The sequence below is a fragment of the Mercurialis annua genome, linkage group LG3, assembly GCF_937616625.2.
Source record: "Mercurialis annua linkage group LG3, ddMerAnnu1.2, whole genome shotgun sequence".
Classification (NCBI taxonomy): domain Eukaryota; kingdom Viridiplantae; phylum Streptophyta; class Magnoliopsida; order Malpighiales; family Euphorbiaceae; genus Mercurialis; species Mercurialis annua.
This window is the reverse complement of record NC_065572.1, coordinates 70,738,577-70,799,524: the sequence shown is the minus strand read 5'-3', so window position 1 is coordinate 70,799,524 and position 60,948 is coordinate 70,738,577. Positions and strand designations below refer to the sequence as shown.

The 60,948-nt window shown below is 31.0% G+C and overlaps 6 protein-coding genes and 1 long non-coding RNA gene across 11 annotated transcripts; 1 reads left to right on the top strand and 6 right to left on the bottom strand.

Annotated features, from left to right (window-relative positions):
- Nucleotides 1–2,342: 2,342 nt before the first annotated feature.
- Nucleotides 2,343–3,695, top strand: LOC126674371 (uncharacterized). The gene is made up of 2 exons (XR_007639519.2): nt 2,343–2,548; nt 3,108–3,695. It is a non-coding gene; the product is annotated as an uncharacterized LOC126674371 (long non-coding RNA).
- Nucleotides 2,894–4,518, bottom strand: LOC126674370 (ethylene-responsive transcription factor ERF113). Its single transcript, XM_050368818.2, has 2 exons — nt 4,115–4,518; nt 2,894–3,575 (listed from the first exon to the last, which is right to left on the bottom strand). The coding sequence occupies exons 1-2, from the start codon at nt 4,254–4,256 to the stop codon at nt 3,019–3,021; spliced, it is 699 nt and encodes a 232-aa protein (XP_050224775.1). The 5' UTR covers nt 4,257–4,518; the 3' UTR covers nt 2,894–3,018.
- Nucleotides 4,519–9,080: 4,562 nt separating this feature from the next.
- On the bottom strand, nt 9,081–21,677 carry LOC126672942 (protein BONZAI 1-like). Its single transcript, XM_056105101.1, has 24 exons — nt 21,440–21,677; nt 20,851–21,124; nt 20,564–20,680; nt 19,609–20,426; nt 18,934–19,162; nt 18,844–18,857; nt 18,691–18,725; nt 18,213–18,274; nt 15,378–15,644; nt 14,893–14,940; nt 14,503–14,651; nt 14,361–14,409; nt 13,576–13,632; nt 12,983–13,171; nt 12,752–12,886; nt 12,306–12,367; nt 12,121–12,223; nt 11,936–12,050; nt 10,702–10,778; nt 10,473–10,610; nt 10,227–10,391; nt 9,933–10,046; nt 9,712–9,808; nt 9,081–9,632 (listed from the first exon to the last, which is right to left on the bottom strand). Exons 2-24 carry the CDS (start codon nt 21,121–21,123, stop codon nt 9,538–9,540), a joined length of 3,408 nt encoding a protein of 1,135 aa, XP_055961076.1. The 5' UTR covers nt 21,124; nt 21,440–21,677; the 3' UTR covers nt 9,081–9,537.
- A 121-nt stretch (nt 21,678–21,798) lies between these two features.
- LOC126675110 (uncharacterized) lies at nt 21,799–28,174 on the bottom strand. The gene is made up of 7 exons (XM_050369693.2): nt 27,801–28,174; nt 26,509–26,887; nt 26,228–26,384; nt 25,544–25,588; nt 23,295–23,460; nt 22,736–23,106; nt 21,799–22,463 (listed from the first exon to the last, which is right to left on the bottom strand). Exons 1-7 carry the CDS (start codon nt 28,011–28,013, stop codon nt 22,145–22,147), a joined length of 1,650 nt encoding a protein of 549 aa, XP_050225650.1. The 5' UTR covers nt 28,014–28,174; the 3' UTR covers nt 21,799–22,144.
- Nucleotides 28,175–28,332: 158 nt separating this feature from the next.
- LOC126671016 (APO protein 3, mitochondrial) lies at nt 28,333–30,482 on the bottom strand. Its single transcript, XM_050364707.2, has 2 exons — nt 30,011–30,482; nt 28,333–29,631 (listed from the first exon to the last, which is right to left on the bottom strand). Exons 1-2 carry the CDS (start codon nt 30,403–30,405, stop codon nt 28,761–28,763), a joined length of 1,266 nt encoding a protein of 421 aa, XP_050220664.1. The 5' UTR covers nt 30,406–30,482; the 3' UTR covers nt 28,333–28,760.
- Nucleotides 30,483–31,580: 1,098 nt separating this feature from the next.
- LOC126671674 (protein MEI2-like 1) lies at nt 31,581–38,638 on the bottom strand. 5 transcript variants are annotated; one of them, XM_050365461.2, is made up of 15 exons: nt 38,145–38,638; nt 37,226–37,398; nt 37,003–37,048; nt 36,298–36,618; nt 35,623–36,053; nt 35,378–35,536; nt 35,111–35,227; nt 34,880–35,028; nt 34,667–34,749; nt 34,158–34,571; nt 33,312–33,957; nt 32,917–33,001; nt 32,760–32,828; nt 32,446–32,625; nt 31,581–32,250 (listed from the first exon to the last, which is right to left on the bottom strand). In XM_050365461.2, the coding sequence occupies exons 2-15, from the start codon at nt 37,301–37,303 to the stop codon at nt 32,101–32,103; spliced, it is 2,928 nt and encodes a 975-aa protein (XP_050221418.1). In that variant the 5' UTR covers nt 37,304–37,398; nt 38,145–38,638; the 3' UTR covers nt 31,581–32,100. The 5 variants fall into 5 exon arrangements, with proteins under 5 accessions (XP_050221418.1, XP_050221419.1, XP_050221421.1 ...); XM_050365462.2 differs by having other exon boundaries at nt 36,298–36,615; XM_050365464.2 differs by having other exon boundaries at nt 37,003–37,042.
- An 8,942-nt stretch (nt 38,639–47,580) lies between these two features.
- LOC126671875 (uncharacterized) lies at nt 47,581–48,573 on the bottom strand. Its single transcript, XM_050365691.2, has one exon. The coding sequence runs from the start codon at nt 48,571–48,573 to the stop codon at nt 47,581–47,583; it is 993 nt and encodes a 330-aa protein (XP_050221648.1).
- Between the last annotated feature and the right edge of the window lie 12,375 nt (nt 48,574–60,948).

The following is a 60,948-nucleotide window of genomic DNA, read 5'->3' as shown; positions in this document are numbered from 1 at the left end:
TATATATTTTAAATTTAGATCTTGTATCCGGAGAAATTCTTAGGTAGACTCAGTCCACCACGTCATCCATGGACTAAGTCAATCATATCATAACACCTCATTAAAATGAGGGTATTCTTATAATATCATTATCCAAAAGTGTATGCAAATAACAAACGAAATTACAAGAATACCCTCATTTTAATGAGATGTTATGATATGATTGGCTTAGTCCACGGATGACGTGGTAGACTGAGCCTACATAAGAATTTCTCCTTGTATCCGTCACTTTTAATATACATGAGTTTTTTCAGATCATATACATGATTAATTTTTTAAAATATCTGAGTCATTGTCGGCTTTGTAGTATTGAGGTATGCAAAATATTTCTCTTACCATCTGTATATAGAGTGAGACTATATTTGTTGCTAATTTCATAAATTCCTCAACAAATGAATTAAGGGAAGATGAATCTTCGTTCTTTTGAACCTTTATATTGTAGTTTAGATCACCCTCAAGTTTTCACTTTAATCAATTACACCCTTGTACTCACTTTTTATGCTATATAAACACTACGTATTAATTCGACATCAATTCAGATGTGATTTTTCCAAAGTTAGTCTTATCAAAGATTTTGAAAACTCCTGTTTGACCAACCATGCAAATAGACACTCTTTCGAGAACTAGGTTTGGGAAAAGTATATAATATAGAGAAAAATCAATTCAAAAAATATAATAAACGTTTTTTTAATCTTTTTATACCTGAAAATTGTCTGTTCCTTCCACTTCTTAATAATGAAAAATAAAATAAAATATTTTTTTCACACCAAACACAACATTCTATATTTGTGTCTTCCGCTTTAAAAGCATGCCACGCATAGGGTTTTAGGCATCTTTGGCTTAGTTTTTCTTCGTTTGAAACTGAAGGGTGCCAAAAAGTTACTTGAAAATTAGGGTTCAACAATCTTAAAGAGTACAAACTTGACTATTAACTGATTACCTCAAGAGATCACAATAATAAGGCATATTAATTGACTGTGTACTTTTTATAGTTTTATTTTGTTCGTCAAAACTATAAAATTTGTATTAACCTTATATATCTTTCACGTGTAATGAGTTAAGCTAATTATATAAAATTTAAGGCAAAATTATTTTATATATCCACAATTTTTACTTATATTTCAGAAAAATTAGATTGAATATATTTGTCCAAATGATAGAATTGATGGATCAAATTGTCATAATTGTTTTTTGGTATAATGAGAAATTTATTATCCAAACCTTTCAATAATTAAAAATTTATCCTAATTTGGCAACAATTTTTGAAATCTATCCAAGTTTTCAAAATCTATTTAATATTTTTCAAAACATGTGATGCATGCACCATTAATTAAATTTTAAAAATTAGATAATTTTTTTAATAAATTTATCAAATTGCGATAGATTTATAATTTTTAAAAGATTTGAATAGATTTTCAAAAAGTCAAGAATATTTACTTTTCATAGCACCATTACAGCTTTATTTTTAAGAATACATTTGACATTTTGATAAAAAAAAATGTGGATACATAATATACTTTTGCCTAAATTTAATAAAGAAATTGTTTGATTTACTAAATTTTTAAAAAATAAAAAATAGAATAATTCTCCAAATTTCTATTTCTAATCTTCTCCAAACCAAGTACTAATTTGTATAAAATTAAATATTTATTGTAAGGGTGGAGGTCTTTCCGTTTTGGGTTTGCTTGCTAATTAAAGTGGCAAGAAGAATATGGTTGAATAGTTGATGGTTAATTATTACATTTTTTAAAGAATAAATTAAAATTAAAAGTATTTAATTAGGACTTTTTTTTATAACTTTATGTAATAATTTTTTTTATAAATATAGAGAATTATATGGGGTATTTGTTTTATATAATGATGTTGAACACAATCTATCACTTCAAAAATTTGAACTGAATTTAGGCTTCATCACGTTTGTAGTTTTTAGAATTATATTTGATTTCATACACGTGACACGAGAATCCATTGAGCAATATTATTACTCAAGAAAACTTTATCTTTTTATATGATATCATATCATAGTATTTCAAATTGATGTTTTTTTTTTCCAACTATAACATCCTAGCTAAATCAATTTAAGCACGTTTAAGTAAATTTTAATTAAAATCTACTTTTTTAGGATTAAAATCTACTTTTTTTTATTCCAAAAAAAGTAAATTTTAATTACTTCTTTAATGAGCAAAAGAAAAATTCCCAACAAAAATTTAATAAATTTAAAAAAATTACAAAAAATTGGTCAAAAGCGAGAATATAGAACAAAGAAATAACTTAGTGTTTATATAGAAACTAGGGCTGACAATACATAACGCGTAAACTGCCATTTGCTGCAAATGTTGCCAACTAATAATTAGCCGATTTTCATGACAAATTCATTTTCAGTTTTTCACATTAATCTGCTGCATTTGATGAACTACCCATTTTGTATTTAAATACTGAATCAAATCATTACAACTTACTTGGCATCTCTTGCCATGAAAAGGTGGCTTCCTAAGTGGATTCAACGGAGGTATGTTTAGTCTTTGTTCATAAACTTTATATATAGTTTATAGATATGTTTCCATTACTTTGAATAGCTTCAAAGATAAGTAATTAACTAACTAACTAACTAACTACGTTAACTAACTAGTTTGAATGATGCATTACACACACAAATCATATTTGATCACTCCAAAACCGCGCAACATTTGTTTCACGTCATTCTTACATCAAGCTGCCAAATCATTGCGATATTCCTATGTTCAATTAGTATTTTTAAATATCTTAATATTTCAAATGTTTCACTGGTTTTATTGCACAAATGACGTGATATAATCGTTGCATTGATTAAATATTCAAGTAAAAAAAGGTTGGATCGATAATAAAGAACGTAGTAATTAATGCAAAAACTCAAAAGCAAACATATGAGAAACAAAAAAACAAGCAAATGACCAAAACAAAATTATACAAGCTATAATAGCTAGCTCAACCATGTATAGTTTAAGGAGGCGGAGGAGTGAAACGAGCGTAAGGATTTCCAAACTGCATTGAATATCTTACGAATTCGTCTTCTTGCTGTTCTTGAGAAGGTACTGATGACGACGACGATGAAGATGAAGATAACTGATCTCTACCGTAAAAACTACTTGAAGGGGCCGTAGCATAATTGTTGAATCCATAACTCGAGCCACCCGGGAGAAAATCTGGATACTGAAACTGATTTGACGAAGCTGCTGCTGCTTGTTGCTGAGATAATAGTGAAGGGCGCGGCGGAGGAGGAGGAGCATTGATATTGAGTCGGGGGGCATTAAGTTGCCCGCGATTATTAGTTAAGTAACCTAATTCGGATCGGCCTTGAACTCTTTCGGGGAAGTTCAGTTTAGCTTTGCTTCCTTTAAACCTAAGGGCTGCTTCGTCATAAGCAAGTGCTGCGGCTTCAGCAGTATCGAAGGTGCCCAGCCATACTCTCGCAGCCTTGTTAGGGTCTCTGATCTCTGCTGCCCATTTTCCCCATGGTCTTTGTCTCACTCCCCTATAGTGTCTCCTCCTTACATTTCCTACAAAATTCATATTTAAACACTGATTAATCATACAAATCATGTCATGTCTCGAACAAATTAATGAGACCTTTGCGGTGTTAAAATATCTAATGATAATAAATAAAAAATAATTGAATATTTCACTATCGCATGTGCTTATTGGGGCTTGTTGTGAAAATAACGTGTCGCAACCGTTACATGAAATTAACACTCTTAAACATCTTACAGGTGAAAAATCAATCATTATATACATATATATTGCACCATGTCATTTTTACGACAAACTAATATGATGTGTTAAATATTAAAATCTTCAATGATTGTATATCCCTTCTTGCTTTGGCAGAAATTGGATTCAAATAAATATATTGATTAGCGCTAATTGTTTGTGGGGATGTAGTTTTCACATAAACATACCCAATTTATCATTTTATTACAAGAAATAACTTCAAGATTGAGCTTAAATAATTATTAGAACTACATCAACTAAACAAACTAGTAACTTGGACTATAAATTTGTTTCGAAACACATGAAATAATATACAGAAATGAATTACCTTGATCTTGAACTGATTGTGGTTGCTCATTTTGTTGGGTGTTTGACTGTGTGGTTGGTAAGGGATTTGTATTGAGGTGAAGTGGAGCAGTTTGGGAAGTATTAGCAATAACTTGAGATAGGGCAGAAATAATAGCATTCATATCATGTTGAGATCGAGCTGAGTAGACAGGGAAAATATGTTGCTCCTCTGTCTCTTCCTGTTCATCGAATGGAAGGGGCCTCTTCCCATTATCTCGATCCACTTTTTGGCCTTCCTACAGCAAATATATATATATATATATATATATATATATATATGTAGCTACAGAATATACACAACACCAGCAATAAATAAGAGTAATTGCTCGAGAATAATCTAGCTTATGAATATGAATGAGTATTATCAAGAATCAAGATAGCTGAAATAATTAAGACGATAAAAACAAGGGTGAGAAGAAGAAGTTAGGGTTTTGAAGTAAGTAAGGACTAAGGAGTTTATTTATATGTATAGGGTGGATTAGTGTGAACAAGGTCGTCTCAGCAACATCTTTAAAAACCGGATGCAAAAGGTGAAGTGGCTTAAACTTCAATCTATTCTATTTTAGTCTAACTAGCTCACTAACGAAGAATAATATTGGATTTATTAAATGAATTCAATTGAGAAAGCATGCATGGCCAACAATTTAATAAAAATATTGTAGACATTGATCAACTTCTTTTGTATTTGTAATATTGTAGTTAGGAATGAGAACAAATTCAGTAAAACCAAATTAATTAACTTAATTGGTCGATCCATTTTAGTTATTTCAATAAGTTAGTCGGTTCAGATTATAAAAATTTAGTCTGGGTTATAGTTAAGAATTTTTAAAAAAATATTAACTAAATAAACCGAATATTTTTATTTTTTATTACTAATTATTTTTATAATTTTTCCGGCTTAATCAAAATAACCGACTAATTCGACCAGGTGTATTTTATATTTTTGGTTAATTCAATTTATTTAATTTTAATTAATTCAGTTAATTCGGCCGGTCGCCAAAATATTAAAAAATTTATGGAGGATTCGAATTTTAAGTGAGCAGATGAATACTCATCCTTAATTGTGATTGTTGGACAAAAAATATTTATTTGGAGGCTAAGACATGTATTTTTCACATTAAATGCTAATGTATATTATCTATTAACTTGTATATTCAACATAATCAATTAATACTTATCAAGTAAATTATGTTAAATAATATCGAAAAATTGATTTTTTTTCTCAATCAAACAATTGAGTAACGGGTTTTTTTACCAATGAGTTACAATTCAAATGGTATAATCGCTAGGCAATAATCTTCTAGTTTGTGAGTTCGATTCCTCCTACAAACATTCTCCTACTCTCTAATTATATAAAAAAAAAACGGGTTTTTTTATTGTTATATTGATTGTACAGAACATTAATTATATACTGTAACTTAATTAAATGTTCAAACAGTTTTTTAGTGTATATCCTTTTATTTTAAACTAGATATTGAAACATTATTTGAAATAATATTTTTACCGTATGCATTAGCAGAACACAAAACACACTTAATATTTGTTTTAATAATTTTTTTTTAATAATAGGGGAGGAAAAGTGTTTGTGCTAATTTTCCTAAATACATGTTTCGCCAAAATTATTATAACTTTACATTGCAAGTTTTGATATTTTTTGACTTTTTGCCGTAATTTTATTTACCTGTTTTGTTTTTTTATTTACCAAAATACCTTTTTCGGTTTTTCAATTTCGGATTTTTTCGATTCGGTCAACCAAACCGACCGAACCGACCGGCAGTTTTTTTATATAGTGTAAGATTAGTGTATATATAGTGTTAATTTTTATTTTTTTATAGATTTTTTTCCTGGAATTTTTTATTTTATTTTTTATAGTGTAACAGTAGTGTATATATAATGTTTTTATGGTGTTTATATAGTGTAAAATTAGTGTATATATAGTGTATAAGTAGTGTATAAGTGGTGTATAAGTAGTGTATTTATAGCATTTTGTAGTGTTTTTTTGTGGTTTAACCATGAAACACTGCAAATACACCATAAACACTGTAAATGCATCATAAACACTGTACGTAAATGCAACATAAATATACTAAAAAACGGCAGAAATATACCATTAATACACCCAAAATACACTAAAACGTAAAGATATTATAAAATTATTACAAATGCACCATAAATCAATATTTTCTTTACAAAATCAGTAGCAATAAACAAATATATGAATAAGAGAAGATAAAATAAATAATTTTATGAACAATAGAACAATTTTATAAACAAAAAATTATAAATCTACAATAATTTATTTACAAAATATTTAAATCATTAAAAAAACCTAAAAAATTACACAAATCTAAAAACGAGTCGAGAAATCCATAGCGTGAACGAAAAAGACGAACGGACTAGCGCGAACGAAAAAGACGAACGGAAAAACGACCGGAAACGACGAAAAATCCATAGAAAGTAGACGAACGGAAGCGCGGCCGGAAAGACGAACGGAAAAGACGAACGTAAAAGTAATTGGAGGAGATAAACTGAAAATCAAATGAAAAAGTAGAAGAAAAGAAGAGAGAAGAAGAGAGTAAAGAGAGAAAAAAAATGGTTATATAAAAATTTAACCTAAAATGAGATAAGACTTCTTTATATAGTGGGTATTTTTGGTAAATAAGTTAGTTTATTAGATAATGTTGGATAAGAGAAAAAGATGGGTCAAAATGGTGTAAATAGTTTACCTAAAACAGGTATTTAGAAAATAATCCCAAAGCGTTTATGGAAGAAATTGATCTCACGACCTACGAGATTGTTGCTAACACTTATACCAATTCGGAAAAGAAGGGCACTTATGGAAGGAATATGACCACAATCTAGCAGAATAGCTATCGAATCTTATACCAAATAAACCAAATCAAATATTGTTATTTTGGTGTTTATAAATTTATTTATCTTATTCTAAGAAAGCTTTAGTTTTCTTTTAACTTAGTATGCATATACTCCTATAGTTGATTTATCAAATATATCTTGAGTGATTTTTTTGACTGTGTAGCTCAATAATTTTATTATTTTTATCAATTATATTCAAATAGTAAAAAGTATCTAATTGATAAAAAAAAAACTATACATTTTGATCTTCTAACTTATTTTCACAGTAAATTAATCCATAATTGAAAAAGAAAAGCTCAACAACCTTTATTAAAAATCATGTATCTAATTTTATCAAAGTTTGTACGTTATTATTAAAAAAAAATTTATGAATAACATCCAAATATAAACTAATTTGGTATACATATAATTTAAGATGTTTAGTTACATCTTACTTTTATTAATTAGACTTTTCATCTTTTCTATTTGCTTTTTGAATATAATTAAGTCAAAATATAAAATTGTCTAATCAAATCGTCAAATTATTTTATCAAAATATATTTATGAATTTGATCATAGTTTTGATATATGACTTAGTTACTTTAATGAAATACTAATATTAAAGAATGACTTACCTAAAAAAATATATGCCGAAAACTCATTTCATATAAGTCAAAGCTGATAGCAGTTTCTTCGAATTTCATTTAGTATTATGCAAGGGCATGTTTGATTCAGCTGCTACTTGTATCAAGTAGTTGGCGGACAATATATGTTTGGTGAAATTCTATTAGTTGTAGTTGTTGGTATAATTATTCTTCTAAATGATGAGTTTAATTAGCCACTTGAAGAATTCTTTATTCGTTTCTCCCCAAAATACTTAAATTTATATGTTACGTTGAGATTCTTAAGATATACCATGATTAACATTTTGGTAACTCTTGTATCAAAAATCTATTTAATGGTCCCTCAGTTTTAATTCCGTTAACTGAAAGACCCTTCAGTTAATTTGAAAGACTAAATTGTTTAACGGAACTAAAACTGAGGGATCAAATCGTTTAAAAATGAGGTACCAAATTGTTTAATAAAATTATAAGTGAGGGACCAAACCCTTCACGAAATTAAAATTGGGGGTACCAAATCGTTTGAAAGTAAATGCCGAAATTAACGGAGAGGTCTAATAGTTAACGTAATTGAAATTGAGGGACCATCAAGTAGACTTTTGAAATAAAAGGTATCAAACTGTTAATTATGATATACCCCAGAAATCTCAAAGTAATTTGTTCAATTTATATTGGACATGTTCTATCCAAATCTAATGCATTTAGCTAGACTAGCCCATGGTTGAATACTTGATAGCTTGTAGTATTTAATTTATACTTTAAATGGATGTAATGAAGAAGGAGTACGCCATATATACACCTAAACTTTTTCTAATCGTTTAAAGTATATATGTCAATGCCTCAACGTTTTCTATTCTTGGATATGGAAATGGCTAAAAAAACTTTGACTTTAATCTTCTGTTTGAAGATTGACTTATTTGCTAACATGAAAGACCGAATGATGAGACGTGGAAAGCAGACCAAAGTAAATGGTTTAAAGTCTTTGAACAAACCAACTTCATCTATTGCATACCCATTAATTTACAAGTTGGAGAATATAATTTGGTGAATACGATAATTAATTAGATCCTCCAAAGCATCAAATTCTCTGTTTATGTTCTCTAGACAAAGACTTACATGTATTATTACATCACATGTTTAGGTTCTAGAAGTCGTGAGTGAATAAAAACTCCAACTTGTAACATCAAAAATAATACAATTTCATATATAGTATTTTGATCTGCAACTATAGTATTTGGACAAACTACTTTTACTCATTTTTTTGTTCAACGCGGAAGGTAACAAAAATTGAAACTTTTCTGAAAAAACACTTAAGCCCTTTTATTTGTTTTTTTTTTTATCACATCAAGTCCTGGCTTCAGGCTATAGGTTTAGATAGTTTTCGAAATTCGGACCATAAATGACATAAAAAGAACATTCATCAGACTCAAGACGTAACTTGGAAAATAAAGGGGGCAAAAAACCACTGAAGTATGTTCAAATAGAAAAAAAATACACTTCTTCGGATCATATAATAATAAATATCTGAATAAGTCACAAAAAAGAATCAATATAAGCAAGTAAAACAATCAAGATACGGTAACCATAGATCTTACTTTGTTCACTTTTTGAATTTGCTTTGCAGCTCTATGCACATCCGATCCTTCGCCTGTTCTTCTATAGTTGAATCCAACTTCATTTTTCTAAGCAAAACAACAAACTTCTCCCGCTGCAATAACAGCCACCGTTGCAAGCTGGAGGCGATGTAAATGAGGAATGGGCGATTTGCCAAAACTTGTTTATGAGTGCATCGACTACCTCTTCCAGTAAGATGAATGAGGCCTCGTTACCTAAAACGCATGATTGCATTTGGCAAGACGGCCTTCGAGACTCATTGCATGAAATCCACAAAAAGAAGACTGTTTTCCATATATACATCATCTTTATAGAATCAAATATTTGGCTGGATACTTTTAGATCGCATGTACGTCAAAAATTGGGTCGGTAGTTCAGCTAGAAGTGCTTGAACAACAGACTCTTGCCCACCTGCAAAAATTATGGACATTACCAATAAATTACGTGAAATAATTATGAAACCTTTACTGAAAATGACAGATTTTCTTACTTTGTACATTCCGAAATGGTACAAACTGAACTATATCACGTGAAGCAACACGCCCTGTATAACTTTCAAGTCTCTCTCCCTTATCAGCATCTAAAATCTGTGCAACAGTAAGCTTTATGTATTATAGGTATTCAATAATAGAAGTTTTTACCCTATTATCAAAGTGAAAAGAAAATATAAACACATAAAAATTGGGTATCACAGTATGGAGAAAGAATTACCTCCATTTCTTTGAAGTCGGCTCCTCCAACTCCAACGATAAGGATTGATAATGGTAGGTCGGAAGCCTTTACTATGGCGTCCTTGGTTTCTTGGAGATCAGTTACAACTCCATCCTAAAGTATTTAACAAGTTCGAGAGAAAGTAATCTCAGTATAGGAGCTTAAAAAATCAAAGAATACTCAGAATAAGGTAGGCTGATATCACTAGTCATCGCAATGATAACTCTGCTAGCCAAGAAGACGAACATTAACGGCACAAGTAAAAATCATCAAGATTTCCAGTCTTATTCTTACTGTAATTATTAGCAAAACAAAATATTTTTTTCCTCCATTTGCAAGAGACTGGCTAGCAAATAGGGCAGCAGTGTTTATCACGGGTCCAAAAAGCGTGGGACCTGCTAAAGAAACATTGAAGAGAGCACTGTTATATGCCATCATAATCCCTTGAATTCCTTCAACCTGAAAAATGTAATTTGCTTGTTTAATAGGTAAGTTGAGAGAAAGAGAAGCTTATTTTATATATAAATTTTAGGCATTCACCTCACAATGATTACTGCTTCCATTCAAGTTAAAGCAATGGGAGACTGGGCCATCAATTGGCCGTGCTCCAAATCCCCAAGCAGGAAACCGCTTGTCTGAGTCATAAAACTGCAACACTTCTCCAACTTCCATGATTGCCTGAAATACAAATTGGCCACATTAATTATGTGCACCCCCCCTAATCATTACCATCAAAAGAAGTTCAAATGTGGAAGATGGAATTTCTAACTTGCTGGTATGCATTTGGCCGCCCAGAATGATCGATATAATGCAAGGAATCAGGAAGACGCGGATTTCCATTTGAAGCTGAAAGATTAAAGAAAAGCATGAGAAGGTATTGGGGTCTCAAAACATCAATAGTACCCACCAACGATGATAGGGCTAAAAACACGGTAGGAGGGAAATGGCAAATGCGTGGGAATAATGATGTAAATGTGTTCAAACCATTTAGAAAAAACAAAGGATAAAAAAGGAACATTTTAGTAAGAAGTGTACGATGGGACTTCTCAAGCGGGACATAAAAAAATGACAAAGGGACTTCCCACATGGGACGGAGGGAGTATATTCTAGTGACGTTGCTATAATTTTCTATGTTATAAATTTAAGCTAATTATTAATTAATTATTTGTAATTTGAATTGAAACTTCATTTAGTTATAATTGTTTTTCTAGATTATCTTTTTAATTATAATATTAGTATAGTATTTCAATGTACCAAAATTTTACTCATAATTAATGGTAAAAAAAAGATAGTTTCTATTTTATCATTAGATAGAGAGCAATAAACCTCTAAACAATCTTAATGAGTGAATTTCAATAAATATTATTGTGAAGTAGATTATAAACCGTTAATAAGACTACTAGACCAAGGAAAGGAACAGAACTGCTGGAGGCGCTTTTGTAAGTGTTATTAATTTATGTAATTGTATGTGTTATTAATTTAATCAATTATAAAGTATTTATCTTATGATCATTTATTTGTAGTTTAAATAGAGAATCAATCTTTTTAAATAATTAATTTTTATAAGAGTTCTATCAGTTATAATGTTACTATAGTATTTCAATTTCATCAAAATATCATTTTTTTTTCTTCTCTTTTACTTTAAAAAGGATTAAAAAAATTCACTTCTACCCCATGGTGACTCGAACCCTAGGTGGGGTGCTCTCGCCACTTGAGCTGACCCATCGTATTTAATAATAGGACTCTAATTAAAGATAGGAATAATAGGGTCCTAATTTTATTATTAGATAATAAAAACTAAGTTTTCAAAACTGTCTTTATGTTACTAGCTACGTTATCACTTCTAAAAAGTACAGTTTCACACTTTTACATATGTTATGTTATAATTAAATATAGCAGCTAATTTGTTAAATCAAGACAATAACAAATAACATAGCAGTTGCAAATCTATGGCGAACCAAATTTCAGGCTTTAAGGTCAAAGTTAAAATGAAGAACAAGTACCAGTGAAATCAATAGCAGCCATGAAGTTCAGTTCACAACCTCCTTTTAGATAATCCAGAAAAGTGAATTGAATGCTTTCAGAAAACTTGTCCACAAATAGCTGGCTCTTTAAAACCTGCATACTCGGAATGTTTAGTGTAAAGATAGAAAGCTCAGACTGAAGTTAATTCAGTTTAAAACCAGACCTTGTTATGATGATCATGGGCACCACCAGTGGGTAAAAACAGATTTTCACCTCCCTTGCTAGAACAAAGCATTTCTAGTTGTGCTAGGGATTTTCGAACAACTCTGCAATTTAAGAGAAACGTGGAAAATACCATCAACATTCAGGTAAAAGAGTTAAGGGTAAGAAAAAGACCACTCCACATACCCAATCAAATCATGCTTGCCATTACTATTGAAGTTATAGCACTCTATCACAAGCAAACTATCCTGCAGATTCAATTAGAAAGAAACAGAGAGCTTAAACACAAAATATGAGGAAGTATGGCATTTAAAAACATATTATTCAAATGAAATCTATGAATTGAAAGTTTGATGCTTGCAAATGAAGGATCCTAGAGATTTATTTCTCATTGATACTGAGAAAAAAGGTGATTGTTGCTAAGAAAAGAATTGACCAAATAATTGCTTGGTTTTAAATCCGATATTAAATAAAAATTGGCCCGGTACCCATTTCCCATGTATAAAAATTAACTTTCTAATTATTTTCTTTTTGTTTTATAATTTGTTAGAAGAAGGTATACAGAGAAAATGTCATGGTGGATTTCTACTTAGGGATGCAGATTCAGACACCAAATGCAATATTGCTTCTACCTTGCTTCCAACTTGTTGAACATTCAAAAAGATTGGTTTCCAAATTGGATTCTGATCATTCTTTAGGACTTCTGTTTTGCATACAGGAATAGGGTTTCCACTCTCAACAACTTTTGAAATTATCACAAAAGGGTTCTGCAGGAAAATTAATAGATGCACCAAAAAATCAGTGTATATTTCTCAGAAGATATAAAAGAGAAGAAGAGATAAAAAGAAACTTCTTAGCCATACAATTCTTGAGAACAGATCCTTATGTTCCAAATCCGAACACTTCAATATCAATTCCATTGTAGTCTTTGAGCTAACACATTCCTCAGCATGCACCACAAGCTGCCCATATTTTAGTGGGTGACTTAACATTGTAGAATCTTCTTTATGTACAAGATTTAAGGTCAGTGACCTATTTGATTTGCTCACAATCTGCATGCACAGAAGTGACAGAAGTAGAATTTAGGCTGTGAAGCAATTTAGTAGTGAGATCATTATTATTTAATGGTTATATATGTTTCCTGATTACAAGAAAACAGCTAGCATAATCAGTATACTAAATGAGATAAAATGGGATAAATTTCCTTTTCATCATTCAAATTTTCTCTTTATACATTCAACTCCAATATGGTCCACCAATGGTCCAATACAGTATCAGATGCCAGCTTTCATGCACAGAATAACACTGTTTCGTCATTAAATGTAAAGATCTTTCTCGCTCATTAAACATATAGTATAGGAATCTCCACATTTCGGTGAAAATTACAAAATTGCAGTTATTATTGTTAATCAATTCTACAAGTTTGATGTAAATTGCAATGGTATTCATGTCATACCTCCGACAAAACACAAGATGCCTCACCAAGAAACTGCTGCTCGTCCAGCTTGAGCATCTGCATAATTCTCATCCATTGTCAAAATTCTATTTGCCCATAAGAGTCATAAAAAGTTCATTGTCATAGAGTCCCTTGAAAACATATTTCTCATTGTAGACATTTCACCATATCCAAGTAGTACATAACATTCTAAAGCAAACACCAGTTGACAGCCTAAATCAATACAGTAGATAAATAAACATATATTTGCAATAATTGTTGATGTGAACCCACCATAGCAAAGACCTCTTACTCTTGCATGGAAGGCTAAAGTGATCCATAAGGAGAAATTTAATATGATTCACTTGTATCAAAAAGATAAATGCCCACATTGCTTACACTTTGAGAAACAACATCAAACTTAACACCCCAAATAAATGTATTGTTCCATATCAAGTACATACCAATATTTTCTCTCTCAGAAGGGAAAGAAAGTTATGGAGCATATAAACCTTTAAATTTTTTATCAAAAATTAGTCATCTATCTCATATCATCTGATTCAATAGTAAGTTTGACAATTCATGAACTTAGTCTAGAAATCACAACCTTGATAGTAGTAATAATGCTACGACAGTTGACCATGTTGTTTGGTACAACAATTATTTTTAAGCAAAATATTGCGATATTAGTTTATTATAGAAAAGTGGTTGACACATATCCATTAAAGAATTTTGCAGTTGAAACTATTTATTCCTCCACAATGACAACGGAAAAAGAAAGAGAAGATATGAAATAATAAGCTTACCTTTACGTCTACATTGTGAAATTGAGTGTCAACATCATATACACAAAACCTGCAGTAAATTGAACATATTACATCAGAGTAAAATCAATAAAATGTAGTGGTAACTGGAAAAAGAAAAGTAGAGTTTGAGCAGTAAACTTACACTAGAGTCTGTACAACTTCAAATTGGAAAGTTGTAGAATATTTCAAAATCCATGTGGGGTTCAATGAATTGAGAATCACCTCACTGCGGAAAACTTCAGTGGGCGGCCCATCTCTTCCTTTTGTATAAACAACTACCATGGGATCACTCTAAAGCAAATAAACTTCTCTAATAAGTTATAAAGTAGTAAAACACAATGGAAGTAAATGTATACAAAAACATATTACAATGGACCAGAGATTGAACCACTAAAGCAATTTTCTTATCAAGAACTATAACATTATCATTTTTCTTTATCAAAAACTTTAAATTCATCATCCCATTCTAGCAACATCTACAAATAATAAGAACATAAAAAATGAAAACGCATTAAGAATTATCGCGACAAACCTTAGAAAGTACATCTCGGTCACGTAAGTTTGTTGCTGAAAAAGACAACTGCATATACAGAGACGAGTCAATACCAAAGAAGTATACTAACAACAAGTAAGTTAGACATGAAATTTTGATGTATATATTTCAAATAATGATTAGAATAGCATATTATATAAACTGCATTCAAATGCAAATAAGCATTGCTGGCTCGAAGCATAAAATTATTTCCAAATAATCTCATAAATTGAGCTCAATGCTCTTAATCATCATTAGAATCCCAATCCTTTCTCCAAAGCATTAACTAAGATATTAGTAAAGCTAATTAACAAATACAGATCAAACATTTCAAGCTAAAACATTATACAGCTCCGAAATGTACTCCAAAACCGTAATATTAATAAACTTCAGCAATTAATACACATTTTGAGGAAATTAATCCTTCAACTCAACAGCTTATCGTGTCAAACACATAAACAGAGTGAAGTAAGTAAGTAAATTACCTCGATCTGAGAGTGAATACCGCTAAAACCGCGAGACTTAAAGAGGAAATCGATAGCGTCGTTAGGACCGCCGGCGCCACCAGCAGCAGCAGCGGAAGCAGAGGAGGTGCCACCAACTGCCGCCCTACCTCCAGCTTCATCAGAGCAGCAATTTCCCATCGCACACCAACAAAAACAGCTCTCAGAATAGCAGTTATAAGTTCGGATCAACAAAAAAAATCCAAAGAAGCGTAGTAAACAAGAATCTTTTAAGGGAGAAAAAAATATCTAATCTTAAGTTAAAGAACGTGGAGTTAGTGAAGTTTGATGTGCATTTTTTTTCTTTGTTGTCTTAAGTGGGGCCTAAATATTAGGGCTAGTCTAATTATCCATTCTTTTTATTTATTTTTATTATCGGAAAAAGAGAAATTGAACCCGCGATTTTAAATATTGTTCGGCGTTTATATTATTTGAGTTATATTTCGTTGGTATGGGTTTTTTTATTGTTTTGAACAAAATAAATAAAACGCGTTGGTTGATGGGGAATATACTCAACGGTTCCATGGTTTTATGTACGTGGTGTGATATTTCCTGGAAATTGAGTAGAAGATTTGTAATTTTTGTATAGGAATTTACTTTGTTGACCCTGATATGGGAATTTTGACGGCGTGTGGATGGATGGTTAAAAAAGTAACGGTATATACGAGGGTTTAGCGCGGTTCAACGACAAGAAGTTGAATAAAGAAATGGAAAAGACTTTTTGGGTTTGACTGATGATTTGGTGCACGATGGCATGAAATGGGCCAATGCACAGAAATCTGTATCTCGTTTTCGACTTCCAAAATGCAAATTCCTAGTTGTTACACAATTTCTAAATTAAAGGCATGTTGCTGATTCATAATGGTATAATTCTTTTTTATATTTTTATATTATAAATATATTGTATTTAATAAATAACTAAAATTAACTTTAAGAAACAGCATATACTTTAAAATTATTCTATATAACAATATAAAAATTCAATTAATTATGGCTATTATAATATAATAGAATAATTTAAAAATAATTGGATCATTTAAAAATTATCTATATACTTTTATATATAATAAAAATAATTTATCTTAATATGGATAATTTTATTTAAATAATAAATAAATATTAAATAAGCTATTTGACTGTTTATAGAAACACTCCAAAAATAGAGATGCCTCTAAACTTTTTACCACGTATTTAGATGTAGTTTTTTATTAAGTAAAAAGTTAAAATTTCATTAGAAGCTGAACCAAACTGCTCCTAAATCTACGTGGTTTCTAATTTTTCTTTCAACATTCCTAGTACTTTCTGGCTAATTTACTTGAAATGAAAAATACCCATTAAAAACGCTTGACAATTGAATTTTTATTTCCCTTTGTTAAAGTAATATTGATTTTTTTTGGTTTTTTTCTTACATTCTAGACAAGTCTAAAAAAAATTAGACAAAAAGTCCATGGACAATGAAAGATGCTACTTTATTAAATGTTTATTTACCTAACCCAGCGGTTGGTGTCTTGGTGAATGCCCCTGCGGCTTACTACCTTAAAGAAGAGACAAGCAGTATGGCAATGTCATGTATTTGCAAGCTCATGATTACTTGTAAAAACTAGACAATCCTAATGCATGGTGTTGGAAGGACAACCAGAGCCAAAAATAAATCATAAAAACCCCCATTCTTTTAATCTTAGCAATTTCAGTAGAAGACAAATTGCTTCCATACTTTTGGGCAAAGATAGAAAAAGGAAAGAGTAATTTTCATATCCATTAAATTTTAATTCGTAATTATATTTTCACTAAACTTCTATTTTATATATTTGATTATTTCAGATATTATTTCAGCTCCATTTCCGACAAATTAAATAATGTGGCAGCTAGCTCAAATTCTATTTGAACTTATTTGGACCAATAGTTTTTTTTTGTGCGCAACGCCATAGCAGCACCCTTCTCCCTCAAGTTCGACCATAGCCGGCCGCTATATTAAATTTTAATAAAACATAGTTGTAATGTTGTTAGGAATATATACATATATATAAAATTACCGAAAAGGGAAAAATTATGCAAGTATGATTGAAGTTGAAATTTTCTCAGCTTGTTTGGCAAAAGAGAGACTTAAATCATGACATAAAATAAGTACATTTGATGACTTAATGCATCTTCATGTGTGATTTTGCTTCAAATACAAGCTATACCACTACTAAGTAATCATGGTAAGTTAATTAACGTGCAGATATTTTCTATTGGAATTCAACATGTTGGACAAGGGTACAAAATTAAGGCGACCAGCTAATACAATAATTAGCTAAATTTACCAATCTTCATCAAAAATAAAAAATTAAAACAGACAGAATCAGCAGACAAGGAAAAATACAGCTAAAGCATGGATGACTATTTGCTATATGGGAGAAAGGGGAAGACCCCATCCCTCCAAAAAGCACAACATTATAGCTAGACTACAACCCCACCTCTCCAATTAAAGATATCAATTCTTCAATCACAAGCATTGCATTGCCCACCCACTTACCGTATTATTAAAGTTTCGAAAAAATCTTACATAATTTATGGCCAACATGTCATCCGTAAACAGAGCCAATAATATTATAACACATGATTAAATAATATTATGATGTGATCTAATAACTTAGAGTTTTACATTATTTAATAATGTAAAATAATTTCATCGATTTTATGAAGCAGTGGATAATATCTATGTAAGAATTTCTTATTTCTAGTCCTAAAGGTGGTAAATTAAATTAATTTCCCCTTTTATATCATTCAAGCTAATTCCACAACTATTTTCACTAATCCAGCATATAATTCACATACCAGGCTAATGGAAGCAACTGCAACTGTTGAGGATTCCTGGAGGACATAAAGATTTGATGTTGCTAAAATTCGTCAGAGGGCGGCCAAGTCAACCAACACAAGTCAACCACTACTAGAGGCTGCAGAATGATGGAGGGACTTGACTGGCCAATTTAGATTAAAGCACTATCGCATATCTCTCACTCCATATCAATTGACAAATTTTAGGTTTCCTGTAGGAACAAACAAGAACAAAAGAAAAATCTTGACGCACTAAGTTCAAGTCAACCCCTTAAAGGAAGCTCAAGTCATCATCCATCTTCATTGTTGGACAAGAAAATGGTTGAATCAGCTTTAGTGAGTCTCTAGGTTAAGCTCCATTTATAGATTACAGATTTCTCAGTTTGACGAGCAGGACACAACAAAAAAACATCCTTCAACAGCCAAGGTAGAGCGGAACGAAGTATTTAATATCCACTAAGCTAAAGTTGCTATGTACCAACATGACATGGAAATCCACAGCTAAAAACAGCTCTACAGTTTCAAGGCATAAACATCAAACATCATTAACATAGAAACCTTGAAGCATAAAAAGCAAAATAACTAAACGGAAGGTTTTTACAAATTGTTATCAGGAGTAAGGCAGATATACCTGGTAAATCGTATCTACAATTCCACCAAATCGAAGGACTCGTCTCAATTCAAATTATCAGAGAGTTCACTAAGGTAGTCTTTACGATTATGGAGGGTAAGAAATGTTACTCAGCACTTGTCCAGGTGTTGTTCCTTGGAGCTTCAATGGTATGTTTTGTACAGTATGTGTGGTTGTAGGGAAGTACTGACTATAGTTATGAAGAGCATTTCCCTGTTGCGGCGCAATTTCTTGGCTGCTTTGTGAAGACAACTCATGCTGCTCATACACTGAACCGCTGTATTGATTATTAGGAAGCAAATCCCCTCCAGGCAAATAACTGTTACATTTTCAACATGAACATGATGATAATATTACTTATATATGACTGCAAAAAAATTCGAATGGAGAAAAATCAAATTGAAGGAAAAATCAAATAAATAAAAATAGGTCCTACGTCAATGACCTAGAGAATAAAAGCATTACAATATCACATCTGACATCACTCAACAATGTTTCGTAAATAGGATCATGTATAATGCAGTAACTCCGTGACATTTCATACATCCTATAGGCCAAGCTACAATTATTGTGAGTACTTCAAAAAAATACCAACCAAAATAAGGCCATACAAATAATATATGATCAATTCTCAGAATAATTTATCAACCAAAATGCATCTTGCACAATTCACCATGTTAGTACTGGTTCAGCACTTGAGCTAGTTGCTTGGTTGCTACTTGCTACTTACTAAACATAGCTCCATATTTTAGTCTGAAGAGATACCTGTTATATGAGTTTGCTTGAAAGTGTGCCTGTTGAACATCTGCTGAATAATATGAAGTAGTTGGAACTGGTGAAGTTTGATACTGCACAGGTTGATGAACATAACCCGTCATGGATCCATAAGCAGGAGGTTGCAATGGAATGAGACTCTGTCCAATATGTGGAGTCTCCAACACTTGTGGGGCATGACTGTAGTGAGCTCTAAAATCATTTGGATACTCCAAAGAAGGTGCTGTTGGAGTTGTCGTAGCTTGAACATTTGTCGGTCGAATCTCCGTCACTTGTATGGCATGACTATAGTTAGTTCTAGAATCATATGGATACCCCAAATAAGGTGCTGTTGGAGGTGTCGTAGCTTGAAAATTTGTTGGTCGAATCTCCGCCACTTGTGGGGCATGACTATAGTTAGTTCTAGAATCATATGGATGCCCCAAATAAGGTGCTGTTGGAGGTGTCGTAACATTTGTTGGTCGAATCTCCGCCACTTGTGGTGCATGACTATAGTTAGTTCTAGAATCATATGGATACCCCAAATAAGGTACTGTTGGAGGTGTCGTAGCTTGTAGATTCGCTAATCCATGGATTCGTACTAAGGATCTATAATAATCATGCTGAGGATTCAAAAGTGATCTATTTTGATTATGTTGCATTCCATCTACATAAGGATTATTTTCTGAAAGACTTGCTTGTGTCGGGCACTGACTGTCTATGGCTGAGAATGACATTGCCGAAGGCATGGTTGCACAAGGCAATGAAGGAGACTTAGGTGCTAATGCTAGCATAGGAAGTGGACGAAACAATGACAAGAGATCCTTTACCTTGAACCATAACAGCAAATCACATTTGAGTACAAGAGATATCACCATAAACATATAGCAAAACACACGCACACAAAAACTATATAAATGAGGATCAAATTCAATTACATGTGAATTCACTTGAAGGTTTAACTTACTTGCTGGTTGTTAAGTTCTTGCTTGAATTTTCCCTTCCCGCAGTAATTATCTTGGATAGCATGCTTAAAGGAGCTTTCTGGCAAAGGGAAACAATCCTTGTAAATTTGGAAACTCACCTACACAAAGAGAGGGACGAAAAAATGGTCAAAAGTCTATAGTCCATTCAAGTATATTTGAAATCCTCATACCTCCTGAACTAATTGAAGATGAAATGCATGCCACCAACACCAAATTAATATGTCTTCATTCGGCATATAAGCGGTTTTGCTGTGAATAGAAAAGATACCTGTGCAGGAAACTTCCCACCAAAAGCAGCAGGCGCCAAGTTCAACTTTCCAGAAGAAGCCGCGCTATACGGACCATAAAGAAGCTTGGATTCGACATCAAACAGAAAAAGTCCCATCCCTGGTTTAATCTTCTCTACAATTTCAATCCTCCCCCTTGGAAGCCCAAAAACGCGGTACATGTAACACTCCGGCTTTGTTTTTGCATTGCACAAAAATATAAAACCAGAAAATCCGTTCATTTCCTTCTCTTTTCCCTCTTCTTGCACGTTCATTCTACCGACACGAGCAGCAAAACCAGAAGCACAGGCACAATTGATCATGTATGTCACAATGTCAGGCAATACACCAGAAAATAATTGTAAAGCAAGAACAAAAACGGTACATAAATCAAACGAATACAAGTAATCTCATTTCTTAAAGAATAATTAGGTCAGTCCAATCGTGAAGCGCATAAGAGTTAATGACAGTCATATAAGCAAAATTGCAATTATGGTAAAGGTAAAGAAACTTGTCTCGCTAATTCTTGTGGAAAATCTTGAACGGAATTACTAGTAGATGAAACCTAATGAAAAAGAATGTGAAAATTACCTTAAGGAGGCAGGGTTTTAAATTCAAGATCAAGTTCAGGAGTCGCCGGAATTGCAGTTTAAGCGTAACGGCGATGAGCGCTGCAGCAACTAGCATCCAAATGAAGGAGCCTCGCTTATTTTAATGGGCTCTATACTACCTTTGGGCTGTTTACTTTGAACTTAGGATTGGGCTTTGGACCGTTTTATTCATTATTTTAGCATTTATGTTGAAATTTAAAAAAAAAAATCATTTTAGTTTTTATTTTGAATTACAATTATTTATTTAAATTGAAGTGGAAAAAAATCATATGTGCTTTTCATATTTAGAGTTCTTAATGATAAAAAGATAAATTGAAACAATTTGAAGCCTCGAAAACAAAACACTAAATTAACCTTTGATTATAGTTTCTTTCTTCCCCAATGATAATTGTTTGTTCTATTGTCATCTAACAACTAATTCACAACAATTTGCTAATTCTCAGAAACTCCTTCATCGTTTTTACTTCATTACAATGGCAAAATTTTGTGAAATCACCCACCATTCCCTTGCGATGATGATCAATGATCATTCGGCGCTAAATATGGATGAAGACCTTGAACTCGGATAAGCTCTTCCTCTTAAAAAATCAAAGTTATAGAGCTCTCCCTTCAAATCAAAACGAGGAGAATCAAAATGAAAATGAGCAAAAATGTAAGACTTACGATACCAACAAGCTGATAAACTTTACTTAATCTTGTGCAACCCAATGTGCAGATCAGAAGACACCGAAATGAGAAGGGGAAAAGAGCTGTGCCAGACTGCTTTGAAAACTCGCTTGCTATGAGCTCTCACAGATTGAGATGGCTTGTCGGAATTGTACCTGATGTCAAAGATGTGAATCACTGGGTCTACCGAACCAGATGTGACATATAAACCATCTGGAGACCAAGCCTGATTGATCAAAGCTGACTGAGAGTCACTGCTTTCTTGTTTAAACCCGAAACAATGAAGTTCTGTCTGCCTAAGTCTAATGTCAAACAATCTTAGCTGCTTCTTCGGTATCCTGCATAAGCATATGACATACATTATATTAAAACTATCAGGTAACACATAACAATAGAAAATTAAAACTTTATTTTCTCAAGATGATATAGATAAAAAATTGACATTTTCCTATCTAAAATGGCCAAGGCATATAAACATTAGACTAAAAGAAGTATCAAAAGCCTAGATGCCAGATTAACCAATGTGTCACTACTTAAGTAGATTTATGGAAGCAACAATCAAGAAGAGACTAATGGGGCAAACGAGAACCAAAAGATAACAAAAACTCACCCTGTTTGAACCATGAATAAATTGAAATCACATGGATTTGGAACAACACTCATGCATTTATTGTCTAATTGATGCTTGAAGTCTGCTCTCCCTGATTCAACATCAAAACCTATAATTCTCCGGTCTGCACCAGCCGATAGCACAATGTGTTTGTGTTGCAACCCAACAACTCCCATAACTGCAGAAGAATGGAGATTCCTGTGCAATACCTTTGGCTTCCACGAGAATTCATCATCTTTCTCACTCCAAATTACAACTGCATGATCACTGCCACCGGTGGCAAAGCTGGCATTTTCCCAGGGCATGAATGATATGCTGTTAATAATGCCTTTCACATGTGGCTTCTCCTCTATGAAAGTGATTCGGGATCTCTGCCAAAGAAATTACGTAGAAGATGTTCATTTCATTTGAAAAGAACTTTATATTTACTTGGTCATAGCATGCTCAAAGTATTAATTGCATTATTGCAGAGTATGCCAGCCCCACCTCCAACAGATAATTTAAAAAATGCAATAACCTTTTTTATAATAGTTAAAGAATACCAGAAAACAAGACTCACCCCTTGTGTTTTGTTCAAATTTAGAATTGATATCTGAGAATCCCCATTATCAGCACTGTAAACAGAAACTAAGCTGTTTCCAAGTGGATGCCAAGCTATGTCTTCTGGCCATCGCCTTTCCTTTGCAGATAAGCAATCAGTACCACTGAGAAGAGAGGCAGTTGATCTGTAATTTAAGAAAAAAGAACAAATATGAGAGACGGGAAACTTCCCCCTAGAGATCTGAAATATAATTGCAAGAGGTCATTGCAAGCACAAAGCGTGAGAAAAATTTAAATGAAGAAGATATCGACGCAACTAAAGAACAGGGTTCCCTCAAGGCTTTGCTAAAACAGCCTTTACAAAATCCTCATTGGAATAGAATAGCAAGAAATGAAAAGTAAAAGGAATGGAAGGATTTTTTCTGTAATGATTCAAGGTGGCCATTTTATTTTATTTTTATAATTGGGAAGGGAGAGCGCTTGTGGGAGGAATTAAACCAACAACCTAACAGTTTCCTGCCCGGCGCTTATACCATTTGAGCTATAGCTCGTTGGTAAGGTGGCCATTTAATGTGTAAATATTAAAAGAATTCGCTTTTCCTGTTTTCATCACCTTCCCTAGTAGAATCTAATCTAATCCTAGAAGCAAGTAGATTTCATGAGAGAGTGTAGTAAGTCTGAGCTTCCATTAGTAATCCACATGTCCAATAAAGTTCTTTTCTTTGACTTATAATGTAGCAACACTTAACGATGCCATTTATTCAGAAATCTTTTGCATTGAAAATATAGATGCATTCTAAAAAAGCTGCAATTTAGTCATTAGACTGAGCGTCAGAAAATTGAGAGGTAAGCAGAGCTTAAATTGCAAATCTGTTTGATTTTTTAAACAAGAATTAACAATGTCCTGCGGATTCCTCTGAACAAATGACCACAGACAATAAATAGTTTTGTGCATCATTGAATGACTTTATGGAAGTAGTTGAAATTTGAAAGCATTCTTTGAGTTTCATCTGAACAGAATGAACTATGACCGAGAACTTGAGGATAGGTGCCACCTTAAAGAACATTAGATTAAAAAAAGACAATCCTACCATCTTCATATATTAAGAAGGCTCCTCGTTTTATGTTACTATTGGTGTCCTATAAAGCTTGATATTACAGGCTTGTCAAACATAAATTGCAGAAAGTAGCCAGTAGTAATTTGCGAAATTTGTTGCTGGTTAAGACTTCTTGAAGAAAGTTCACTTGACAAAGAAATAATCAATTGTTCATCAACTCGCATACTAACAGATAAAAAATCACTGCTGCAAAATGAAACTCTAAGAAAAGATTTTTGAATAGAAAGCACAAGAGAAACATTTAGGAGAACTGGTGGAAAACAATTAAATCACACTCCACCCAACTTTCATTTCCGCTCGGTCATGTATATGATAAAGAATAATTAACATGTTATATATAACTCTCAAGTACAAATATTTATGGCAATAGCAGAATCCACAACATGACGGTTCAAAATCCTTTATGTAAAACAGACCGACTGTTCAAATTGGCACTTATGGAAAGAAACAATTTAACTATTGATACAATGAGCATGTTCACACCAAAACCTATTAACACATTCGCACCAAAATCTATCAACTCATTCACACAAAAACCTATCAACTCATTCCTATAGCAAACCTTTGTCCAACCAACAACTCTATACCCTACGCCTATCTAGATTGGGTAAGATATGTCTAGATTTGACATAAATGTTCTTATCAGGAAAAATGAAGAAGTTGTGCCAACTTACTTGACTGACCGAAAGGAGGACATAATAGCATCTTCACTAAAGAAAAATGCTCCATCACTAAATGATAGTAACAAACTGCATACATAATACCTAAGGAAATAATCAAGAATTCTTTGGTACAATTTAATCACACGTACAAATTTCAATCGCGTGCAAATTTCTCAGTCAAATATGCACAAACCATTTAGTAATTTTACTTGCCCTTTATGCATGCTCTTTCTACTACTTTTCTGATCTACATGTCAACTTATACAATTGTTAATGCAAAAGAATGTAAATTAATTCTGTGTTGCTTGAACTCAGATACAAGCATCACAATTGATACTTTTTACTCGAGCTTCCAAGTTTCCAACATTTCATGCATCCGCATTAATTTGAAGTGGCAAGAGTCAGACCCATGTTAAGTGTAGTTATAAAAAATGATACTTATAAAGTAAATGAAAAATGAAAACAGCAGAACCAAATTCCAGGCTTACCCTCGTGACTGAATTTGCCATAAGTTGATGATTCCATCCAAAGCACTGGACATGTTCCAAAATATCAGCCAAATCAGGTCAAGAAAATTTAATGACTACAAAAAAAAAAATAACTGAAGTAGACTTATTTTAGTTTTCATTCCCTAAAGATGAGGAATTAAAACGTACAAAGCAATAAAAGAATGGTGAAGACCTTATGCTATCGTTTTCTCTAAAAGCATAGCCGATAGGCATAATTTTTCTTCCTTACAGCTATACAGCTTGGAAACAGAAAGAAACTTCATGTTTATATTGCAACCAAAGTGCATGAGAATTTGATGAGTTATAGGAAGGTCTATCTTGAGTGATTCATATATATGACAAAATTGACATATAACAAATTAATATTCTGTTAGTCCATTTATAATGACTTATCCCTTCAAAAAATTGGCATTTCAACGTTTCAGATACAAAATCATGTTACAAGCAGGGACCATAAGAGAAAATTGAAAACTTAGCCATATATTTTTTCCTTTATATATACTTTTGTGTATTAGATTGATAGCTATATATAGCTACAGGGTAGGAACAACAAACTCACAACTCATGTTTTCCAATATCAAAGCATCATAACAGAACAAGTTCCATGTCATTAACGGTATATTTACTCTCCTACAAATTACTCAGTTATAAATAATTAATCACCTGGTGGCAAAAAGCTGATCATTTACAGGACAGAGAACAAGACTTCTTAACTTTCTCTTGTGCTGACTAGAGATGTGATTGCTTGAATAGCAGTCGATAGTGCAAGGAGAAGACCTACTGCGTATCAAGGGAATCAACTCCTTATGTTCTTTCTGTTCTGAAAATGTAAAGAAAATCTCCTGTTAATATTGAATGAACACTTACATTGAGAATTTGAAACTGAGTGAGATACCATCAGCTATCAAATGATGGAAAATGTAATTTCATATATGTGCCTTTACCGAGCTTCCTTTTTATTCCCCTATCCTCGACTTCAGCATCAGGAGACCTTCTGTGAACTTTTTCCTCTTTAGATTTTGTAACTGAATTAGTAAGCCTGGAAGGACTTGACCGAGAATTGGAAACAGAAGAAGCTCTTGCACCAGACCCTGATGATAATTTGGGTTGGAATGCTTTTGGATTTATTGCAGGAATTAGAAGTTGAGTTTTGTTCTGAGGCTGGCTCCTAGAAGAACCTTCATCAACATGGATAGGTGGGATCACCTTCACACTTTTAGTCCCACTTGCCTGTGAAGCCTTAGATGGTGACACAATCCTTTGTGCACGTAGCCGAGCAAATTGAGATTCTGAAACCTGCAACTTCTTCTCTGTTTCTTCAAGCTGCAAACATTAGAAAAGAAATAATTAGCCTCAGTTAGTCCAATCCCCTTGTTCGGAAAGTCTTAAAATGCAAGAATCCAAATTATTCTGAATTCTAGTAAGTCCACTGTCAAGGTAAAAAAGTCTATACTAGCTAAAATTCAATTCTTTAAACTCTAATGATATCTGTTTAAAGGCAATTAAAAAGAACTCGACCAAAGTTGACATAATTTTGCAGGAATTCAATTCAATGCCAAAAACAATGCCATTAGAATTCACTATCTTAATTTCATTAAACATCAAAACCTAACATAACATACATCCATTGAAATTGCTAACACCAAAATTAGACAATGTAGGAGTTGTATAATCATCTCCATCTTCACTTAGGTGTAGCACACAAACAAAGTGACCGTCATGCCAAGATCCTTCAAATTAATTAAAAAGGAAAGAACATTACTTCCACGTAGGGCTGTAAACAAATCAAGCCAAGCTTTGAAGAGTTGATGTTTAACTCGTTACATGAGGTGTTCAGTTCTGCTTGAGCTTCGATTAAGCTCGAGGTCGATTTTGTTCAATATTATAATGTTATAGTTCGGCTCGGAACAGCTCGTGTTTGTTCGTTTGGATGCTAAATGACTAGAACTAGAGGACGTTTATTTAGGCGTTAAACGAGTTGAGCTTCAACTCGTTTATTTAGCACAAAATGAGGCTCAAGCTCAGCTCATTTAGCACTTAAATTGACAAGCATGAACCGAGCTCGAGCTCCAGCTTTTAATCAACTAAAAATTATGCAGTTTTAATCAAAAGTACCTTATTTTACTTACATACGAGCTACTTCACGAGCTCTTAATCAGCAATTAATGATTAAATGCGGTTGTAGAAGCGGAAAACGACGAAATTGCGACAATGTATAGCATGACATAATAATTACCTGAGATTGATAATAAGAAATACGTTTCTTGAGATGATCAACTTCGCGAGAACGGTGTTCGATCAGAGCAATTAAAGCCTCTTCTTGTTCTTGTATGCTCGTGCCTACCTCTCTTTCTCTTCCTTGTTCATCTTTTTTATCTTCCGCCATTTGTGCGGCGTCGTTTTCGTGCTCTATTTTGGGTTTTTTCAGAATCGGATGATTCCCGCTCATCGCTTTTCTCTTACTGCATTCAGCGAGTTCAAAACGTTGTCGTATACATGGATATTTCTCGGCGGCCGCCGACGAATGAAGATGCCCTTTGAAACGTTTTATATTTGGCGATTAACGGAGAACTCAGAAGCGGCTCTTTATTTCTTTCCCAATTTATTATTTTATTTTTTTCAATTTGAAATTAATAGGCTTTTTTTTTTTTTGAATTCATGAAATTAATAGACTTAGTTTGCCAAATTTTTACAAATTAAAATAATGATATGTAATTATTTATTTCTTTTTAATTATTTCATATCATAGCACATGAGTGGTATAAGTATTAATTAATATTTATATATTGTAATTGAATTTTATAATAAGATTTTGAGTGTTCCAAAATACAAAAAAATTACAAGCACCGTACAACAGTTTGTAAAATTATGTATTGGCCGAGTGGAACCAAACAGCAGGCAGTACTAAACAACTAAACTAACATCTGAACTGACACTTCTTGACATATTTCCAAGTCACTTACCATGCAGTAGTTAATCAACAAAAACTCAATATAAACACGAAAACTCCGCTTCCAAAAATGCTTCTCAATGTAATTTCGCTGTTTCCCATCAATGCATTTTCCGTATCAGCATTTCTGTTTACGTGCTACATATATCAACATCATATAAGCACATGCTTTGTCACACCAACGGCTTGTTAAGCACTGCATATAGATATCATACATCTAAGCTGACATGAAACACCAGTTTTGATTCAGGCAACAAGATCAGCTTCATCACGGTTAGGAGGAACTACGTCTAATCTCATCATACTCCGGTATTGATCTGGAACAGGAGCGCCGGCCTGCACGCATAGTTCAATCACAGCTGGAGCCTTGCCATAATACCTCTTTAATTTGTTATCTAGAGAAGGATCATTCAAATCTTGAACATGCCAGACATAATTTGGACCGACCAGATCGTCTATAGTCGCTTCTTGCCATGCATGTTGACCGTCACGAGCCTGATGCTTACTCGCCTTGCACATCCTTAGTTTATGTCCTTTGGGACCAACCTGAACCTCAGGACAATAACCACAAGTTAACACACTGTATTTTTCCATGATCTTCTTGGCACCTGAGATCATTTCGAACCACCAATCAATGGTCTCAATGCTTAAATCCCTCGACTCAGTTGGTCCACCACTTGAACCACTCAAATGATCAGTATGTATTTCTTCGTCGAATTTAAACCCAAAACTAGAATCTACAAGAGAATCAATATTCTCGGAGTAAAAATTTTCCTTCGTGTAATCCTTATCCGCCACTAACTCAAAATCTACTATCCTTCCTTCAATAGAATAAACAGGTTTTGTCCTCCTCTTAGTAGGGAACTTATCAATATCGACACCAGCTTGTACACACAGCTCTACTATAGCAGGAATTCTCGGGACAGAAAGCCTCTCATCATGTCCAACTCTCGGCTTTCCCACACGGTCATAGAGATGGAAGCATTTAGGGAAATAGATCACATCATTCACTCCTCCCCTTCTCCAAACATGAGTAGCATTCCGAGAACCGCTTCCTGAACCAGTGCAGGTTCTTATCTCATGACCCACATGGCCAATATGAACCTCAGAACAGAACCTAAAGCATAAAACCATCCTTATTATTCTAAATCTTTGAAAATATATGAGTTTAGAATTTAATAGGATAGTTTTTCCGTCTTAAAATTTATAGCATTGCCCACTTAAAATCTATACTTTATTAATTTTATACATCTTACAAACTTTCAGTACAATCTTGTCCGCCTTATAAAAAAATTCTGGTTCCGCCGCTATTAAGAGAACAAGCTACAAAGAAATTAAGATCATGATTTAGTTCAAAATGTGCTTATCTCAAAGCATTGCTTAAAATTATTAAAAACAGAACCAATTAAATGCCTAATTTAAACTTCATAATTCAGTAATAATTAAAAGAATCCACAATCCACGAAATCTAAACAAAAATTAAAGAGCTACTGAACCTGCATTTTTGAACAGGAACGGCTTTAACGAGCTTAGATAAGCCAAAAAGAAGCGATTCCCGAGCACGATAAACTCGATGAGCCACGGGAACGAGTTCAGGGACTAGTAATCCATTATCAGGAGGATGTTCCAGCATTCTACAAGGCTGGATTTTCCTAGCTTCTTTCTCTCGCTTTACTCTTTGAATTAGTACTTTCATCGGCGTCGGGAACGGCTTCCTCTCCGACTTATCTCTACGGGGTTTCGGTACGTCTGTGTAAAGAGGATCATCGGCGTGTGCGCCGATTAGAGGTAGAGGTATTTCTGTTTCCGATGAGAAAAATAGAATTTTCTGATTGAAATTGGAAGATAGTTTGTTGAAGGAGAAAGTACGAGTTATTGTCAGTCTTTGCATTATGGTGAATTCTTGAGCTTCCAGTTGCAGCTATGACAAACTGCTACTGGGTATTCCCTTCAGAAAGAAGTAGTTTCATATTTTCATTATATTGAGAATTTTTTAAATTTCTTTAAATTTAATAAAAAAAATCAATAAATTCTTAAAGATATTTTCAAAATTATCTCATTAAAAATGATAAATTTCAACTATTTTGGAGGTAAAATTTCTATAATGGATGAATTGTAATCACTTCTTAGCTACTCACGAGCGGTTCGACATTCAACTCGATAAAAGCTCGGTTCGTCTATGTTTGTTTTTAAATGAATCGAATTCGAATTTGATTTTATGTTCATTTATTCAAATAAATCGAATTTAAATATAGTGTTCGACTCGCTTGTTCATAAACAGCTATACATTAACTCGCGAAAGGGCTCGTGTATGAGCTCGATTACAAGTTCGTGAAATGGCTTGTATACAAGTTTACTAAAAAAAGAATTATAAACTAATTCATATATAAGCTCAATTATAGATTCACAAGCTATCTCGTATTTGAAGTAAATATTAAATATTTATTTAATTCATCAAAACTATGTAAATTAATTTGTTTTCGTATTTTTTCATTTAAACCTAGTTCGTATTAAGCTCGTGTTCTCGTTATTTAGGTCTTAAATAAGCTCAGCTCGTTTTTGTTCATTTGGGTACTAAACAAACTCGAACCAACCCATTTAGCAGTTCAACGAAAAAACATAAGTTAACATGAACTAGCTATAAACATTGCAAATTTTAAATAAACCGAATATAAACATGCATGTTCATTCAAAATTGGAAGGAAGGCGACCACTGAAACATTTTATAAACCGAACATGAACACCTTTTTTCTCAAAGTTTGAAGGAACATAAACCAATAATGAGCACCTCATTCATGTAACGAGATAAACATGATCACTTCAAAATTCAACTTGTTTATTTACAATCCTAATTTCACCTAAACAATTAATTTAGTTTAAATTTCTGAATTTCTGAATTTTATTGTTTAATATTTATTGATACAAGTAGCTTCTAAGCTGATATTGAAACTTAGTTTCAATGTCTCCTTATTGCAAACCAAAGTCAGATGTTATAGGTAAGGACAAACTGCTGCCTTGAGTTTGCTAACAAAGCAACTGTGAGACTGAATACAACATCCAATAGTATAATGGTTAAAAAAGACAATAAATAACATCAAAATTGCTACAACCAGGATCCGTTTAGTGCGTCGCAGACTCCCCTCGAGCAATCACGCCCAGGCATTACAACAAAAACTGAACCAGCAAGGACTTAGAATTGGAACACCTCAGGGAAAAATGAAAAATTACAGAGATATGGAGATACAAAACTGAAAACTGATCACACAGAAGATCCCTCTTAAACCTGTGCACAAGTAGGGAACTTCTGGTGCATTGTAATATTGTTTAGTCATGACTACCCAAAATTTTGCTCCTTTTGTTAAGCCATATTCTCTATACTCATAATCGGCCTAGATAAGAAAACTTCGATGCAACCTCAGGATGTGAACTTGAGCATCCTGAAGTTTGTACACGAGTTCCTCTATAGCCGAAAAGAGAGTAGTTGTCTTGTCAGGTCACCCCTAATGTACAGAATTGAGGTGGATATGCTTTTTCTGTACTCTTATACAGGATTTTAGAGTTAGTGCCTTGGGAGAAAGCATACTGCTCAATCGGAACCCGATGAGTCTGTTCCGACAGAAGAATCCTCTCCGTTTGCTGAAGTTGAAGGGTTCATATTATGGTGGTTCTCGTCGCTACCACTGTTTCGTGGCTTGCCCAATCTTGATCGAATGTTGGCACCCATGGGAAACGGCTCCTACAAGACGAGCAAAACAATTTTGTTTAGGACAAGTTAGAACCAGATACATTATTAGCAATGAACTCTAAAGAGTAACAAAAAAAACTAGTGGAAAGACTAAAGCAAACATGCATAACCTCTGTAAACAGTCATCAAATTTAATCGGGATAAATATTTCAAAAAAAAAAAAAAGTGAAAGCCATGATATCATACCGGGTCACCAGCATTCGGGCCGTCAGTATGGAATAGTATAGGGCGACAACGCTTATCCTCATTCATTAAACTCGAGTTCTGAAAATGGGCAATAAGAGCAGATTTTCCCTGAATTCGAGCATACGCAAGGGACGCGACCTTTTCACTGTTGAACTTCTCCCATTTTTTGCCATTGAATGCCTGCAAAAGATATGAATCTCAATCCTATTAGCTCTTAACTTCTTTATTCATGATCAAGGATTATGAGTGGAGTATCTTCTTTTACAGATAAAAAGACAAACTATTATCACTTTACTAAAGCCACAGCACCAGACCTTGTGGAATGGAGTAATCTGTTGAGGATCAATCATGTTTATGAATGCATAGCCCACGTTGCATTTGTTCTGTTAATAATCAGCATAAAATTTGTTAGTGTTTCGTATGGCGGCAGGTTTAAAAGGCGAAAACTGTTCCAATAGAAAGTTTACTTGCCTTGAAGTCAATTGGCAAGTATATAAAGTCATAAGTTCCTCGACAGTACTCATCAATTGCTGCCAGTAACATCTTAGACGTATATCTGGAACAAAATGAAATGGAGAGATGAAACAACAAAGTGCAAACAAAAAAAGAAAAAGGCATACAGTAAGCAAAACCAAATTCCACCAGCAAGCACAATGCATAATGGGAAATCAAAATAGTAGATTCTCAGTGATCTCAAGCACGCTGTTCAACTGGCAATTCCCTAACAGAAAAATAATTGAGCCAGCAGAGGGCAAATCCACAAAATAATCCAATTTGAAATGACTACTTCACAACACACAAAGAAAAAAAAAACAAGTGCAGTTCAATAATAAATTTAATTTTGTAAATTAACGATTTCTTCTTACTTGTTTGGTATGTTCTTTATCATCAATGTGGTTCGTTTGTCTTCACCGCCCATTATGCGCTCAATATCAAGTTCATACTGTTTCTTATCTGAATAGTTTACATTAGATTCGATTCTACGGTGTGAAAGGTTTCTAAGTCGTTCATTGGGAGAATCAAAAGAGGCTGGCATTGATATCATTGGGTTTCTCCCAGGGAAAATGTGACACATTTGCTGAGCAGGGCGTAGACCAGCATTTTTAGTCATGTCCATACAATTTCCACCAACATGAGAGAAAATGTTGTGGGAAGCCATTTCCATAGGATGTGGCGGAGAGCTCCCAGGAAAACCTGCACTCCCAAGAGAGCCCAAATGGAAACTAGAAGCTTCTGGAGACTCCCCAGAATAAGTACGTCGCCTTTCCCACAGGGAGAGATTGAGGGATGGTGCAGATCCAACATGATGATGTTGAGGTACTGTGTTGAGCATAACCGGAGATGCTTTTGGAAACCCAGGCACATGTGAAAGGTGATGAGCATGAACTCCATTGGTAAATGATGGTGAATTTGGCCAAATCATACGACTTGAATGATGTTGCTGACCGGAGTTGGAATTGTTCCACAGGTAATGATGTGCGGGAAGACTTCCACTTCCACTTGATCCAAAAGCTGGATAGATAATAGTCAACACGAAAAAACTCAGCAAATTTGCAGAAGAACTATTTAATGGACCTCTAATAAGTTTAACAACAGCAAACAAGGTTAAATCGTCAATTTCAGTTAAACACCCTTGCATGTTAAACAGCTCATCATCATTGACATGCACAAATAAATATAAAGAACGCCACATAATATTAATCTAAGCCTACCGCCTCCGCCAAGTTCCATCAGGTGCCCATTTGAGCCTACTCCTTGAATGTGCCGGCTGTTGAATCCTTCTGTCACTCTGGAACCAACATTGTGGGCCATGCTTCCAATAATGCTGGAGTTAATTGGAATACCATTGGCTAAGCCATCATGATACTCTGGCAAAGAATGGGGGTGAAAACTTGGAATGCATTGGTTACCAATCATCATTTCTTCCATGGTGCGATTAGGTTCATGAAGGCCGAATTGTTTGCTGACAGATGTCAATGACAATGGGGAGGGCAAGTTATTCGGAACACTAGAACTCTGATGAGATTCAATATATGAACCCACAGGGGACTGAATAGAAGAGTGCATAGCTTGGGCAGATCCATTTTCCATGCAGCTAGATGCAATTACCCCAGGAGAAAATGATGCTGAAGAAAACAGTATAAATATTAGAAAAGCAAAGTTCTAGAGGAACGCATCATACATTCCCATCCTTAATTCATATGAAGACATATCCTCCTACCTAATCGTCCAGATGATAAGTCATCAAAAGGGCTTTGACAAATACTGGATTCATCTTGCTCCTGCTCAGGCTTTGTGATCAAACTGTAATAGAATTTTAAAAGCAAAAATGTTAAAAAGAAATAAAGTAAGAATAGATCATTGACAGAATCATTTGAAACGCAGAAGCAGCATATTAGACTAGCTAAATGCTATCATTGGAAGATGACAATACCGTCTTGTGCCCCCAGGACGGCTTGGTTCAAGTTTGATCTGCTTCCCACCAATGTCACTCCTGTTTAAGGCAGAAAGGGCTGCTTCTGCAGCTCGAATATCATAATACTCTATGAATTTGTGATGGTGCTTGTGCGGGGTTTCACGGATCTGCAAGACAAATGAAGTTGTGTGAATGTTAGATACCTTCAACCATTCAAATAAAACAATTTGGCATTCAGTTCATACGTACCTCTTTGATTTCTCCATAAACTCCAAATATTTTGTGAAGCTCCTCTGTCGAAACAGAAGAATCAAGGTTGAAAATCACTAGAGTGCCCTGGTTAACGTCTTTGTCAGATGGATTATCCTGAGAGAGTGGAATGAAAAATCACTAAGCATGTAATGGATGAAACATTTAGATTAAAAACTCCAACTAAACAAATAAAAGCAGCCACGGAACTGATATGAATCAACAGCAAAGAGATGTTCACAACATTAGCCACAGAAGCCAACGCACCTTCGGAATTGAATAATGTATGTCAAGTTTCCTCCGCCTTAGGGGCTTATTCTGAAGAGATCTCATTGCATTCCGCGATGCTCTTATGTCATAGTAAGAGATCATAACAAAACCACGATGCTTGCAGGCTGTATACAGAGTTCGGATATCTCCAAATTGCTAACGGAGAAAGATAATGCAAATGTCAAATTAATATGAAAAAATAAACTGGATTGACTAGGTCACATGAAGAAACAGTGACACACCTCGAAAAGAGTCTTTAGCTCCGAATCTTCAACATTACTGTTGATGTTTCTGACAAAAAGTGTTCTAGAAGGGTGTTCGCCAAATGGATGTTCACCCACAAGTGCACCATTAGAACCCACTTGGCCATTGCTAAGACCCCCAACAGAATCAGAATTTCTTCCCACACTCAAACGATCATTCCCTTCTAATTCCATTCCACCGCCAGTGATAAACAGGTCAAAGTCCTCTAACTCATCCCCATTACTGATAAAACCATTAATTCCCAAGTCATCTGCCACTCCAGAAAACAGATCATCTTCAGCAGGAAGGAGATTACCAATAGTCTGAGCCTCGAGTTCTTCAAGTGATTCAAAAGGCTCATCTTCTTCATGGGTTAAAGCAACAGCTTTAGCAGGCCGACGCGATTGAACATCGTTCTCCAGTAATTTCACTGCAAACATCCATGTTAACAGTGATCAAATTTATGGCAATAAGCAACGGCGATTGGTAACTGTAAAATTTAACAGATAAGTGGACAGCACGTGGGAGAGAGATATATTACGATAAGCTGAAAAGCTTCAAGTTTTACAGGTATGTTCAGTATGCCATTGACATTAATCAGCACAGGCATACAAGAAAAGATGTGAGAACTCGTTGCAAAAAATCAGTAGAGCATATGCAAAAGGAAAGCTTACTCTTTGCATTAAATACTTCAGACAATGAGCTTGAAAACAGACTGCTTTCCCACTGAGTTGCACCAAAACCAGCCCTATTTCCAGCAAAATTATAAGATGCGGGCTGCACAGAAAAGTTTGACCAAGATTTTGCATTATGATCCACAGAATTCCATGAATTCTTCAACATATTGGCACTTCCTTCTCCAATCAATAGTTTCTCTTTTTGATCCATGGCTTGCATGTAATCCACTGACAATGCACCAGCTGGTGAATTTTTTTCCAAAGAGGATGGAGCAACCAACTTGCTGCTAGGAAATGGAACCATTCCACCAGTTCCTACTGGAAGACAACATATGTACAGCGATTAGAACTACCAGCACTTGTATAATGCCTTTTGAATATTATATATTTATACGTATGGTCTATGAACATCAAAATTCTTCAGAAAACGAGAAAAAAGAGAAGGAGAACAACTTGAAAGATCAATTCTAACAGAAACAAACAAAAATGCAAGTGAGATAACACATGAAAATTAGCAACTTTAAGATTAAACTAAATTCCCTCAAAACTTTTGGAATAATTATAGCCTTCATAGTTACTACTAATAACTTGATCTTCACAAAAAGAAAAGTCCAACCATGACCAAGTAACAGAACCAACTATTAAGAAGCAATTTATATTGGCAAATTACTTCAGAAAAGCATATAGCTGAATGAAACTCACTTTGATGATCGGGCATTGAATGCGGCTTCCAAAACCCAATCTGTCTCTGCCCAATAGGAGGTTCTATCAAATTACTTAAACCGGCATATAATAATAATAACACATTTCTTTCAGATGGCATGAAAAATAACAAAAAAATCAAGGAAACTACACAGTCTATGATAAAAGAATCCTCTTTATATGACCACAAATCTAGCAAACAAAGTTGGATTAGTTTGCGTACCTCGGCAGGTAACAACACATCCTCAAAATAATGGGATGAAGCAGTTCGACCCCTTTGATCCATAACTTCAAAAGGCATAGCTGGGATATAGGCACCCAAACTTTCAAAAAATCACACAAAAACCTCCTCAATGTTAAACTTGCTGGCACCGTCCAGTGTTCATACCCTCTTTTCTGTACACAATTTGAAGATCAATATCCTCAAATATGATACTAAATAAAGAATTGAACATACAAAATATTGAAGCCGGGAGTTAAAAAGTTTCTTTCACTAGACCAATATAGAAAAACACAATTTTCAGACAACAAGACAATAATTATCCATAAGAAGAAAGCATAAATCCAAAAAATTTGAAACAAAGATGCGAACTTTATCGTTTAAATTAGCAAGCCTAAAAGAAGTTAGTTGCCAAAATCAAACTGGTTTCTTTCTTTAACAACTTTTAAAAACAGATTATTACAGATCAGGATACTGTTATCAAAACCACAGCCACTAGCTTACCTACCAGCCACCAAACACAAATTTTCTGTTTGGTTGCTGAGAAAATAATGGAAATACAAAATTAAGAACTTATAATTGTGGAAAATCAGGAATAAAAAAAGGGTAATTATTAAACATCACTTCACTTCAAGTAAAATTTTCCATTTCCAGAAAACTAAAGAAAACGGTTTTTTCCAAAGAAAAAAATCTAACTTTTTTTGCGGACAAAATTTAAAAAGTTAGCATTTTGAGAGCATAATTGAGCTAAATTTAGCAAATTGCCAACCCGATCGGTAATTATCTAGAAGTAACTGAATTGATCTCCACAGTTAAGCTGAATTTTTTCAACTTATTACAAAACAAAGTTAACAATCAGACAAGAAAAAGGGTTGAATTTTCAGACCAGAATTTGACCCAAGTAGTAAGAACAGAAACTCACCTCTTAAACAAAATTAAACACCACCATCTTCACCAAAATTGGACGAAATTGAAAGAAATTATACAATTAAGGGTGAAAATGATCAAGAACAGAAGAGAATTTAGAATATCAAAAATAAATAAAGGATCTTTGAGAACTGAATTTAACAATAAATAATAATAATTAAAAGGGCATAATATTTTTCTCCTTCTGCATTGCTAACCACAGAAAAGAAAAGAATATTTATTCTTTAAAATTTTTTGTTTTACTTTTATCTAATCATGATTCATCACAGTTATTTAAAAAGTAAAAAAAAATGAAAATTCAGTTCAGTGGGTCAAGAGAGGTAGTGGGGTGAATCGGGTTTGAAATCTCCGGCGAGATTACTGGATGTCTCGTCGGCCGGTGGGTGAATTGTAGAGAGAGAAAGGGAGGTTTGTTTTGAAGAGAGAGAGAAGTTATGAGTTAATGTTTAATGTGTAAATGTTAAGTTAGTTGGGAAGAAAGAGAGGTTTTGAAAAAGATAGAGAAAGACAAAACACAAAAGAAATAGGCGGGGCTGTTGGGATGTGTTAGATTGTAATTTGTACTTTTAATTTTATTTAATTATTTTAAAAATTACAAACTTTAAGTATTTTCTAATTTTAATAGAAATGTTTAATTTTGATAACGTCGGATGCCGATTTTTAAATTTTTACAATTCCAAAAAACGAATAATTTTATATTATAAATGCTGATGTAAATATTGTTTATTCTGGTGTCCACGTCGGCATTTTTTGATAGAAATCTGATATTTTAAATTAAAAAAAATTGTGAATTAAAATAAAATGTTAGTGTTGAAATTATAAAATATGATGAAGTTTATCAGTTTTAAAATAATAAATCTTTTTTATTTTATTTTTAATTTGTAATTTAAGTTTAGGTTATTACATATTGGATCATTTTTTATTTTTGTCAAAGACATATTGGATAAATTGGAAAGTGAAGAATAATTACAGATTTGACAAAAAAAATTATAGATAAATTTTATCAGACGGCCGTTTATCATGACGCTGTTTTTTTTTTGTTGTGTTTCATTGGCTTGGCTTGGCTAGCCAGGTCAGCTAAATTCAAAGGAGAAAACGGCTTGTTGGCTCCGATCTATGTTGCCTTTATTTTTATTTATTTTTATTTGATTTGATGCTTTAAAATCACGGAAATGTTTTTTTCTATGAGTTGGTTTTGCCGCTATTCCTTTCTTCAATTTCTGGTCCTGCAAAAACCCAAAAATGTTGTTTTTTTATTACAACAATAATAAACATCTTGTTTCAAAAAAATTTAGAAAACATCTAAATTCATGTACTATATTTTTTGAAAAGAAAAAAATTGATGATATTTTAAAAATTAAAATAGTTACTAAATTGATATACTATTGATTCGTGGTTTAACTAGTTTAACCATAAATTCAACCAATTAAATAAACAAAATATTTATAAAATGTCTCTAATTTATATTATTTTAAGATATATCTACATATTTAAAATTTAAACATTCTCCTTCTATTCTAATATGATTGTCCTTTTTTCTCTTTTTTCTCAAAAAACTTGTCCATTCTTAAAAACTAATCTTTTTATATTATATTTATTTGAAATCTACTAATTAATTAATATTTATTACTATTATTCCAAATAAGTACATTAATAGTATTATTGAATAAAATTATAGTAGGGAATATAGAGATGCATTTATACAAAATATAATATTAATCGTATTTTTAAAGTGCATGATAAAGTGGTCAATTCTATTAAGACAACAGATTATTTAAAAAATTAAACTAATAAATAAAAAATTGATAGTTTGATCAATTCACTAGTATTTATAATTTTTATAATTTGTTTAGATTCAAATAGATTGAATTGGAAAAAAAATGACTAAACTAGATTGATTTTTGATCTACAGGCGATCTGATTGAGCCAATCGATCCGACTCAATTCTCATCCAAAATAAGTGCAATTCATTATTTAATGGAGATTACATTCAAACAAGATTAATTTTAGATTTAAACTTGTTTAGTACTGTAATATTAGATGATATATATTAACAAACCAACACTGTTTTATACATAAGTTCTTCTCAAAACAGTTAAGCCATTTAAACCCTTAAGTATACAAGTTTCAATATTCAAAGATGGGTGTGGACTTTTTGATGTTACTTCAAATAGCATTTTCATTAGTACATTATGTGTTTAATTACAGTATTACCAGCTAATTAAACAAAAAAGTATTCATTATTGTTATATGTGTAAGGCCATTACTTGTAGAGTGATGAGAATAATAGAAAACACAACTAAAATATCTAAATATATTTAAAAAAAATGTGCTGAATTGAATAATTTTTTCACATTTTCAACTCTAACCACTTAAGACTTTGTTGTAACTGCAGATGCACAAACAGTTATAGTCATAACTAATGCAAAGAACAAGACAGTATACTTTTTTCAAGTATCAAATTATGTATTGAGACATTCAATTGAACTTTACTAGATCACTAAATATTGAATTATTATCCATTTTTTTAAATTCAATGTTTGTCCAATTCAACGGCTTTGTTATGTTATAAAAAAATCTAAAATTTATTTGCAATATTTTAATATTTAACAGTAAAAAATAAACAAACATTGAATATTTCACTGTCTTGGCATCTTTTAGCTTGTTGTATAAATGCCGTGATATAATTGTTGCGTGTATTTATCACTCTTAGATAATATCCATTACGTCCATAGTTGATATGATGATTTTGATGTTGAGTGTTTAAAATTATAGGTTTAGTTTTATTTTTAAAAAAATCAATTGAATAAATATCCAAAATAAGTTTAATTGAATCAACTAAATTAAAATTATTTTAACTTTAATAAAAATAAATAATTAATAAGTTTTGATAATACCAATATTAAAAATAATTTTATATGCATTTTATATATCATGTGGATTGGAATGGTAAATAGATCAATTATTTAACAAGAATTTTATCAATAGTTAATATAATCTTTAACTAAATTAATTAAATTTTGTGATACGGTTAAATCAAATAAGTCTATTAATTTTAGACGGTGAGTGTAATTTTCTTTCTCTCTATTTCGATAATAACCGATACAATATTTATTAAATATTTATTATTTCAAATCTTTTACTTACTTTAATTAATATGATGTATTTAACATAATATGATGATACGGAAGTAAAATAATTTTTTTTTTATTTTTTCAATTAATATATATATATATAATTGTTTTAATTAGATTGGGACAATAGAGATTATCTAATGAATTCAAGATAATAGTGGTGGAGAAAAATCTACCTAAAAATGTATCCATAAAATATCTAACCTATTATTTAACGTGAGCAAACATGCCTAAATTGAGTCTTAACCGTTACAGTAATCTGTACATTGGAAACAACTTTCCACACTATTTTTTGCAAGAAATCTATTGTGTCTTAAAGAAATTGGGTGAATTTGTCAATAACTTGTAAAAAAGGTGTAATTTAGTAACTGTGTTTTCTTCGGTTGAATAAAGTTTAGGCAGAAGAAGTAGACCTATATATTTATGAATTGTGAAGTAAGGGCCTTAACTTTCTCAAAATTGCACAAAATGAGTGTCGTGTACGAAATGTTTTTAGAATTAAGCACAAACTTGCAAGGCTGTCCTATTAAAGACAAGATAAGGTATTGAGATCCTTGATAATTCCTCATGTCTTCTACGAACAAAGGATCACTTTACCCCCCGAACTTGGCGCAAAGTATCAAAAACGTCCAAATTAGCAAAACCGGATCACTTTTACCCTGAACTTGACAAAACCGGCTCAAAAACACCCCTATGCTGACGTGGCATCTTAATTGGAGAGTGGGTTTCTAATTATCTTAATTTACTCTAATTAATTATATTCAAATACTAATTAATCACAATTAAACACTAATTAAACTAGGGGTCGTTTTGGACCTTTTTTCAAAACCATTCAATTTTTTTTTTGATTTCCGGCGAGGAGTTCCTCGCCGGAAAAACGTCTGTTCTTGAAGAAGAACAGACCCACCGGTCTGTTCTTCTTCAAGAACAGATGGGTCTGTTCTTGAACTCAAGAACAGACCCAGATTATGTCTGTTCTTGAGTTCAAGAACAGACCATCTGTTCTTGAACTCAAGAACATCGTATCTGTTCTTGAACTCAAGAACAGATACGATCTGTTCTTGAGTTCAAGAACAGATCGTTGATCCGTTCTTCTGTTCAAGAACAGACGATCTGTTCTTGAACTCAAGAACAGACGATCTGTTATGGAACTCAAGAACAGATCGTTCTTGAGTTCAAGAACAGATCTGTTGTTCTTGAACTCAAGAACAGCAGATCTGTTCTTGAGTTCAAGAACAGCAGATCTGCTGTTCTTGAGAGTGAGGAGCAGATGCTCCTCACAAAAACGAGGAGCAGATCGCTCCTCGTTTTTGTGAGGAGCATCTGCTCCTCACCGGGGAGCTGCTGCTCCTAACCGGAGCAGCGACTCCCTCTTCTCAGGCGAGGAGGAGCCTCGCCTGAGATCGAATTTTTTTTGAAAAAAAAATAATTTTTTTGGCAAAACATATAAATTATAGGGGGTTATTTTTGTTTGTTAAAAATTTAATTTGGGAGTTAATTTGTTATGTATATAAAATTTAGGGGTTAATTTGTTATATCAAATATTAAATAAAAGGGTTAGATTGTTTTTTTTTAATTATTAGATATTAATTTAAATTTTTAAAAAAGAATTAGGATCATTTTAAACTTTTTGTCATTAAAAACCACTTAGGTTAAAGAAAACCATCACAAAAACCGGAGAGTGTGTCTCACTCTCCGGGGTGAGAGTGGGGAGGGGTGTTTTTGATACGATTTTGTCAAGTTCAGGGTAAAAGTGATCCTTTTTTTTCAATTTGGACATTTTTGATACTTTGTGCCAAGTTGAGGGGGTAAAGTGATCCTTTGTTCTGTCTTCTACCCTACGAGTAATATACATGCCCTTGTAGTTTACTTAAAATCAATTGATAGTAATAAAATATTAACTTTTTTATTTGTTTGAATGAATGATAAGAAATTAAATTATTAAAATAAACTTTAAATTCAACTTAGATACTAAAAATGTTAATTTTATATCTCCAAAATTTATTAAGTACAGCCATGGAACAGTCCAAATACGTAGATTCTTACTCTTTTTTTATTATTATTGTTCTTTCTCACTTTGAGTGGACAGAAAACTCATTGTGGCTGGCACTTTTCTTGATATTTACCAACCTAGATGCTTTAAAATCATCTTTTTTCTTATACAAATAATAAAAAAATTGATACCCAAATGCCCAATCATTTTCATGTTGACTCCTGAATTATTCCTTCCTTTCAATTTTGTAGCATGTATATAAAATAATTAACAGCATATAATATAGGATTTTATATATATGAATCATTCAAAGCAATGGAGCAGTATTTATCTTTGAAATTAATGATTTCTTAAGAAAAATACATGAATGATATGATATTCTTAATATTTTTTTAAAGTTCAATCAAATAGGGAAAAAAATGCTCTATATGTCTTTTAATTGTATAGAGAAATACTTACAGTTTTAACAAGTTTTGCACTTTGGTCTGAATTATATTTTTTCTTGATAATTTTATTAGTCGAATGATTATTTAGGACTGTCTATTTTTTAAGTAGTACTTATTTAGCTTGCAATTTTATTTTATTAGAAGGGTCGTAAATAGAGTGTAATAGATTTTGATAATTTGATCTGAAATTTTCATTAACTTTATTCATTCTTGTGTTTTACAATTTATACACAGAATTAATGACACCTGTCATTTTCTTATTTGATACAAAAATGATAAGACTAACTGCTAGAGGCAACGGCTATATTCATTAACAGATTGTTAATGAATAAGCTGACCTGTACATGCTTAGCTGTACTTAATTAACAGCTCTGCTCACTAACAATTATTAACTAACCTATAACTAATTTAACTCCTTCTATTCTTCTTCTTCTTGATTCTGAACTTGATTTAATACCCCCCCTCAAACTGGAGAATATATATCATGTATTCCCAGTTTGGAAAGAAAAATGAGAAAGGTAGAAATGGGTAATGGCTTTGTAAAAAAATCTGCTAACTGTTGAGAAGAAGAAACTGGAAATAGATGAATCAAACCACTCTGTATCTTCTGTCTAACAAGATGACAATCCACTTCTATGTGTTTAGTTCTTTCATGGAATACAGGGTTGTGAGCTATGTGACAAGCTGACTGGTTGTCACAGTAGACTAAGGCTGGTGTAGCTTCTTTTATCCTCAGATCTTGAAGCAAGTAATTCAGCCATTGAATTTCACAGGAAACATTTGCAAGAGCCCTGTATTCTGCCTCTGAACTTGACTTTGAAACAGTTACTTGTTTCTTTGTCTTCCATGAAACCAAAGAATCTCCAATAAAAACACAAAATCCTGTTATAGACCTTCTTGTGTCTGGACATGTTGCCCAATCTGAGTCTGAAAATGCTTTCATCTTTAAGGTATTCTCAGCAGGAAAAAATAGGCCTTGACCTGGTGATTTTTTCAAATACCTCAAGACTCTTCCTATTGCAGCATAATGGACTTGAGTTGGACAGTCCAAAAATTGTGACAATTGCTGAATTGGAAAAGAAATATCAGGTCTTGTGCTACATAAGTAGATCAGTTTTCCCACTAATCTCCTGTAAGCTGTAACATCCTTGTAAAGATTGGTTGAATCTTTTACTAGTCTGGTTTCAGCAGTCATTGGTGTTGAAGCAGGTTTAGCTCCTAAAAAATCTGTTTCCTTGAGTAAATCCATTATGTATTTTCTTTGACAGAGATTGATACCCTTCTTTGATCTTGCTACTTCCAGTCCTAAGAAAAACTTTAAATTTCCAAGGTCTTTGATCTTGAACTCTTTATCTAAATATGCTTTTACTGCTTCTATCTCACTAATATCATCTCCTGCCAATATAACATCATCTACATATACTAATAAAGCTGTAAAAGACTTTTTAGTGTGTTTTGTAAACAAACTTGAATCTGAACTTGATTGAGTAAAATTTTGAGAAAGTAATGCATCAATTAACTTCACATTCCACTGCCTACTAGCCTGGTTTAGGCCATATAATGATTTTGTTAACCTACAAACTAAATTAGGATCAGAACATGAAAGTCCTAGTGGAAGTTTCATGTAAACTTCCTCATGTAAATCACCATGTAAAAATGCATTATTTATGTCTAATTGTTTTAAAAACCAATTTTTAGCAGAAGCAATAGTTAACAAAACCCTTATTGTAGTCATCTTTGCTACAGGTGAGAAGGTGTCCATATAATCTATGCCATTTTGTTGTGTGTAACCTTTTGCAACTAACCTAGCCTTATGCCTTTCTACTGTTCCATTGCTGTTATACTTAGTCTTAAAAACCCATTTGCAGCCTATTGGTATTTTACCCTCTGGTAAAACAGTTAAAGACCAAGTATTGTTCATTTCTAAGGCATCCAACTCTTTTTGCATAGCTTCTTTCCAACAAGAATGTTGAATAGCATCATTGTAAGTCTTAGGTTCTACATTCTGATCTAAATTAACAGCAAAAATTTTATGCAAATTATTTAAACTATCATAACTAGATACCTGAGAAATAACATGAGGTGTTGACTTACCAGAAATTTTAACTGATTGACAAACATAGTCCTTGAAATGAGCAGGTTCAGTAATTACTCTTGTTGACCTCCTTAAAGGAATATTTGAATCATCAGACTCTAAACTAGATATACTAACTTCTGGATTTCCTAAAGTTAAATCAGAACCTAAGTTTGATGTATTAGTTCCCTGATTAATTCCCTGATACATAGGCACAACATCTAAGTCTATATTATAATCTTCACTATGAACCTCAATTGTTGTTGGTAAAACAACTTGACTAAATTGATTATGTAAAACAGATGTATCTAGATAAGGAAACAATAATTCATAAAATCTCACATGTCTAGATATGAAAACTTTTTTAGTTTATAAATTAAACAACCTAAACCCTTTAGTGTTTGCAGGAAATCCTAGAAAAATGCATTGAATAGCTCTAGGTGAAAATTTATGTCTATCATGATTAAGTGTTGATGCATATGCTAAACAACCAAACACCTTCAAATTACTAAAGTCAGGCAGTTTATTCATTAAAACTTCATATGGTGTCTTATCTTCAATAACTGGAGAAGGAACTCTATTAATAAGGTACACAGCATGAGAAACACAATCTGACCAAAAACATATAGGCAAAGAAGCTTGAAATTTTAAAGCCCTAGCAACATTTAGAATATGTTGATGTTTTCTCTCAACAACAGCATTTTGTTCAGGTGTATATATGCATGTTGTTTGATGAATAATTCCTTTTGACTGATAAAAATCTGGCATACAGAATTCTAATCCATCATCAGACCTAACACACTTAACCTTAGATTCAAATTGAGTATCAACATATGTAATAAAATTTTGTACAATAAGCCTTGCTTCTGATTTTAACTTTAATAAGAACAACCAAGTATACCTGCTTTTGTCATCCACTATGGTCAAAAAATATTTATGACCATACATAGAAACTACTCTAGATGGACCCCATATATCAATGTGTATAAGATCAAAACAAGCATTCACAATAGAAGTACTGAGATTAAAAGGTATCTTTTTCTGCTTAGCCATATGACAAATTCCACAATGATCATTAAGTGGTAGTTTAATAGAAGAATCAATTGACTGTAAACATTTCAGTCTTGAATTTGCCAAATGGCCTAATCTATAATGCCAAGTAAAATCACTACTAATAGACTTAGTACAAGATTTGTCAATACAAGAATTAACAAACTTATTTGCAGTAACAGTCTGTGAACAATCAAGCAAGCAATCAGATTTAGTAAGTTGATAGAGTCCTTGCACCTTTTTAGCTAATCCAATCGTCTTCCAGTTGATGTGATCCTCAATTATGCAAACATCTCTATGAAGAATTACACAATACTGATAATATGTTGTCAGCTTACTGGTTGATATTAGATTAAAAAAGAAATTAGGTACAAACAAAACATCATGCAATACAAAATCCTTACTAAAAACAACAGTTCCTATATGTGTTACCTTTATTTTTTGTGAGTTTGGTAATGTAACAAATATATCTTGCACAGATTTATAAGAACTAAAATTATCTAATGAACAAGTTATATGATCAGTAGCACCTGAATCTACTATCCAATTTCCATTTACTAAACTTTTAACTATTGAACAAGCAGAGAAATGCAAACCTGAGTCTTCTGTCATATTCTGCTTAGAAAAATTGGTAGATACTATGTTGACTTTTGGTGAAGATGAAGATGCATTTTGTTGCAGAAGATTCATTAAAAGTTTGTACTGATCTTGAGTAATAACAGTCTCATTATCTTTCATATCCCTTTTCTTTCCTGTTCATTTGTCTCAGCAGATCCATTATACACTTGCACATTATTTTCATAAGAAGCATTGTAATTCTGATCATTATAAGCCTGTAAGCCATAAATCTGCTCATTCTGGTTTCCAAACACAGCCTGATTACCAATTTGATCATTCTGACTTGTGCTACTATTTTGAATTCCAGAATCATAACAATCTTCTTGTGTATAATCAACCATATATTCCCCTACTTGATTAACAAAAGACTGAGGTCTCACTCTAGGCCTAAAACCTGGTGGATATCCATGTTTTTTAAAACAGATATCTATAGTATGTCCACTTGCACCACAAAAACTACACATAGGCTTATCATTTGCTGATGAATAAAACCTCTTTTGACCTGCTTGAGGACGAAAAACAGAATTCATAGGTGGCCTATTCCCATTGTAAAAAGGTCTAACTGGATTGTAGTTATTATAACCAACCATTCTTCTCTGAAAACCAGCATTTGTTTGTGCAGCAAAAACAGTAGGCTCTATGTTCTGTGCATTATTCATTCCTAATCCTAATTGTCTTTCCTGTTGTAAAATCTTAGAAAAAACCTTATTGATATTAGGCAAAGGTTCCATCATCAAGATTTGAGTCCTAGTAACTGCATAACTATCACTCAATCCCTTAAGGAATCTAATAACATGATCATTATCTTGGTGACTCTTAACTACTTTTAAAGCATCACAAGAACATTGAGGAACACACGAACAAACAGGTATAACTCTCAGATTCATAAACTCATCCCATAGAATTTTCAATTGAGTAAAATAATCTGTGACTGACAAATTATTTTGTTTAAAAGCATACATCTCCTCTTGTAAATCTGAAATCCTACATACATCACCTTGAGAAAACCTGTCATACAAATCTTTCCACACATCAAGCGCATTGTCCATCCATAGAACACTCTGTGCAATCGATGGAGATAAGGATCTCAAAATCCATGATAACGCCATTGTATTACACCTCTCCTAGATTGGATAAATCTGTTCTAATTTTGAAGGTACAGAAATAGTGCCATCGACAAATTTCAACTTGTTTTTAGAAAGAAGACACATTCTCATGGATCTGAACCATGAGCTATAATTTTGACCATTCATCAAAGGAGATACTAGAACTAAAGAAGGATTTTCGTTTGGATGTAAGTAATAAGGACTGGAAGTATCAGTTTCAACATTTACAAACGCCATTTTTCAAGAATGTTTAAGAAATTTGAAACGATGAAGAAGAATCAGAAATTTAGGGTTTTCAGAGAATGAATAACAAACAATTATGAAGAAAGAATCAAGAACAAGAATAATAAGAAAAAATTTAGAATGAAAGAAAAATGTAGATCGATTGATAAGATTTTTATAGCTGAGAATTTTTTACTCTGCATTAGAAGATTATTGCGGAAGCTTTCTTTGAATTCTTAGAAGATTGAAATGAAGAAGAAACGAGCTGTTTCTTATGATTCAATTTTGTTGCTCTGATACCATAATAGATTTTGATAATTTGATCTGAAATTTTCATTAACTTTATTCATTCTTGTGTTTTACAATTTATACACAGAATTAATGACACCTGTCATTTTCTTATTTGATACAAAAATGATAAGACTAACTGCTAGAGGCAACGGCTATATTCATTAACAGATTGTTAATGAATAAGCTGACCTGTACATGCTTAGCTGTACTTAATTAACAGCTCTGCTCACTAACAATTATTAACTAACCTATAACTAATTTAACTCCTTCTATTCTTCTTCTTATTGATTCTGAACTTGATTTAATAGAGTGGCTCACACTTATAATAAAGTCTTATTTATTATGAAATTGTATATTTTAAGTTTTTTTTAAAACAAAATTTGCATTTCTCTTAATTAATTAGATTGAATCACTGCTACTACTAATAAGAATAATAATAATCTAAAACTAATAGTTATTGTTTAAAAAAATTAAGCATAAACTCTTATTTATTATTTAAGTGATTAAATATTACATATACTTTTATCAATTATTGTAAATGTACAAAAATAAATTAAAAAATTTAAAAGATACAAAATCACTATTTAACTAAATAAAGATATTGACGTTAATGTTTATAAATTAATAATAATAATAATCTCAAATTAATAGATGCTATATAAGAAAATAAACTACGAACACTCATTTCTTATGCAAGTGATCGAATATTCTATGTGTTTCTATTAATTATTGCAAATATACTAAAATACAAAAAAATGCTTAGAAGATTCAAAATTACTACTTTTTTTAATTTATCTAAATAAATTAATTGCTCTAAAATATTTACCCAGAGTTGTTTTATTCATTTTGGAATGGATGGTGTACATTGAAATATAGGAATGTGAAGTATTATGTATACGTTAACGGAAAAATTCATCTGAAAGTTCCCATACTTATCACTTTTGCCAACTTAACTGTTTTGGATTCATTTTTATGTGTATGTATTTGATATGACATATATGAACTTGAATATAACTCTATTGATAATATTGGTATTTGTCACAATCCCGATTTTTGAATATAATAAAATATCACAATCCCGATAATAAAGTAAAGCCCGATTCATTTAAGTGGTATTTTGTCACAATCCCGATTTTTGTAAATTTTGGTATGACATTTATCCATATGGTACCATTCGGTCCATATCTATTATGTCGTTTTGAACATTTATCAGAATATATTTAATTCGTTATTGATTACAATTTAATTTGATATAAAAATATATGTAATCTTACAAAATTTTATTAAAACTATAGAGAATTACATTGGTAACTTTTTATAAATTAATGAGAAAAATGATAACACCAATAACATTTGCTAAGAACGAAAAAAGCTTTACTTATATGTGATTATATTCAAGGTAACTCTTTTGTTAATTCATTTTATTTTATTCTTGAATGCATTATTTATAATTACATAATTTATATAAATTCATTTTCTCCAAGAATATATAGAATAAATGAAGAATGGAATTTGGCATTTAGCAAAAGGAAAATGTGGCAAAGAAAGAAATAAATCCTTCTATCTTTTACGTGTTTATGTAACCAATCGCCACCTAATAATCAACTCATCAAACCGATCATATGACGCTGTCGTTTGCTCAAAAATAAAGTTAAAGCCGTTGGACGTTAACAAAACGTTAGAGCCGTTAAAGCCGAACCAAACGGAGTCAATGTCAGAGGGCACGAAAATTAATTTGAAAACAATGCTGGTCGCTGCGTAAAGGATTAGAAAAGCATTTATTCCCTGGATACTACTGTACTCCAGGCATCCACGTGTTATTTTCTGATTGGGTCATAGTTAATTTAGAGAGAAAAAAAGCTGCTTAAGAAACTTCAAATAGGGTATGATATTATATGTCCTCTTCTCTTTTGCAATCTTTTCTTTTGTTTTTAAGGAAAATGATTAATTTCACTTTACCTTTTTTTCTTTCTTTTTCTTGTTCTATGTTCTAAATATTAATTTCTTTTCTGTTTTCTCAATAGGAACTCTACTGTGTGGCGTATAAATGATATTATGATAATGTACATAAAACGTGCATGTATAAAGTGGCATAATCATAGAATTAAAAAAAAAGGATGATAAGGAAAAGAGCTCCACTGAATAATGAAATTAAATAAAACAGTTTACAAAAATCATATTATAAAAAATTAAATAGAGACTATCAATGATAAATAGAATGAATTTTATACACGAACTAATTTAGATTAAAAAAATTGAATGGATAAATATTATTTTGTCAAAGACTAATATTTTTAGGGGTAAAATTGTCAAAATACAGTAATATGTGATTTTCCAATAAAATTGAGAGAGAAAATCTATAAATAAATGGGGTTTTTGATATTTGGGTGCCTCAAAGGCATCCAAATTTCCGGATCAGTGCCTCTTTCGGAAATAATTCCAAAAGAGTGCCTGGTCCCACCTGTTCCGCATTCTAGGAATGCGGAACAGGTGGTGTTCCGCATTCCTAGAATGCGGAACACCACTAATTTTGACCTAAATTGGTGGTGTTCCGCATTTTAGGAATGCGGAACCCCACATGTTCCGCATTCCTAGAATGCGGAACAGGTCGGATCAGGCACTCTTTTGGAATTATTTTTGAAAGAGGCACAACAATGGAAATTTGGGTGCCTATGAGGCACCCAAATATCAAAAACCCAAATAAATGATGATTACTGCAAAAGCAGTCACCAATAAAGACTTTTTAGTGAAATGCGAGCGAGATTGACTCACTTACGTCCTTACCTCCAACATCTCTATAAAAGAGAGTTTCACTAATGGATTATTATAAATGGTGAAATTTAATTTTTATATTTTTGTTGTTTTGTTTTTCGAATAGATTGATTATTCGATTTAGTCTAACTTTAAAATATTTTGTATGAGTTGATTTAGATATATTTTAATATCTATCTTGATATAATTTCCTTTTTGAAAAACAAAAGGTCAATTTTTCAGAATTGGTTGATGCATAATATAATGGCAATTAAGTCCTTTTTTTAAAGAAGATAAAGAGCTTGTCATCAATCATTTGAAAACAATAGAACTGCTCAGTGAACATGATTTTTTGAGGTCTTAGTTAACAATGTCATTCAATCTCACGCTGAAAAGTTTAGAATAAGGCTTTGCAGTTTCATCCAAACTGCTAAAAGCTATTGCCTTGCAACAGTAATGGAGTCAGTGGATCGCCCATTATTACCTTTGTGCAAATATAAAACAAAAGGCACACAGGGACCCAAATGTACTTTTTTCTTTCATCTGGACCTTTTAATCATTTGTTTTCTTTCTCATAATGCACAATCTAGGATTATGCAAAAATCGAGTAGATTTAATAATTTAGTTCGATTCTGCAGTTTGATGTTATAATTTTCTTATTTTTTAGTTACAAAATTAAAACTTGTTCAACACAAATTAATACAATTAAGGTATGATAACGCTAAAAACTAAACATTTTCGACTTTTATAAATTTATATAAAGCTTGTAAGGCTTGTAAATCTATCTCAATTTAACAATTTTTCTATTTAATTTTTGTTCAATCAATTTAAATGCGTTAATATTTCAGCTAACCACAATATTTATTTGCTTTTTTTGACGTCATTTTATTTATGACTAGAAGCTAATTTTAAAACTTTTAAAAATGAATTTTGTAATTAAGGAGTTAGTATAGGAGTTCAACTTAGAAATTAAGACAATTAAATTAATTTTTTAAAATTTGGATAGAATTTCATCTAAATTATTAAATGAAAATAGGTTTGCAAACTTTGAAAGTTTTAAATTAATTTATAAAAAGTTTAATTAAAACCACTAAACTTAAAAACAATTAAAAAAATTAGCCGCTCTTTTGAAAAAAAAAACTCTATCAAGCTTTTGTAAGTTTTTCATTTTTACTCATTCAGGAGGTGGTTTTTAGCTATCCTTGGTCAAAAATCACACACCGATCTCCTCAAATTAATTCAAACTTTTTAATATTTTATACACATTTTTACTTTTAATTTAAATAAAGTACCTTTCTTCACTATTTTAAGTCTAGAACTAAATTTTTTTTACAGTAGTTCATGCTTTATCACAGTAAATATTCACAAAGATAATAAATATAACACGAGTATGAATATTGAAGACTGAATAGTAAAGATATATAGAGCTTCTATCTGTAACATTTTGTGATAAGAGATAATATTATTCTTACAATATTAAAAGACAATATAATTCCTTTTTATTTAAAGAATATAACATTCGACTACATTTTTCCTACCTTGTAATAGTATTAGTTTAATAGCAAAAGACTATTCAGATTAATGAATAACAGTATGTGTAAAAAATTTCGATATGTTAATTGAGAACTTAATACTTATATAGTAGGTCATGCTTTAGCACAATAAATATTCACAAAGTCAGGCAGTTTGTCTTGATGTCGATCGCTTCCAATATCATATTCTATTGGCAGAAAGTACAAAAAAACTATCAAATTTTTTCAGTTGGTACAAATAGCCTATTGTACTAAAAAAATTACATATAACCACCTGAACTCGATTTTTTGGTACAAATAACCCACTGCCGTTAACAAAATCTTAACTCCGTTAAATTTATAAATACGAGGTACAAAATAACCATTATACTTTTTAAAACGGACAAATATAACCCTATAAAACATTTAACTTTATATTTATTTTTTAGACAATTATATTATTACCTTAATAAAGGTATATATTCATTATAATTTCAAAAAATACCATGTAAATTATATATATAGTATTTGAAACATAAAATTATTCTTCCATCAATAATAACATATATAAATTATTAATTTTTATACATTCCTTAAAATATCTATGTATATACTTAAATATTACAAATATATAATAATATTATCATTATTAAGAATATAATAATAATAATAATAATAATAATAATAATAAACTACATCTATTTTAATAAAAATATTATATAATAATCAAAGAGTTGTTGCTCAAATGGTAAAAGTATTGGACAACAAAACTGTTAAGATCGTGGATTCAATTCTTCTCACAAACGCTCCTCCTCCCTCAATTATAAAGAAATATATTATATAATATTAAATTTACATATAACTAGTATGTTAATATATATTATGATAATTATATTTAAATTTAAATTTAGAAATATTTTAGTACAAATATAAATATATTTTAAAATTTATATATGATTAGTTTTTTTTAATAAACATCTCATATTATAAATTTTAAACTTTATTACTTATACTTTCATGTGCGCGCGCGCGTGTGCGCATAAAAATATTTTTCAATCAATGTTAAATATAAATTATAAATTTTACATATTTTTTAAAATACTAATATAAAATAATATATATATATATATATATATATATATATTATATTTTTAGAATTTAATATTATTATACATTTATAATATATTAGTATATAAATAGATATTTTAAGAATGTGTAAAAATTAACAACATATATAAGCCATTAGTGAATGAAAAATATTTTTATTTTTCAAATACTATATATATAATTTACATGATATTTTCTAAAATTATAATGAATATATACCTTTATTAAGGTAATAATATAATTGTCTAAAAAATTAAATATAAGGTTTAATGTTTTATAGGGTTATATTGTCCGTTTTAAAAAGTATGATGGTTTTTTTGTACCTCGTATTTATAAACTTAACGGAGTTAAGATTTTGTTAACGGCACTGGGTTATTTGTACCAAAAAATCGAGTTCAGGTGGTTATATGTACGTTTTTTAATATAATGGGCTATTTGTACGAACTGAAAAAATTCGATGGTTTTTTTGTACCTTATGCCTATTCTATTTGATGATCAATGAACTTTCAATTAATGAATTTTATTTTATTATTTCAATAAAAAAAACATAAAATTAATTAAATTAAAAAATTCAGTCGAACCAGCTGATTTATTTCTATTTGAATTGAAAGAATTAATTAATTTGTTATAAATTAATTCCAATTTAATTTCTAAAAAATTAAAATATAGGTGCAAATTCAAATTAAATGCAAATCTCTAATTTATAATGGCATAATATTTTATTTAACCCTTAAATTTTATCATTTTGTTCCATCCGACCTCTAAACTAAATTTTTTGTTCCATTTAACTTTTTAACTAATTTTTTTGTTCTATTTAACCCCTAAACTTTACCATTTTGTTTCTTTGGACATCTGAACTAATTTCGTGTTCCATTAGACCTTTTAACTATTTTTTTATTCTATTTTAACCTTCAAACTATACTATTTGTTCTATTTAATCCCTTAAGTTTTTTTTGCCGATTGCACATTTAAATTTTTAATTTTTACCCGTTTAACCTATTAAAATACAACTATTTAATTTTCAACCATATTATGTCTAGAATAAATGCTTAAAAACATATAAGTTAATTTATATACAATGACATATGATTTTTGTAATAATATTTTTGTAAATTATTGACGACATAAATAAAAATATTTAAAGTTGATCAAATAATTAAAGACTTAATTACTTAAAAAAAATCCACCTTGAAATTTTTTTTCGTTTATACCTGACCTTGGAAAACAGTAATTTGTACCCAATTTTGTGTTGTTATATTTCGTTCCTACCCAAAAGTATTAAAATTGTCTCTTTTTACTTGAAAAAATGTTTAAGATAATTCTTCAATTTATATTTATATACTAATTGAACGTATGATATAATCTTTTATTTAATTGTTTTTATTTTTTTTATCTTTTAATTCGTTAAATTGTCAAATTTATTCTTATATTGAGTAGAGATGAAACCTAAGAACCCAAAATTGGGTACAACTAATTTTTTTATAAGGTCAGGGTATAAACGAGAAAAACTGTTCAAGGTGGAGGTTTCTTAAGTAATTAGGCCATAATTAAATGATATTACTTCTTGAACATGCAAATGTTTTTTTACATTCCAAAAATGATAAAGAGAGTTTGTCTCATTTGGTTAACGATATTTATAAAATATATAAATTTATTATACTTTGATAATATTAAATGAATGTTTAATTGTTTTAAAAAAATATAAATTTTAGTGTGTTTTGTAAATTTAACTCAAATTTTCAATTTTAGAAATTTTAAAATACCAACTTTTATTTTTTTACAATTTTAAACTTTTTAAATCAATTACGAATATTTTAAGTTTGTGTTTAAATTGTAAAACACGCTAAAATTCATGATTTTTAAAGTAATTAATTCTTAAATGGATTTTTAAATAATATATAAAATACATCGCTCTTTATTTTAAATGTAAAAAACATATTCATATCTTTTCTAAAATTAATACATTGTGTGAAAGGTTAAATGGGTAAAACAAAATAGTTTAGATGTTTATTGGAAAAAACACTTAGTTAAAGGGTTAATAGAACAAATAGTTTAGTTTGAAGGGTTAAATAGAACAAAAAATAGTTAAAAGGTTCAATGGAACAAAAAATTAATTTACTGGTTGTATTAAATAAAGTGGTAAAGTTTAGGGGTTAAATAGAACACAAAAAATAATTATGAGATTCAATGGAATAAAAAAATAGTTTAAAGGTCACATGGAATTAATTGGTAAAATTTAGAAGTTAAATAACGTATTAAGCCAATTTATAATGCATACCTTTTCAAATTAATTTTAATGCATCTCTTTGGACGATAATAATCAAAAAGTGTATTTTTAAATAAATACAAAATGAAAATCTACATTTAAACTGTATGTTACCAGGAAAAAATAATGCAAAGCAAGCTCATTACTCACTTTTATTTCTCATTAAATATAATGTTATTATTTTAGTAAATAATATGCTTATTTTTATAATTTACTAGGACAACTTATCTGCCTATATTTTTTTAATTATTAATTATACCAGAAAGCCCCACTAATGAAAGGATAAACTAATAAAATGATTTAATTGGATCAGATACAGATTGTGTATCTGCCAGGTGTCTTGACTTGACACATGAAACTTTACATAAAATAAAAACAATTAAAAAATAAATAAAAATAAAAGGCCACCTAAATTAGATGGAGCTAGACTGGTCTTATTCTTGTTCGTTGGTCATAACTCATATGCCTAATAATTCACGACAATAAACCTAATTCTAATTAATAACAATTCCTTGCTTGTAATTCCTCTTCAAATTGCAGACTTTATCTGTAATTTACTGTTTAAACAAAAATGTATATCAAGAAAATTTGGCTAATTGCATATTCAGTGATATGATTTTTGTTTAAGTGACAACTCAAAATTGTTGTCAATAAACTTCTTATTAATTTTATTGACTATTATAAAAATAAGCTAATACAAATTAAATTTGATTTTTATTTACTTAAGTAAATATTAGAAAATCAAATAAATATAAACGAAATAGAGATACACTGTAATAAAAAATAAAAGTTCACATACCTGTTATGTTCTTATATAATTTTCACTTAATTTCTGTTTCTATCCTTTGTGATCCATCTTGTATAAGTAAAAGGCAATTTTTTATATTTTATTCAAATTATAAACAACCATTTATTGTTTAGAATGCTTAATTTTTATATACATCATGATTAATTATAATAAATAAATTAAAGAAATGAAAAATCTATTACTACATTGAGTAAAAATAAATATAATTTTTTATAAATTATTCCTTCCGGTCCATAATATTTGTCGCATTTGGCTTTGGCATAAGAACTAAGAAAACAATTAATATGTCTTAATTTGTAAACACTTTTACTAAGTTAACCCTACATTGAAATTTGTTTTCATTTATAGCTACCATTTTTTATTTGTTTATTGTATTCTTTTAATAAATTAATGAGGGGCAAACATGGAAAAATAGCAATTAATGCTCTCTTGATATTATAACATGACTATATTATGGACAAAGAAAATTTCTCAAATGTGACAAATATTATGGACCGGAGGGAGTATATAAAAATGTAATAAAATAAAAGAATTTGGTCTAAGAACAAAATGTATTGCAGGAAGATCAGACTTTAGGTTGGCCATTAGTATATTATAATGTACTAAAATAAAAGAATTTTTAAAAGAATATTATGGACCGGAGGAGGGAGTATATAAAAATGTAATAAAATAAAAGAATTTTTACTTAGACACAGCTTGAATTGAACATTTTTTAAATTCATCAAATGTAAAATTTATAAACTTTATAAATTCAATTGTTCAGATTGAGCATATAAATAATGAATATGGAAATATTTATAGAACAATAAAAATTTAAAATATTTTATATTCTTTAAAGATGGTGCAATTCAACTTTCACATATAAGCGGCGAGACTTTTAAAGATGAATGAAGTTCGGAGGACGATGAATTTTTCAAATTCATATATTCTTATACAATCGTTTTTAATCTCAATTAAATTCATAGATTTTGATCTTCTAAAATACTTCAATGCAAACAACATTTTAGATAATAATTTTTAATATTTATTTTGTTTTAAATTATACATTATTTGAGAACAGTCAAACTGCTATTCTATAATTTTAATTACGTAACTTATTATGTATATTATGCCTTAATTGAAGAATTTTATTGTTAACATAGTTAAAATGCTATTGTAGGGTAGTATAGTTTTTTTCTTTATTATTTAGTTTATGTAGTATAACACCTTTCTTTGTTTCACGGCACGAGTAAAAGAGTCTTTCACCAAAGCTCGCAACAATCCCGCATATGCACACGTTACATGACAAATATCACAACTATTTTGTGACAATTGATTAATTGAAAATTAACCTTATTGTAATCCTTTATTAGGAGGATTAATGGGCAAAAGCAACTAATTATACAAAAGATGATACATGTGACATGTAAAATATAGATCCTTTGAGTGGATTACGTTTCATTTAGAATTTTTGTACAAAATACACAAAAAATGGTATAAATGATCATGATCGTTAACTCCGTTAATTTTTTTGTTCATTTAAAATAAAAGGTACATATAAATCTTTGTTGGTTAAGATTGATATAAATTTTCTCTAAAAAATAAGATAGTTATTTTAATTATTATAAAAATATTATATAATATTTTTTATGAATCAAAAGCATTGTAGATTAATGTTTATTATTTTTAATTTGTTTGGATTATTTAAAAATGAATTGATAGTTACTTTTTATGTTCTTTTATCTAAAAAATAAACAATTTATATCTTCAAGGCGGAGGGGAGAGCAGCGGTTGGTTGCTTAGTTCGTAATGAGTATGGAGACATCATTTAGGCGAGGCAGCTGAGTTTTTCGGGCATTTTTAATGCTAGAACTGCTAAACTGATTGGTATAAGGGAGTTTCTTAGTTGGTTGAAGAGATGGAGCAATCTAACTATTGAATCAGATGCTTTGAACGTTATTCAAGATATTAGAAAGCCAGAGCAGTCCATGGGCGATTTATTGGTTGAGGATTATGTTTTGTTAGTGAAGCAGTTTTCTAGTTTATTTTTTTATTTTTGTAAGGCGATCTGCGAATCAGACTGCACACTTGTTAATGCGTAATGCTCGTTCTGGATTGGTTTTCGAACTTGAGTATCTTACATTTTTAACTGCTTCGATTATTTTTTAATGAAGATTTTGATTATAAAAAAAAATTGGCATAATTATTTATTTAATTACACTGAATATAAAATTTATTAAAATTTATTTTTTAATTATACTATGTTAAAAGTTTATTATTATTATATAATTTCTACTTAGCTATAATAATATATTATAATAAATTTTATATATGGTGTAATTAAATAAATTCATATTGAATAATTATAATAAATCTTATACTTACTATATAAAAGAATTAGATAGAAGATGAAAATAATTATTATAATAAATTAGTAAAATTGTTATTTAATTATACTAATAATTTATATTAAGTAATTACAATTGACCTTATCTTTAGTGTAATTAAATAAAAATGTATGCTGAGTAATTATAGTAACTATTTTTTTTGTAAATAAAAAATTATACTAAAAATTATATATATTATTTTATCAATAAAATAAATTAAAAATAATTCAAACAATAAATACTAGCATCAAATTTACAAAAAATAAAAATAATTCTAAAAATCAGATATTATTTCATTAACTCGAAACATATAAGTATATAATGTTTTTAATAATCAAAATAGTTATGTTCAATTAAAATATGTTTAATCGTCTAAAAATACCCTACTTTAAAAAAAAAATTCTTTATGACCACATCTTTCACAATCTTCTCCATTTGTCAATTTTCACTTTTAATTATAGCCATTTGTCCAAATTGAAGTGAAAAAGAATTCAAATGTTATGTTTGTATTACTTCACATTTTTCTAATTTGCAAGTTTGTGATAACAAAATTTTAAAAATGAAGAAATATAATAGGTTTATTTGAACTTTTTTCGACTTCAATTTGGATAAATGACTACAATTGAAAGTGAAAAATTGAAAAATGGGCTACATTGAAGATTTTAAAAGATATGGCCATAAACATTTTTTTTTTGAAAGTTGGAGTGTTTTTTAGTGACTAGGCCATTTTTTACCATAAGAATTTATTGGTACTTTTTATAGAGTTAACGCTCAGGATCTTTTTGTTCCTTTTTAATGACCATAGGTATTCAAGCGAGACGCAATCCGCTATGAAAACCCTAACAATTCATGGAATTCGACTAGAGGAGCCAATCTATGTATTTTATCAGTTTTTTTTAGTAGTTTGACTTGGACCATTTAACGAATTTCTCTAAAAATTATTTTATTTTAATATAATATTTATTCATCCAATTATAAATTAAATTAAGTTATTATATTGCTTACAAATTTATTACTAAATAAATATTATATATGTCATAAAATTATAATTTTGTT

What these genes read in the sequence shown, in the direction of transcription:
- LOC126674370 (XM_050368818.2), bottom strand. Translation starts at nt 4,256, where the DNA reads ATGAATGCTATTATTTCTGCCCTATCTCAAGTTATTGCTAATACTTCC. An exon ending in ACAATCAGTTCAAGATCAAG is followed by an intron (nt 3,576 to 4,114) that starts GTAATTCATTTC and finishes TGAATTTTGTAG; the next exon opens with GAAATGTAAGGAGGAGACAC.
- LOC126672942 (XM_056105101.1), bottom strand. Translation starts at nt 21,123, where the DNA reads ATGAACGTGCAAGAAGAGGGAAAAGAGAAGGAAATGAACGGATTTTCT. An exon ending in AAGAACTTAACAACCAGCAA is followed by an intron (nt 20,427 to 20,563) that starts GTAAGTTAAACC and finishes TTATGGTTCAAG; the next exon opens with GTAAAGGATCTCTTGTCATT. An exon ending in TTCACAATGTAGACGTAAAG is followed by an intron (nt 13,633 to 14,360) that starts GTAAGCTTATTA and finishes AGAATTATGCAG; the next exon opens with ATGCTCAAGCTGGACGAGCA.
- LOC126675110 (XM_050369693.2), bottom strand. Translation starts at nt 28,013, where the DNA reads ATGAGCGGGAATCATCCGATTCTGAAAAAACCCAAAATAGAGCACGAA. An exon ending in GGGAATAAAAAGGAAGCTCG is followed by an intron (nt 26,385 to 26,508) that starts GTAAAGGCACAT and finishes TTACATTTTCAG; the next exon opens with AACAGAAAGAACATAAGGAG. An exon ending in TGGCAAATTCAGTCACGAGG is followed by an intron (nt 23,461 to 25,543) that starts GTAAGCCTGGAA and finishes CTTAAATTACAG; the next exon opens with ATCAACTGCCTCTCTTCTCA.
- LOC126671016 (XM_050364707.2), bottom strand. Translation starts at nt 30,405, where the DNA reads ATGCAAAGACTGACAATAACTCGTACTTTCTCCTTCAACAAACTATCT. An exon ending in GTTCCTGTTCAAAAATGCAG is followed by an intron (nt 29,632 to 30,010) that starts GTTCAGTAGCTC and finishes TTTATGCTTTAG; the next exon opens with GTTCTGTTCTGAGGTTCATA.
- LOC126671674 (XM_050365461.2), bottom strand. Translation starts at nt 37,303, where the DNA reads ATGCCTTTTGAAGTTATGGATCAAAGGGGTCGAACTGCTTCATCCCAT. An exon ending in ATGTGTTGTTACCTGCCGAG is followed by an intron (nt 37,049 to 37,225) that starts GTACGCAAACTA and finishes CCTATTGGGCAG; the next exon opens with AGACAGATTGGGTTTTGGAA. An exon ending in TGAAGTATTTAATGCAAAGA is followed by an intron (nt 36,054 to 36,297) that starts GTAAGCTTTCCT and finishes GGATGTTTGCAG; the next exon opens with TGAAATTACTGGAGAACGAT.
- LOC126671875 (XM_050365691.2), bottom strand. Translation starts at nt 48,573, where the DNA reads ATGGCGTTATCATGGATTTTGAGATCCTTATCTCCATCGATTGCACAG.